We start from the raw sequence: 72,089 nt of genomic DNA, 5'->3' as shown, positions 1-72,089 counted from the left end.
TTGGAGCCATGATGGAATTATTATTTTTTTCTTTAGAAAAACCAAGATTTTAATTGCAAAGATCTACATATTCTGAGGTTCTGGACTAGTGATTATGGGAAAAGCTTGCACCAGGGCTATTCTGATACTCCACTGTACAAGATCCTCCTTTTTCACCCTGTGGTAGTTAGCTTTGCTGCAAGTATGTTATAAAAAATATTGCATGAAAAGGAAAAAAAAAGCATTCTGGACCAGAAAAGTAAGGCAAGCAGTGGGGATAGGGGGGATTTTTTTTTCTTCCTTTTGTCATAACACTAATTTGGAAATGCTTGTATTAGCATTGGTATCTGGAAATGAACTATTTTCAAACATAATATAAAGGCATAATTGATGTTCACTCTGATTTGCAACCAGTGTCTTTTAACGGTTGCCCGTCTGAAGACAAACTGCTTAATTGGGTCAATACTGCCAGTTTGGAATTGAAAAAGGGCTTCAGGAAAGCCTGAAGATTATCCCATGCTGGAATATCTTCCTGGAATACTCTTTCTTCTACTACAGTCGGAAGTCTTGTAAATTCATAATGCATGCAATTGGATGACAAGCAAACCAAGGCTCTCAAATATTTTACCACTAATTATAAACATTAGGATAGCATAAGAGATCCTTTTTTATTCTTGTACTGTTCCGTTGTTATTTTTGCAACACCTCCTGCAGATGCCCCACAATTTTAACTTAAAAGTCCATCATCTCAGACTTTTGGCTATGATTAAGTGTACCATCTTGTGTAATATAACTTTAAAGCCATACCCATTACAAAAGCACAATTCCCTGTTTCTTCAGCGCACTAAAGTAGTATCAGAGGACTTTTCGACTAGAAATAGGCAATTGGGTAGATGAAACCCTATTATCTTTTGCTCCACAATGATGTCAAAATGGGCAAGGAGATTTGAAAACCTTCAGTGATATCACATAAGTGCACTGTTCCAGTCATATACAACTTATGCATCTTTAGTTCCACCGCCATTGTGTTCTCTTGTGGCTTACCAGAGATTTGTGTGGATTGCTAAAGAGGAGATCTTCATGAAAGTGTCAGTTTATCTGAGCAAAGGGGCACTAAACTATTAGACCGTTGGCCACTTTTTAAAAAGACAAGCTGCTGTAACAGTTGGTATGTTTGTTTTGTATATCCAGCTTAAAATGAGAAGAGAATAGGAATATTACAGCTGTCACAAAATTGTGGAAATGAAGAAGGAAGAGCAAATTTTCCAGCTACTTTCATCTCAAGGAGGATGTGATTTTACTTCTGCCTGTCGAATAAGACACATCAGAGTTCCACAGTGAATTACAACTGTCAACTGAAATTGTCAACTGTCTTGTGTTGACATAGAAAAGATATAATCTGCAGTTTGTAAAATACAATTCTTGGACTAAATGTTTTTTTTTTTACACTTGGAAGATTGATACTGAATCTTGATAAATCCTCCAAGTTGCATAATTTTATTAATTTTTTTCTCCTAAAAGACAAAGGTGGAGTGCTTTTACAGATTATTCCTGGAATGACACTCAAGTCACCCCGGCTGTCACCTGAGGAATATCACTGGCTCTGCAAGGCATCTTTAGTCAAGAAATGTCTCTAGTCTAATTCCTTAACTATAAAACGAAAGGACAAAACACTCACCTCTTTGTGAAACACAAAATATGTGAGAAGTACACTATTCCTATAAATACCTTCTCATCTCTTGATTTTTCCAAAGCCTGAACGAACTTTGCAACGAAGCAAAATTTTAGTCAGATAATGTTTACCCTCTGATTTCTAGAACAGTTGAAACATCTTCATAGATGGTAGTACAAATTCAAGGCTTTACAAATCCTCTTCCAACCACCTCCATTTACAGATGTTCAGTAGATATATAGCAGGACACTTCAGTTTTCAAGACCAGATTGGGATGGATGTGTCTTGTGCTGCAAAAGAGTGTGCAGGCAACCTGGGAAATAGAACGTGCATGTCATTCTCTAGCATGCTAGCATCTGAGGAATCCATTGCAGTGGGGAGTGGGGTGGGATGGGGTGGAGAAGAGGCTTAGGAGTGTATTGACTGTCTGAATGGGTTTTGCAATAGGAAGGCAAAATTGCTAATGGACAAGGTGAATAACCAATGTAACATTGTGTGTGTTTTTATTCTGATTTTTTCCTGATAATTTCAAACATGATTGTAGTATACGCCAGTATACTTGATTTTTGTTGTTGTTGTTGCATTGTTGCATAAAACACTATTTGGGTGATGTTATTGTTATTGTCAACCCAACCTTTTCTGCTCCATTTCCTATTCACCCACCCTATTTTAAGGTTTTTATTTACAGTCTAATGAAACTAAATCTCCCATTAATGAGGCAAACTGTCTTCTGGTAGTCAGAGTTAAACTATTAATATTTTTAGGGTATTTCCTCAGTGTGCTGGTCTCCCTACCTATTTGGTTATATAACAATAAGATTCGAACTGTATCTTGGCACCTCTTCTGAGAAGCAAATTCTCATAAGCGCTCAATTTCAAGAACTTATACTGCCACGAAGGTGGAGAAACAATCCAACACTGTAGTCCTCTGCAGTTATTTAGTTCAGATTATACTTCAAGCCTTGGACAATTAGAAGCTTCTTGTGAGGTTTTCTAGATATATAGAACCTAAACACTGCCTGTTAACAGGAATGATAATTGAGTAATGGCCCGCTCCTTAGCAATAGCAGATTTGCTGCCGCTTTATTTCTTCTGAAAGCCGTCCACTGAAGTATTCATTATGACTTGTAGTCTGCCTCATGTCAATTAATTATTGACTTCTTTAAAGGAAAATCAGAAGCCTCGTACTTGGTTTTCTCTCTTTTGGAGCAGAATATTCAAGTGCATTTTGCAGTTGCTTTGAGAAGCAGCTGTGAAGGAATTTAGTCTATATATTCAGTAGAGTGATGTGTCACCGTTTTGGCAGCTCTTTTTTGCCTGGAATTCAATAAGTGATAAAATAATCTTACTAGGTTTTAATTTGGTGTTTTTGTTTTGTTTTTGTTTTGTTTTGAGTTCTGTTTGTAAATACCTGGGGCATGACCCTGGCATGATGATAAAGGTTGAGGCAGAACTGTAGGGCAGTCCCAAGGTGACAGAGACTTTACTGACCACCCAAGCTGACTTGATAATACTTGGAGTTTGTCAGAAGAAGGTCTAATATATGCCCTGAACTGGCTTGGCTCTTGGTGCAGTGTCTATTGCACTTCTCCCTTGCCAGGTATTTTTGGGACATAGGATGCATTGTAATTAGATGCTCCCCTCTCCTTGGATCATTCCCCAGGATGCCCAGGCTGCTTGACCAGGTTCCTGTTTCCTGACTGACTCTGGAAAAGTAGTAGCTGCATCCCAGGACTTTGTGGCAATCTCTAACATCCCTATTCCCTCCCCTTCCCCCTGTTCAAGTATCATATTGTACAGTAGCTTTCAAACCATACAGTATTCATTGGGTTACTCTTATTATTATCAAGTAGCTGGAATTGTGAAGGTCAGAGTAGTTAGCTCTTTAGCTTTTATTCTTTTTTTTGTATTATCCATGTGTATAAATTATTGATCATGTTGCTGGCTTTTATAAACTCTAAGCAAGGGAGGTGGAGTCTTTCTTCATCCTTTGCAAATGGTAATGAAGCACTGTTTTTAAATAAAAGAGAAACACCAACTATTGGATTCTGTGTTTTCCTTCAAGACTAGGATGGATGGATGGATGGATGGATGTATGTTACTGTAATTCTGTTTTATTATGAGAAATAAATCTAATAGATTTAATACATACAGTAATTGATGGGGAAAACTAGCCCAGTGTAGGTGGTTAAGATTCTGTTGTACCCAAAGTCTAGGCAAAATAAGTTATATAACCCTCCCAAAATTTATTTTGTGTAATGCTTGAAAGTCATGATTTTTATTTTACTTACTGGATTTTCGAAAGTTAGAAGTTAAAAGCAATACCATTAAAAACACTTAATTTTTTGCAAAGAATTGTATCAAAAGTACTGTTATTGGCTTTCTATTGATAAATTATGTTTGTTTCTTTCCTGCATTCATAGAAATAGTGTCATATAAAAGTTCAAGACTGAAACAATTAGATAGGCAGATGATAGAGAGGGGCAAGTCCAGTATTTGAAAGAGATTCCAGCCCAGGTCAAGGAGTATAGTAAAATGGTTCCCTGATGCCTGCTAACAGATAATCTCCACATCCGAGCCATCAGATTTAATCAACATACTAGAGATGTTTGAAAAAGAGGAGTCTGACATTGCACGGAAACATTTGCATACAGAGCTTTTACATAGACTTTCACTTTTTCAGATGCCCAAGCCTTGAATCCAAAGATGTGCAATAGATGAGACTTCCTTTCCATTAGCTAGGACAACCACCTATAATTGAAGGTTCTCCAGAGGCTCCAGACTGCAGCTCTCATCACTCCATGCCAGCAAGGCAATAGCCTAGTGCTGGTTGGGGATGTTGGGAAGTGCAGTTCATTATACCTGTTTGGCTTTAGGTTGAGGAAAGCTGTGTGGACTCTTATTACAGATATGCAAACTCTTGAGGACATTTGGTGGATTTTTTATTTTATTTTGGGGTTTGCCAGATTCTTGCTGTTTGATAGATAAATAATCTCTTGATCATTGACAGCAGAATTGGGTTAGTATTATGAAAGCCTGTCTTTGACTGAGACCTTGTGCAGCTACTTCTAGTCTAAGTAGATGCTATGGGGCAGTGGTGGGTTCCTGCTGGATCGCACCGGATCGCGCGCGCTCCCTTTCAGCGCTCCACCTGGCTTGCGCGCTCCCTTTCAGCGCTCCACCTGGCTCTCGCGCTCCCTTCCAGCGCTGAAACCGGAAGTACAGTCTTGCCCCGCCCCTGGCGAAGCAACGACGCCTGCCTGCGCTCCACCAGCTCGGCTGGGAACGGAGATGTTTCCTCAGCGGAGCGGAGCGCCTGAACTTTTCAGGCGCTCCGCTCCGCTGAGGAAACACCTCCGTTCCCAGCCGAGCTGGTGGAGCGCAGACAGGCGTCGTTGCTTCGCCAGGGCCGGGCAAAACTGTACTTCCGGTTTCAGCGCCGGAAGGGAGCGCGAGAGCCAGGTGGAGCGCTGAAAGGGAGCGCGCAAGCCAGGTGGAGCGCTGAAAGGGAGCGCGCAAGCCAGGTGGAGCGCTGAAAGGGAGCGCGCGCGATCCGGTGCGATCCGGGAGGAACCCACCACTGCTATGGGGTCACACAAAAACAAATCATACATACCTCACTTCTAAAACAGAAATTAAGAAAACAGTGAATGTTGTGGCAGGCACAAATGTTTTGATATCCTTACAGTCGGTACGTTCCAACACCTCCTTTGGCAGAAATAACACCACCTAAATATTTCCTTTACCTCAGAAATTAGCCATGAAGTACATACAGGGGAAAAATACAAATGGTTTTACAATTGGCAGATTAGCATATTATTGAGAAATTCTGGGAAAATTCTGAACATGCAAGGTGCCTTAAGAACCATTCTGAGTAGAAAGACTGCTTAGACAGTGGTGGTAACGGTAAATTCCAGAAGCAAGGAATAGGAAGATTCCTAGCTAACTAAGGCAATTTTTGAAAGTCATTTTTTTCCTAAAAGAAGTCAGACTGAAAGAATTCAGTGTTTTGATCTTTTGAATCTGTTAACAATAGTTAATAGTATGTATTAAAATCTTTAATGTTATACAACAGATGTTGCATCAGCTTTTGATCACTTGTTTCAACCGTTTGAATGTAGTTGTATGTCCTTGAAATAAAACAGATGGGAATTGCTTTTGCTTTTAAACTTTTAGTAGCTGAATCTTTGAAGTAGATGGACTCAGTAACTAATAATTAGAGCAACTTAGTAGTGGCATGTAGTGGTTGATTAGACTCCTCTTCAGTTAATAATTCAAGGTGAGACAAGGGAGTGTGACAAAGTTAGGATAGAAGAATCATTAATACCTTTCATTTGTATTGTTGGAGGTAAATATGCACTTCAAGTATAAAGCATATATCTAATGACATTTACATTATTTATTTTAAAGAACTTATGGGTGCTGCCTACGATCTTTCTTTAGATTTCATATTTACAGCAGATCTGTGAAGTATATATTTTTTGTTTTAAAGAATTTTATTGATTTTTAAAATGTATGGGGAAAGGGTAGGTGGATATAAAAAAATTTTTTGGGCAACTCCATTGTGCTAGAGGTAGAAACCTCTCCAATTCTCACAACTTTTACAGAAAGGAAAAAACAATAGATAAAAGATAAGCAGAAACAGCATCTTATTAAACATTGTATCAACCATGTGTTCAATCATCTCTTTTGCCACTTTCTAATATATCAACAATTACAATGATATTCCAGATATATTTATTTTTGTGACCTGAGTCTTTTCAATATTGTTCCCTCCCCCCTGTCCCCAGGCCGAGCTGCAGCCCGTCCCTCCTTCATGTCTTGTGTATTGTCGCCTTTTTCACTACCTCTTATATTTTCGTCCTCTAGGAGGGCACTATGTTTTTTAATGAAGGCCTCTGCCTCCACAACTGTGTTAATTCTAATTCTGTTTCCCTCCCAGAAGATCAACATTCCTTCTGGCAATAGCCATCTAAACCAAATTCCTTTATTATATAATTTCTTTGATAAGGAGGAATACTTCCTCCTCTTATCTCTTATTTTTTTCGGAATTTGCTTAAGAATGGCAATTTCTTTATCTTTATATTTTAGTGGTCCCGCCCTTTGACCCCATAGAATCTCATCCCTTGTGGTCTTCCTAAGAAATTTAACATGTACTTCCCTTGGAACATTATGTGTTCTGGCATATGCTGAATTAATCCTGTAAACAAGATCCATATCCCACCACAACTGTTCTTTATCTCTTTTAATATATTCTGCTAAAATTGTACTCATGATATCCTTAAGATCTTCATCTTCTGTCTCCGGTAGGTTCTGGAATCTGAGAAAGAAGGACATTCTTTCAAGTTCTATCTTTGCCATAAAAATTTCCAATTCTATATTCCCCTTCTGGACTGCCTTAATCTCCTCCCCCAGCCTGACCGCACCATCCTCCAGCACACCAATTCTCTGTTTATTTTCTGTTATTTGTTGCTGTACACTTTTGAGCTCTTCTCTAAAATCTGCCACCTCCTTTTTCAACTCATTTTGTCCCTGCATAAGAGCCTGGAACATTTGAGTAACAGATAAATCTTTTGAACTCTCTCCAGTCCTTTCTTGTTGTGAAAATGATGAAATTTTTGTCTGTTGAGTCGTTGGGCTGGATGTAGAAGAAGTAGGTGCTGAGGCTGCTTTGCCTGAAGGTGGTTTTCTGGGTCCCATTGTCTGAGTTCAGAGATGAGTATAAATCTTTTGCAAAAGAAATGGCGTCTGTGAAGCGCGCAGCCGAGCGAGTCCGAGAAGACAGGCAAATCCAAAAGTGAAAGTTAATCCTCAGACACAGTTCCAAGCCAAGAAGTCACACACACACAAAAATCAAAGAATCCAAATCCAGAAAGACCACATAACAGGAGAAGCTCCAGGAGTCCTTCGGGGGGGGGTAATATAAAGCCAGACTTTCTTCAAATGTAGTTTCAAAAGGCAGACTTCATTTATAAGTGCGAAGAAGAAGACGGAAGCAGGCCATCTTAGCTCCCCCTTTCACAGGGAACCAGGGAACATCAAAAATTTCCATAAAGTTTTCAAAACAACTCAGCAATCACCTCTTGCAATTGTGATATAAATCTGTTCACATAGTTAGTTCAAGTGACTAATTCAACTTTTTGCTCTCTCTCTCCATTCCGAGATTGAGAGATAGTCCAAATGCCCCTCCAATCTTCCAACTTCAAACAGATTGAATCCACAATTTACAAAAAGCTGCTGCTCATCAATTAAAAGTGATTAAGGAGATTGGAGGGAACTTCTCACCTCCAGCACTTCCGCCGCTGCATGTAATTAGTTATTTCCTTCCGGAATCCATTCAGCGAAGGTGCTGCTATGCACCCCCTACGCTCCCCGGCTCCTGAGGTGAAACTGGAACTCCCCCCATGGCTGCCGCCTATCCGGGGGGTTCCAGCAAGCCGCCCTATGGCAGGTGGTCCCTCCAAGGCCGCCTGTGCTCCTAAGAGGGGCCAACCGGAGAAGTGAACAGCGGACCAACGTCCGCCGCCTTCGGAAGCCGGAAGCGATCTCCAGATCTGTGAAGTATATTAAGCTAAGAGAGCTGTCTATATAATATTATCTTGGACAAAGTTACTTATTTGAAAAAAGTTCTGTATTTGTCTTGTGTAAAGTCCAGGATTCTGTCCAGAAACAAACTATTTCACTGAGGCACAGAAGTCTGCTAAAGATTCTTCTTTGGTGCATCCTCAAGATAATTATCAAGTCTTGTTTGTAGCATGGGAAAATGTATATATAATTAATAATGTAGTATGAATTTATTGAATCTTGGTCCATTTTTACAGCATTGTCTTCATTGTTGCTAAACTTATGAATATTGTTTTGTAACTTCAGCCTCATTTCAGGATACTTTCATATGCATAAGGTCCAAGTTCAGTTCTTGGATTTTTCCAAGTCCTATGTGAAAGATGTTCATAAAAGCTAGAATAATAAGGTTGGAAGGCACCTTGGGAGGTGCTTTGGAGTCCAACCCCTTGCTCAAGTAGACTTTCATCCAGGACAAATGGTTGTCCAATCAATTCCTAAAAATGTCCAGGGATAGAGCACTCGTGTTTCTGGACACCAACCATTCCACTATTAATTGTTCTCATTTCACTGTCAGGAAATTTCTGCTCAGTTCTTGATTGGGTCTCTTTTTAATCATCTTCCATCCTTTACTTCTTGTCCTGACCTCAGGGGCTTTAGCGAATAAGTCAACCCCCTATTCTCTGTGACATCTCATTAAGTACTAGAAGACTGCTGTCATAGCACCTCTAGTCCTTGTCTTTATTAGACTAGTCGTACCTAGTTCTTTCAACCATTCATTGCACAGTTTAGGCTCCAGAATGTTTGTCATTTTTGTTGCTCTTCTCTATACTCTTTCTAGGATCTCAGCATCTTTTCTGTATCATGGTGACTAGAACTAAATACAGTATCCCAAGTGTGGTTCACCAATGCAGTAGCACTATCACTTCACGTGATCTTGATACTATCTCTCTGATGATGCAGCCTAGGACTGCATTGGCTTTTGGCTCTTACTTAAGTGATGGTCATCTAGGACTCCGAGATCCCTCTCACAATTACTGCTGTTGAGCCAGGTACTATCTGTGTGTTTGGTTTTTCTTGCTTAAGTGTATGACCTTGCTTTTCTCATCACTGAACGAAATCTCATAGGATAGGGCCCATTCTTCTGAAGATTCTTCTGAATTTTGAGTTTGTCTCCCAAAGTGTTAGCTATTCCCCCTTGGGGTTGTCTGCAAATTAAATGAATTTCTCTTCTCATCTAGAGAAGATAGATGAAAATGTTGAAGAGTACTGGGCCTAAGATAGAATCTTGAAGTACCCCACTGCATTCTTCCCTCTATGTAAATATAGTTCCATTAAGGGCTGTGCTGAGGTGGTTGGTCAATTGTGAATCCATCTGGTAGTGGTACTGTCTCTATCCCAAATTGTTCTATCTTACCAAGAAGTAGACGGTGATCTATTTTGTCAAATGCCTTCCTGAAGTCTTAGAAAACTATGTCCACAGCATATTCCTGATCCACTAACTTATTCATTTTGTCAAAGAAGGCAATAAGATTTATCTGGCATGATCTGTTTTTAACATTTGTTAAACTGCTAGTTGTCTGCTAGTGATTGCCTTGCTGATATCTTAGTAAGTGCTTAGTAAGTGCTTACAAATCTGCTGCTTGATTATCTCTTCCGGGATTTTTCCAGATATAAGTATCAGGTCTGTAGTTTCCTGGATTTGCGATTTCCCTTTTTGAAGATTGGAACCAGGTTAGTTCTTTTCCAGTTCTCTGGTAGTTCTCTTGTGTTCTAAGAGTTTGAAAGATTCTGTTCAGTGGTTCCGAGATAAAAACTGCCATATCCTTCAAAATCCTGGGATGTAATCCATCTGGTCCTGAAGATTTGTACCTGTCTAGAGCTGATGGATGTTTTATTATCATGTTCCTGCCTGTATTGACTTGCATTCCGGTTCGGTCTCCTACACTGCTGCTTTTGATAGTTGATTTTTTTTTCTTTTGCCCGAAGATAGATCTAAAGGATGAGCTAAGCAGTTCCACTTTCTCCTTGTTGCCTGTCACTTCCTTGCCATCTTCTCCCATTACTAGACTGATCGTTCTCTTGACTTTTTTCTTGCTTTTTACATATTGAAATAAACTTTATGTGTCCTTTTTCCATTTTTTATACTTGTCCCTCTGTCCCTCAGTTTATCAGAGAGTTGTTTATGCAGCCATAACTAGAATCTTTATCTAGGATCTCTTCTTTTTGTTCCTCTGCGGTATTGTGTTAGATTGTGCTTTGATAATCTTTCACGAAGTGTATTTTGTGAAACCAGATTCTCTCTTTGCACATAAACTTCCCCAAGTTTGGTGTACTCTGCATGGTCACAAATTGTTCAGAGCCCGGTGTCGCCAGTTCTGTTTGTCTTGAGTTACTCTTGATTTCCTAGCTCAACAGCGTCTGCTGCTTTCTCCATGGGGACTAAGAGAAGATGTATTGTGTTGCTATAGAAGCACAATGAAGTTGCCTAACTCCTAAAGATACTAGGAGAGCTGCTTTATTTGTTGCCAAATTGATGGAGAATCCTATTTCTCTGTCGCCCTGAGTGCCACTGCCAGTTTCTCAATCTGTATCGTACCAGAAGGCAGAATTCAACCTTTCCCTGTGAGAGCCCCCCGTGACAGTTGGCTCCCTGGCTGCTGAGAGCAACTCATGCCTGAAATCATTGGGAATGTCTCTTCCTCCCAGTGGGAGCCAAGACCAGCTGTCCTGTTCAGTATCACTTTCCCTCATACCACCACTTTATTTAATTTGCTTAAGGGCAGAGCTACGCCATTATAGATGCAATCAGTGTATTGATGGGTATAAAAGTCTGTTCTTTTCTTAAGAAGAAGCTAGTGATTTTTTTTTTTGAAATGGTAGCAGTAGAAGTAGTTACTGTACATTGTACCTTATATGGTGTGGTGTTTATTTGAAACAAGATGTACCCTGAGTTATGAGTTAAAACAATTTAAAAGGTGCTATGACAACTAAAGCAGCTAATTTAAAGCACAGGAAAATGAAAATGAAATAGTATCCACCAAGTAAATGTCAAAAGAAGCATCATGTTAATGTAACCTACTGACAGACCGTATGAATGAAATAGCCTTCATCTAGTGTCTAGAAGCTAAGACAACTGATGCCAGGAGACTGTTCTTGAGAAGGGCATCCCATAGAAAAGAATCTGCTAGAGCAAAGCCCATATATTGCCTTTGGTTCTTTAAACTTACCATGTCTCTGTTTTTGAGAATCTCACCTACTCCATCTCAATTTCATTTCCTAGTCTTATCCCTTGCTCTCAACTTAATTCACTATTCCTTTGTGAATCCTTTCTCTCTTTGTGGATAGGATGCCTTAGATTAGGACGTTCAGCCCCTGTAGCATAGTATTAATTACATTCTCATTTTATAAATGCATGGTTTTTAAAAATTGTTTCATCGTTTACCCTGTATTGTTTTTAACAACAAACGTGCCCAGGGTCTTATGAAATCCTTGCAAAAGTTTGCGGCCTTTTCCAACCAGTAGCTCATCTTCACATTTCTCCACCCACCAATTGGACAAACACACCTTCCCCTGATTTCTGGTCTCGGATGTTCCAGGGGAGATTTGCTATCTCTATTGGATGGTGCTGATTCCTCCTCCTCCTCCTCCTCCTCCTCCTCCTCCTCCTCCTCCTCCTCCTCCTCCTCCTCCTCCTCCTCCTCCTCCTCCTCCTCCTCCTCCTCCTCCTCCTCCTCCTCCTCAGGGATCCAAGGGACCATGACACATTGGCTATTTTTTTTTGCATATACTCAAAACCTTTTGTACTTCCATTTAAGGATAATTATTCAACTGTTCGGGCAAGGTGGACAAGTTATCAATCATGTCAACTGCTACCCCTTTACCAAAGGCAGAGACCAAAGTCACCCCAGCAATAGTCAACACACACAGCAAAAATATCTGCTGAGCCGACAGTAATTTTGGCAATTGTACAGCCCTTACAGGTCTTGTCAATGTCATGGACTATTTCCTGGAGAATTTGGATGCTTGCTTCAAATCTCTTTCAGAAACTTAGCAAAGTTGCTGTTGGCAACTTCCTCTTCCTTTCTGTGAAAAATGAAAGCAACATAAATTTTAAGATTTGAACTAATAGGTAGTAGATTTGAAGTGGGAAAAAACCTCATTAAAAGTGGAAATAATGAATAAATCTGTATGACACATATAGAATCAAAGAGAGTCAAAATACATGGTCCAAAGCATGTAAACAGAACATTTTTTGTAGGTGGTGTGATATGGCTTGAGTCACCCTGATGTTTACAAAATGCTTCTGAATTCTGATTGGCTTAAAGTTTAAATTCTTTTTCATGCTATTGCCATGTATTCTGGCATAGTAAAGTAACTGATTTTCTTTGCAAACCAGGCAAGCAATGAATTGAGACCAAGCTTTCATCTGCTGTCCTCTTGATAACTGTCCAGATGAGTGATTTCATTGTGACAATGATTCTATTGCCCAATGAGCCTAACAACTCTATTGGCCATCATATAGTCATCACTATATACTCCTTGTATGGAACTTACCTAAGGCTGAATCTGAGGGTGATGATTATAAGGCAAGCACAGAGTTAGGACAGGAGAATAAGTGGTGGCCATCCCACTCCAAGCAGAAAGTTTAATATGAAAGAGTGATGTAAAGTTTGAGGGAAAGCATGATGGGAAGGTACTATGGTTTTTTAGACTGCCAGTCCCTCACAGATTATTTATTTTGGAGTGGTGATGGACATGACCTCTGCTGTCAAGGAGGTAAGTTCAGATGGAGTGAGCAGCTACACAGTAGTTGGTTTCACACAATGTACCTAATCCTAAACTGAGTTAAAATAAAGTCTCCAGTATTTAGTGGTCTGGTTTCTTTGTGAGGTGCTCTGTTGCCACAGTTCTTATGAATCTAACTCCTAGGGCCCACTGTGAATTATCAGAAGACCATGAACCTCTCATGCAAGTAACAATAATGTGACTTGTGATATAAAACATTTTGGTTGTGTAGATACACACACAGAAGGGATAAATGCTGCATTAGAGGCACAGACTTGGAGGAACATGGACATAAAAACGGAGTCATATGTAAAAAAAACCCAACATCTTCGGCTCTACCTTGTTTTTAATTATTTACCTTTTTCTCAAGGTAAATGCATGAAAATATAAGCCATGCTGATAAGCAGGCCTGAAGCCAATTGATTCAGCTGCCCTATTTATTGACACCCTATTTGGATAGAGCCACCTTGATGGGATTTGAGAGGACATTGCTGTTGAAAATGGAAAGCTTTGGGTTAGACTAGAGTCTCTGAATATTGCTTGGTTAAGTTGAGTAGCTTAATGAAGTTGCTTCCCAGCTGTCTCTCTTCCTTCATGCCACCTGCTCTTGATTAAAAAGCAGGAGGCTCATGCCAGTCTGTTTAACTATACTTAATCTGTTGCAGTTACATATATGGTCAAGGGTACGGCTTTGCTACTAAAAAAGGAAGAGTCATGTTGAATTCTTCTGAGTTGACTTAGCCAGCTGCCTGCCTTGCCTGTCTTAGTTTCTTCATTTCTCATCCCTTGCTGCGGCTTGGTCAGAATAGGAAAATTATACAGGTAATGTCTACATACTGTAAATAAGCCAAGGGAAAGAATGACCTATTCACACCAAACTCGGTTGTTCCTCTTTATCTGGCAATTGACTTCACTGCCTTGCTGGCTATGCCAAGAATGATATATAAGTAACTCTGAAAATCAGCATTATTGAACAAATGTGATATCTACTATTACGTGCAGGGCCTAGGGATACAAAATCTAATAAGGGTTTTCTTACAACATCTACAAAGCATTTGCAAGTATTTCCATTTCCAAGAACATGTTGTGTATTAGAGACAGTTAAAAATCTCAGTAACGGATGGTTGGGAGGGAAATAGGGCTGCTATTTAGGCCAGATCTATTCTAGATTGGGGAATGGGACAATCCACCATGGCCAGCTCACTGCAGCCAATTCGCCATGGCCAACTCACCATAGGACAACTTGCCACAGGATTCACTTAGTTCCTTTTATTTTTGTTGACCATATTTTCATCAAAATTATTTTATCTCTTGTATCAAAGGAAATAATTCTACCAGCTTTTGTAATGCTTTGATGAATAATAAAAGGAACTAATCCCTCACTGAATTGTCCCATGATAAGTTGTCTTGCAGCGAGTGGGCCATGGCAAGTTACCCCGCAGTGAGTTGGCTGCAGTAAGTAGACCATGGCGAGTTGGCCACAGCGAATTGGCCACAATGAATTGTCACAGACCCTCCAGGTTGCAATCTCAGATGACAAGAAGGGAAGATCTGCAAACTGGATTCTATCAAGTTGTAACAAGAACCTGCAGAGAAGAAGAAGCATGCAAATAATTTTTGGCAATGTAAAATGCTTGGCACTTGCATCTTTATCACGTTCACAGAGAAGCACACCATTTCCCACTGTGTAGTCCCATTGTAAATAGGGTCCTGAATTCTATAGGTTATTAAATAGCAATAGCAAATAGCACTTAGACATATACTGTTTCATAGTGGCTTAGAGCATCAGCATATTGCCCCCAACAATCTGGGTCCTCATTTTACCGATCTCAGAAGGATGAAAGGTTGAGTCAACTTTGAGCTGGTCAGGATTGAACTCCTTGTAGTCGAATGCAGAATTAGCTTGCGTACTGCATTCAACCGATTGTGCCACTACGGCTCTTAAATAAGCTTATATGTTGCAGAAGTCCCAAAATGAAAATATAATTAATATAATTATTTTTTTCCAGAAAAATGTTAAGTTAATCAAATAATGAGTTTTCAATTTAGGGTCAATATAGCATTTCAAGTCACTATGCAAACTATCAAATAAAGAGCAATAATCTGAGAATTCTGCACATTCAATTTTGTTCAGGAAAGCAAAGGGTTCAGAGAGCGGAGTATTCAATTCAGTGAGAAGAAGATAAAACGGGTTGAGAGACTAGAAGAGGGAAACATTCACTTCACTCAGGGTTTAATTATAAGCGAGAGCAGAAAGAAAATAGGCACTTGCCACGACAAAGAAAGCCAGAATTGTGTAGAGATTTCATGCAACACCGAAGAAGGAGAAACATACGGTACACACGCACACATCAATAGTGCTAAGGAGGAACATCTTTTACGGAGTCTTTCTTTGTGATGGAGTATAAAATAGGAAAATATTTCTGAATGGAAGAGAGGGAAAAATGAGTCATCTTCACTTTGCAGCTTGTGCAGAGTTCTTGTCTTTCAAGGACAATTTCAGATGGATGCTACAAGAGTTCGATAGAGCAGAAGATAGGGGAGCCTGGAATAGCTACCAAGAGCTTTTTTGTCAGGAATGTTTGGTTAGGTTTGTTCAATCTGCATCTTGGATTCCTGGAATAACAGGTTTTCTGGAGCCAAGACATCAGACACAAAGACTAGATATTGATCTAGTGCTTCTTTGTCTGATCCTGGCTGTCTGATTCTCAATTCTGATCATCTGAAGCCCACTAGATCTTCCAGGCTGTGAAAACCAATGCAGCATAGCTGAATTGGGGAACCAGAAGATGGTGTTTCTGAAGTCTTAAGAAAGGGACATACCAGAAAGCGGGGTTGTTGTTTTTTTACTTCCAGGAATTTTCCTGGGGCTGCAACACAAGGCCAAACCAGTGAAGGCTATTGACAGCCTCAGATTGTTTGATGATAACAAGGGGAGGCTGAAATCAATAGTTCAAAGAGTTTTTTCCCCTCTTTATAGCTAAACTATAAACTGGCAAGTGAAAAGGTAAGTTCAAGATTGATGCAGTTCTCCTGAGTGATTTCAGTTATGGATGGTGAGCCAGTCTGGTGTGGTTAAGGTGCTGGCCTCAAAACCAAGCGATTATAAGTTCTCATTCTGCCTTGGGGAATGAAAGCCAGTGGGGCAATTTTGGGTTGGCCATTCTTTCTGCCCAACTCAGAGGGTGGTTCTTATGGGGGGAAAAGAGAGGAGTGTATATTTCCTACCTTAGGTTGGCCAAATATATAACTCAGATAGAAATCTAATAAATATGAAAAAGGGAACACGAGGTGGGTTTTTCCGTCTGCTTTTACAGAAATGCCCACCCCAAGGCAATCAATTTGCCAGTACAAGTAGCCTACATATAAAAAAAAATGGAGAACAAAAGAAGAGGTCAAGACTTCTTGCTAAGAAGACATAAAAATGAGGAAAATATTGGGGCAAGTGACCCAGGTTGGGTTAATAGCTTTTTTCCCCTGATTCAATAAAGATTTTGAAATTGGATGAATCTGAAAAAAAATTCTCCAGACACCCTTTTATTACCAAAACAGATTTCAAGGAATAGTGATGAATCACTGAAAAACGTAGGCCTCTGTCTAACCCAGGGGTGTCCAAACTTGGGAACTTTAAGACTTGTGGACTTCATGGCATGGCTGGCTGGGGAATTCTGAGAGTTGAAGTCCACAAGTCTTAAAGTTCCCAAGTTTGGACACCCCTGGTCTAACCAAAGGAATGTTCCAGAGAATTCATGTTTCTGGTAATATTATCTTGTGAAAGTGTCCTTTTGCTGCACCTACCTCTGCTTTACCAAGATCCAATCAATGCTGCTGATTGGAAAAGTTTAGGATTATGTCTGCTTAATCTTGGCTAGAAAGGTCACACCAATTAGCATTCCCTTTAGCTGTTAGAACTGCTGAACATAGGAGTCCTGGAAGGGCCTCTTCTCTTACACCCTGCTTTCTGCAAACAGGAATCCTTTTCCTAATCAGGTTTCTTGTCCAACAGGGACCCCATATCCAGACAAAGAAGTTAAGGGTGAGAGTGGAAGCTGTCATCCTATCTTACACTCTGCAGGCGACATAAAAAGATGAAGCTTTCTTCTCAGCAGCATTCTTTACAATAAAAGAGAAAACAGCAGTCTAAGGAGCTGAATGCCATTCTGCCTCTGACAGTAGGCCTGCCCTCAAAGAGAAGGAAAAACCCATCTGGGAGGTAGTTAAGAAGAAAATGTGCATCTCGGCTTAATATTGTGTCCATCTATATATATACCACTCACGAAATCTCCAGAATGGTAAAGCCTACAAACTTAAAATTTGGCACATATGTTCCTCTTGGCTTCTAGGTGCTCGCTAAAAAAGAATTTTTCGAAATGACCATCAGATCATCATTATTCCTTATACAGTGTTATATTAACATGCATCGATGCTAAGGAGTTGAACGTTCTACTCCCCCTCCCCTTTGCTAGACTGGGCATTGGCATTGCAAGCGCATGACTCATCCAGCCTGCGGCCTTTACGTGTCAATTTATCAAGCCCGATCACATAGTTTCGTAGCGAAGCACGAGTATCCTGCTAGTATATTATAATCTTCACCCAACCCTTTGGAAAATTTAAGCTTCTTCCTACATTTCCCTAAACATTCTTTACATACCATTAGCCTGGATGATAATACTGGTTTATTCTACAGGGTTATTCTACAAGTCTTTATTCTCAGTCTTGGGTTAAATGGCAGATTCAACATCCTGTCACCATTGGCCTGCTTTTTGCCACAGAGAAGAATCAGGTATTTAATGCATTGGCACAACAGAATGTTTAAATGTTTACCACTCTAGAGAAACTGCTCATTATTTACAGGAAAAACTGCATTGGAAATATTATAACTAGTAACAATAAAGGAGAAATATTATAACCAGTATCTTTAGTCCCCAATTATAGCTATATTAAACCTCTAATGTTCATACAAGTTTACGCAATCATATTTTCTGAGTTTGAAAAAAACTCCTGAACCATGAATGAACCACACAGATTGGGTTCACAGAAAATATCTGTTAAAAAATAGTTAGCTAATTTGTGGTTCATTGTAACATACAGATCCAAACGATATGCCTATCTGTCAATCATAGGCTTCTACGGGAGCTTGCTGCTGCTTTTGTCAAAATGACAAATGCCGTGTTGCATCACAAGCTTCATCTTTTTCATATGTGTGCATAATATGACATGTGCAACAGGGATAGAGGCTTTACATTGTGATGCCACAATGCTTCTTTTGTTATTGTGCATTACCACCACTCCATCCCATCCCTACGGAAACCTCCACTATCAATTGTTGCTAGAACTATGTGCAGGTTAAGGCATTCTCTGTATAGCAACATTCTTGACCGCAGGCATCTGACCTAAACAATGATTAGAGATGTAGGTTTGAGAATTATAAGAAGGGAGAATTATTTACAAACATAATGTAAACACATAGACAATGGCTAGCACCTAGCTAACTACAATTCTAAAGTCAAGGAGAACATGCAATCTGTGTATATGCCTAGAAAGAAAGGCAGAAGTATATGACTTTGGATTTTCACAGTCTCAAACAAAGGGAAGGAATATTGCTGAACGATAGACATGGAATAAATTCTTTATTCTCAATCAACACCCTACTGCCCTCTTGTGATCAGTAGATCAAGCGGTGCGGAAGAATATTGCTATTGGATTTGGATCTCCAGCAGTTACATTGTTTAAAAACATTCTAAAGTGGAGTTAACAATCTTTTTTAACAAAAGCGCAATAGTTAATTACAAAGATAGTCATAAATATATTTCAATACCTCCAAAAGACAAATATGTACTCTCATTCAATATATATATATATTATATTATTTTATTTATAGAAGAGAACTAATCTATTTTCATTATTGTGTTCTGGGAAAATCTCAGGTGAACCTTCTGTATTAATATTATTATGTAAAACATTTCAGGTAAACAGAGTATAGTTTTGCTTCACATTTCAACTTCTAGAAGGGCTGGGGACCATTTTTTTGAAATGAAATTTTTGAATTTCCGAAGAAACAATGTTCCTCACTCCTGTTTTGTGGGTGCCCATAATAGTGTCTCTTTTTCCGAAGCATACATATATTTAAAAATAGGCCTAGATATACAATTCCTAGTTGTGTATCTTCTCTATCCTCATTCACTTCACTGGCCATTAACAAGGAGTTCCTAGTTGTGTATCTTCTCTATCCTCATTCACTTCACTGGCCATTAACAAGGAGTTGCGGTTAAAAATAAGAAGCATTATATTGAATTCTCATAAGCAGACATAGCCGTCATGCTCTCCTTTTCTCCATCTCTTTTCCATGTCACTGGTTCCTATTGAATGGGAGCAAAGAACACAAGACAGTGTACCTAAAAGCCTTAGAAGTAATGCCCAGTATATCCAATTCAACTTTTACAGGGCTGTGGCTTTCTGTTAGCAATTGGTTTTCGTGCTAATTAGATTAGTAAAGATTAGTTTAAGACTAATGTACTTGGGTCATGTATATGGAAGAATTAGCTTTACCGAGCAGGTACAAATTCAAGGTTTTGTTTTGTTGTGGTGTGTGTCTCTTGCTCCCACTGTGTGTTTGTATAGAAATCTTTTTATTAGACCAATGGGACTATCTAAATCAGTAAAATCTAGGCAAAATGAGGTGATACAGCTGTTATTAGGCTAAATCCATTTGAAGATTCAGTCAGAATAATCAGATAATATGCTGTCAGGGTTCCAAGTAACACCCCCAACTAAAGAAGACTCCGAGGCTAGCAATTCCTCAAAGTTCCATTTTATTAGAGATGTCATATTGGCACATCTGGGAAAACCCGAATCTGAGAGTTCCTGGTTTTCCCCACCCATACAAAGTCAAAGATCCATCCCTTGCACCCACCAGTCCATCACATGGTCAACCCCCAGTCACTCCCATCCAGGTGCAGGCTGAGTGTCCTTGACTCCCATGGAAAAGAATGTTGTTATGGCTAATTGCAATCCCCCCTCCCATTTCCCCAGGCACTAAATGTGGCAGCCCTGAAGCTCCAACAAAATAGATAGCTTCCAGGACTGGCGATGGCCCTATTTCTTCACCAGGAGATTCTCCCATAAAGAATAGCAAGAAGCCTCTGTTTTCTGAGAAGAAACAAATAAATAATATTAGTCGTCTACGTTTTTTAAAGAAAAGCTGTTGCATATAAATGATTCCATTCTTTGAGATATGCATACCCCTTGATAAGTGCAAGACAGAAAATGTTTTCTATGAAGTTCCATATTTTTCAAAAGCACTAAGAGATTTTAGAGAAGTTTTTTTTTTACACTCTTTCTAATTTCTAAAAATATCCATTTCTGGGTCCTTCTTTCTTGGGAGAACCAGTTTAATGAGCTGGCCTTTTCCACAAACCACTTCCCATTTCATCATCATCATCATCTCAAGGCAAATCTCACATCTGTTAGCTTTGTGTTGGTTTGGTGAGAGCAAACTGTCCCAAAGCTCCAGTGCTTTTTATTCAAAAGCTCCAGTGCTTTTTAAAAGTTAACATTTTATTGGGCCTGCCTTTCTGTGCTCTGATTGCTTTACTAGCTTCCACAGTGCCAAACTTGTCTGGGAACATGGAGACATCCTTCCTGTTCACATATGGTCTTTGTGCTGGAGGGAAAAACCTTGGGAATAAATTGCTTGGGAAATAAATTGTTCATCAGAAGCTAATAATCCAATGTTATAAAATGATTGTCTAAAAGAGCAAGTACACAATAGAGCAAAGTGAGACGCTAGCAACTTTTATTGGCTGGTAACCTGTCCCAACAGTTTTTAAATCTCACAATGCAGCCATACATTGCACCAAGATTTTGTATGAGATTCTACTGAAATCTCATGCAATTTTCACTCACAAAATGTTGATAGTACCGCATAAAATCGTGGAAATCACAAAATTTGGGTATTTTTTTTAAATTTGACAGTGAGAAGGATTTCTGGGGAGTCATGGTGTTGGTGATGCTCATTGATCAGCAAAATGTTATGGGATAATGCCAAAAGATATCTTTTAAAACATATTTCTCAATTGTTAAGATTTCTATCAACCCTAGTATTAGAACTTTAGTCCAAAGATGGTTGTTTGCTGGCAAATCATCAAAATAAGGTCATTTTCTTACTTTCAGAATTATTTTTTAAGATAGTAATATCAGCACTTCTACAAAGCTGAACTTCACAGGTTTGAGAACTTTTGAATTATTCAGAATAGAAAGTAATTCATGCAACTGTTTCTACTTGTTGCAGTTGGACATATTTATTTATTTTACATCCTGCATTTCCAGCAGAACAGCCTTTAAACAGCGACTGTCACCCAGGAAGACGTGTGTTGCGAAGCAACAAAAGAATGGCAACTATGGAAGTAAAGTTTAGCTTTCACAGCAATCTGAACAATATCAACTAATAACAAGAAATGAAAATGATTTCAAAAAAATCAAATCGATATGATTCATAATTCTTATAGTGTAAACCTATGTTAAAACCAATGTCTTGCTGACACATTGATTTGTCCCAAGCAAATGAATCCAGCTCATCTGATAAAACCAATAAATGAAAGAAACACAAACTTAGATAACAGATCATAGCTTAGTGGTTTGGAAACCACATAACAACACTGGGCAACAGGACCTTGGGAAGAGTGAGTTTCAATAGCTGGGGGTGGGGCAAAACAGTAAGGACTAGCTAACTTTAAGCAATTTAGGACCTTTGTCCCCAGTGGCACTCCAATCTCAAGAAGTAATAGGCAGTTTTCAGCAGTTGTATAGGTTTATTGATGCACAGGTCCATATAATTGCCCCTTTAATAGACTTCTTAATTCCAACACAAGCTAGATAGAGCTATACAGAACTACCTTATCACTAAGGTAAATAGAGAGATACTATTTGTTAGTTACATAGTTTTTAAAATAAATTTGACCTATGGCTACTCATTCACAGATATATGCATGTCTTCAAATCGGCAGAAAAGACAGGTCAAACAAGAAGAGTGAAAGAAAAGAACACAGAACAAGTCAGAAATGTATTCAACTGTGTGGAACAAAGAAAACTGAATTAATCAACCTTTTCCCCTTTTTCTTTTCTTAATACTATCTGGCAAAACAATGTTGGATTCTGATCAGCAATTTTCAGTTAATACAGTTCTAGAGAATGGAGATTTTATAGTATCCCTCCCCTGTTACCCTCCCACCAAGCCACCAAGCCATGCCCGAAGAACTGATAGTAAACATTTTTGAATCCCACTACTGGGTCATATAATACCTACTAAATAAAAGTTTAAAGTAGCTTTTAGATTATTATAAAGCAAAACCAAAATGTAGTCCTCATGATTGTCAGCTCCCAAAAGTACTTCAGATTAAGTAAATGCTGTATTTGCTATATATATGAAGTGGTTCTTGGCTCTTTCCTTAAGTTTACACCACATCTTTTAGTTCATTGTAGAGTTTGCTGAGATTCTGCAGTTCCTCTTTAAGTAAGCTTGCCTTCTTTCTTATCTCTGAAGCCAGCTGTGCTTTGCCTCCCTTCTTCAAATGTTTAGCATCCTGGACAAGGCCATAGGCATCAACCAGGAGAAACACTCCAGCTGATACAGCATTTAACATCCTAGCTCCTTTGGTCATTGCAAGGGTAGGTCCACTGAAAGCTTTTTTAATATCTTTTGAGTTCTTAAACCTACTCCAGGAGCTCCTTCCTGCATTAGCTGCTTGCTTTGCTAAAGTCTTAAGGTGTGTTTGAGCAGTCTTCCATGCCTTTACATTTGTTTTAATCTTCTTTGCAGCCATTTCCATGTCAGGAACCCGACCAGAAATATTAGAGACAAGCTGTCTGACATTCTTCCCCATCACTCCATTATTTGGGGTCAGCTCAGTTCTGGAATCTATTGTAAGAGACTGGACTGATTTTCTTAGGCTCTTCTCACATTCATTCATGAGATCTTCAGCTCTCTTCCTTTCTTTTGAATTGATAATATTCTCATATAAAGCTGCAGAAAGGCTGATCGCTGTGGCTCCTGCTCCCAAGCCAATCCCAGTGGCTGTTAGGATTAAGCTCCCACCTGCTGAGATAGGAGCCAAGGTCAACCCCAGAATGGTCAAGATGCCAGAGGTGGCACTTATGGAACAGGAAACAAGGCTGGCAGTGGTGCAGCCCTTGTGGATCCTGTCAATGTGATTTGCCACTTCCTGAAGGCAACTGAAGCACTTTTCAACCTCATTTTTCTGGGTAGGAAATTCTTTCACAAAATATTCTCTAGCTGTTTCTTCCCAAGGCATCTTTCTTTTCTGTCAAAAAAAATATATATCAAAGTAATATATTTGTGGTTTTTAATCATAAAAATATGATAAACTTTGTGGATTTTGCCATGTTTTTTTCTAAATCATAACTCACATCCAAGCCCTGAGTTTAAAAAAAGTTGAAAACAATTTTGACTGTATTTATTTCCCCCACCCCCCAAAAAAATTAGAAGTCTGACTTCTGTGACAGTTTCTCAGTCATTAGACCGTTCTGATTCCTTCCTCTGAAACAGGAAGAATTCTGATTTTATAGATATTTGAAATTGGGTTGCTTCTCTTGCTGTCTCATCACTCCTTCCGACACTAGGATTTCCCAGTGTTAAAAAGACCTAAAAATGAGTCATAACAGAGATATGGCAGGCAGCTGGCAAAAATTGATTGAAACACTTAACAAAGGGATTCTTTGAAGGGGAAATAAAATCTTTGACAGGACTGGGACAACAGCTGCCCCTCCCCCCATTTCCTTGATCATATGTAGGCAGTATGCAGAATTAATCTTGGAGTACATTATTACTGCATTCAGTACTGCATTGAGCACTGCATTCAGTTCTGGTCGCCACGATGTAAAAAAGATGTGGAGACTCTAGAAAGAGTGCAGAGAAGAGCAACAAAGATGATTAGGGGACTGGAGACTAAAACGTATGAAGAACGGTTGCAGGAACTGGGTATGTTTAGCTTAAGAGAAAGAAGGACTAGGGGAGACATGATAGCAGTGTTCCAATATCTCAGGGGTTGCCACAAAGAAGAGGGAGTCAAACTATTCTCCAAGGCACCTGAGGATAGAACAAGAAGCAATGGGTGGAAACTAACCAAGGAGAGAAGCAACTTAGAACTGAGGAGAAACTTCCTGACAGTTAGAACAATTAATCAGTGGAACAGCTTGCCTCCAGAAGTTGTGAATGCCCCAACACTGGAAGTCTTTAAGAAGATGTTGGATAGCCATCTGTCTGAAATGGTATAGGGTTTCCTGCCTAGGCAGGGGGTTGGACTAGAAGACCTCCAAGGTCCCTCCCAACTCTACTATTGTATTTTATTTTTATTGTATTGTACATCATTTTCAGAGCATTCCAAAAAACAGGTAAGGTTGGTTTTTGTTGTCCTTGCGTTTTAATCCAGGGAAATTCCCTCAGGCAAGCTCTCCAACTCAAATATTCTATCTTCAACATCAAAAACAGATGTGATGATGTCTGGGCAGGTGGGTGGAGCCTGCTACCGAGCACACCTGCAAAGGTAAGTAGAACAGCGAGGGGGGGAAACTCCGCTGTGCCACATGATTTAGATTAACTAGAAAGCAGGAAATCCTGCTTCTAGCTAATAGAAATCACACGTCACAGCTGATTATTGGAAATACTGGTTCACCCGAACCAGTAACATTTTCTTACTAGCTGTTCGGGTGAACCGGTAAAATTTCACCCCAGATAACTTCTTTTTTTAACTTCTGAGCTTAAATATCTTACTACTTGTTTGACTAACCAATTGAAATTCCTGCTGAAGAATATCAGTGTCTCTCTCTGCAGAACAAACTGGAAAATTTGAGGCATGCTTTTCAAAAGAAATCATAACTCATTTACATGCAGCCATTATCTGTTTACTGCTTAAACCTTCCCTTTGGCAGTTCTTTAATGTACATTTTCTATTAGTGGAGATTAATGGCTGTGCTCCAGAGGAAAAGCAGCTAATTTGGGGGCAGTCAAAATTAAGATGCAGAGCAAATGGATAGTAAATGTTATATATTCACTTGGAACAGTGCCAAATTGAAGTGCCTGCCTGGAACTCTGGCTAGCTCTTGTAAACTTTCTACAACTTTGTGTAGTTTGAATTGTTAAAGTTGCTATGTCATGAACAGATGTGTTTGTTTTAAAGTGTTACATTCATGATTTGCCACATATGCACAACATCCATAACATTTCTTTTGAAGCATTTGCAGAGCATACACAGCTGTTCTCTTTTATGCATATGTCTGAAAAGAATGATTGTCAGCTGTTTTGTTTGATTATTAAAATGAGATGTGTTGTGCTGCTCTATTAAAGGTAATCATTCTAAATGCAATAGCAATGATTACATGCCTTATTTCCCCTCTCCTTGCCTCCTTCCACCCCCCTCCCTTTCAAGACCACTGAGAACAGTACATCCATAATGCATATTTTTCTAAAGGACTCCAATGGCAGTGATTGTTGCTGAATTGCTTGGTGTGAGTCAACTTCTCTTTCTTGCTAAGACTGTTAACATTTATCCACCCTCCCTCTATAGCTTCTGTTCCCATGATGATAGAGGGAAAATGGTGGAGTTTGGAATCTCTCAGGCAGATCCATGAGTAAACAGTCTGCATTCAGGGATATAATAAGGAACAACATGCTGGCAAAATTGTTATATTCAGTAAACCCCCACTAGTAGCATTTAAAGTTAAAGCCACATAGCTGATATTAGTTGAAAAAAAAAGCACAAGAAAATACTTGCTGCTGCTATAGCAAAAAATGGGTTTCCTTTATTCTTTTTCCCCTCTTGGAATGGAGGTCAACAAGGATCAAGTTGATTTTTAAATAACATTTAGAGAGCAGTAGCATCTTTCTCCTGATTGCTATTTTTCCTGTTTTGCATATAACATGCATATATTATTGGCTGATTGAAAATTGATTCTATAATCCTTTCTGGCTAACATACAATAGGTCAAAGTACATATGAGAAGGTAATAAACACAAAAGGTGATATAGGTTCTGGGTACTACCAAGAAGTATGGCCTTTTTCCAAAACCCACATGAAGAGGTTTTGCTGGTTACATTTTTGAGGCCTTTGGACCAAACTGAAAGGGAGGAGAGAGCGAGAAAGTAACTGCATATTGTCTTCTGTGCACTCAAACATTCAAAGAAACAATGTACACGCAGGAAAACAGATGATGAAACTGAGCATTTGTTTTTAGCTACAACCCTCAAATATATAGGAACTGAAATAATCTTGAGCCACTTATCCAAACCCAAAAATATGCTTCAGATCAGGTTTTGCTATAGGACCTGCAGAGATGACTTAAAGCAGGCATGTCCAAAGTGCGGCCTGGGGGCCAAATGTGGCCCTTTTTCAAATTTCAAGCGGCCCGCAGCCTCTTCTCCCCACTGGAGTTATTTGTTTAGTCTTTCATAAAATACCGTATTTTTCGAAGTATAAAGATGCATCTTTTTCCCCTCAAAAAAGAGGCTAAAAATCTGGGTGCATCTTATACACTGAATACAGCATTTTTTGCCTCCCAAAACTCTGCCCCCTTCACTAAAATGGCTGTCCATAGCCTTTAGGAGGTTTTCAGAGTGCTCTTGGGGGCTTTGGAGGGCATAAATGAGCAAAAAAGGGGCCATTTTGTGCTCAACTTTGCCCCCCCTAACCCTCAGGAGCACTCTAGAAGCCTCTTAAAGGCTATTCATGCCCTTTTTTTAAAAAAAAGGCCCATTTTCATGGGAGAGTGCAAAAACTTTTTGTTTAATTTGCCTCTTCAAAATCTTGGTGCGTCTTATACTCTGAAAAATACGGTAGTTAATTCACATTTAATGTTAAGGGTTCAAAGAATGTCAGGCTGAATGATCGGCCCCACACATTTTCACCTCACCAAATCTGGCCCTCCTTGCAAAAAGTTTGGACACCCCTGACTTAAAGGGAAGTTAGAAGATCTGAAGATGTCATATATTTGAAGGGTAGTCTATTTCAAGATAAAGTATTCTAAGACTCCCTTGAATGGGTCCCAGAAATTGCCCATCAGCAGTGAAGACTATACAGCAGACCAAGTAGGTAATAGGGTGGGGAACAAATTAGCTGTATATCAATTTTATAACCTTATTTATTTTTTAACATTTTATACTTCATTTAATTCAATGTCATAAGCCACCTAGAGTTGCCTTTGGCAAGATAGGTAGCATACAAGTTTCATAAATAATTAAATATACAGTATGGCATAAAGTATATAAACTCATATCAGAGTTTTTTTTTAAAAAAGTAAGTTGCTAGATAATACTGTTTCTGCCCATTGAAACTGAGTTTGCAAGTTGTCAAGGAACAATGGAGTCCATTTTCCTAGGAAACTTGCTTAGAGAATAAATACCCTAAATACAATAAATCCTACCTTTTCTTCATTTCAATGGATGGAATCCATTATACCGTACTTATAATATTTGAAAGGCACAGCAAATGACACACTTTGCCTCACAACTTTGTGACAAATTTTAAAACAACTAGTTTAATAGAGTCTACATGTTTTAAAATCACAGACAAATTTTAAAAAGCTCTTATGGAGAAAAATCTTAAAGTTATTTGAATTGTTTTGGTGGTGATTGAATCAATAACTAGAATGAGAGAAATTGAAATCATTTGTAGATTGTCCTGTGTCCTCTATAATGCCTGAATGATACCTCCAAGAATTCCTTGGCCGACTGGGATTGTAAGATCTAATAAAACTACTGCAGGGTATCAGATTGGAGAAGGCATCCGAATAAAATGGGGTACCAAAATTGTTACACATCTAAATTATAATTGTCTACACAATTTCAATACTAGATTGAAAGATGGATATACACCTAATATAACAGTATAATATATGTAATAGCAAACTCTGTAGTGTGAAAAGTAAACTTTGCCTCCATTTCATTCGCTTTCCAATAATGGCTACTTGCCCAAAAGAAGCTATTGTACACTGTTTCTTAAATTACAGGCTGGGAGCCCTCTCCATTTCATGGCTGGGAATAGTCAGAGTTTATCTTCTTGTGTAGTTATTTCTATTAAATGTAGTTATTTCTGTTCTATCAGTGATGGCCCATGATTAACACCTTGAACAATAGTAAGAAGAATGATTATTTAAGAAGTCTTATCTTGGTTACCTTGCAAGTTCAATTGTATTTTGTAGGCCTAGCTGCTGTTCAGTTTGGTTTGTCCACCAAAATCTCTGTGACTCCCACTATGCCATCATTCTCTAATTCTCTAAATCGAGACAAAACAAATATCTTGTTATACATTTTATTATCTTAATTCTTGATAAGAGGACACAGAGGTTAACAATAATGCTTTGAGTTTGCAATGTTTTAAACTTGGCTCAGCCAAGAATTCTCAAGCTAGGTGCAGGAATATGAATCAACAATTACAAGAGAGCCACTGAACATGGCAAAAACATTTCCATCACCATGATTAATCCACCTACATGAAATGCCTGGGATAAAAACATACAGATCCTTGGTTTTAGGTAGATGTAAAAAAACAAAAAGCTACTACAGTTAATATGATGGCCATTATATTGGTGAACATGTAGTTTGGAAAGTGGCAAATAGAAACATCTGGAAGAATGAATGGACAATAAATGGAAAAGGAAAAATTGACTGGAACTTGAAAGTGAGGGGGGGGAGGGATAAGCAGGAAAGAATGTGTTACTTTGAAGCTAGAAGTTGGAAAACTAAGTGAAAACTAAAAGGAGGCCTTTTAGAGGAATTAAAAGACTGTGACAGAGTTGGACAATAGTGTGTAGCAAGAACATTGTATGGAAGAAAGATACAGTTAAGAAGAAATGACCGAAAGATTGTTGACAGGACCTGTTGAGTCTGTAATTGCTAGCCTATTAGCTAACCTTGCTAATAGGTTCTTACTGCTTAACGGTGTGGAATCTAACAAGACTGAGCTGGATGGGGAAAAACAGGTTCTTTAATATGAAATTTGCAATGGCAAGGAAAGAGAGGTGGCACTGATACTCTCCGAGGCTCTGTTGGTAACTAGATGATGTTTGTAAAAAACCAGATGAGAGGACTTGTTTGTGATGTTGTGATTAGTGAACAATTGGGAATTTTGCTGATGTGTGTCCTCTTTTTTGCACAGGTAAATTTCTCCCAGAATTCTTATTAATTGGCTAATAGTGAACTGTCCAGATTTGTGTTCGGGGATATCAGTATTAATTTGGCCTTACTACCGTGTTTCCCCGAAAATACAACATGTCCTGAAACTAAACCCTTGCGACATTTTTCGCGTGCGCAAAAATATAAGCCCACCCTCGAAAATAAACCCTCTGGACAATCCCTCCCCTCCGACCAGGCAGAGCACCGCTCGCCGACCTAGCGGTATCCCGAAGGCACCAAGCCACGGGAATAAGGTGGGGGCAAAGGCGCTTGCGTTGCTTGGTACTTTCGGGGTACCGCTAGGTCAATCAGCGGCGCTGTGTCCAGCTGAAGAGGGGGGGGTTGCTGGGCAGCGGCTCTCTTGCAAGCGGGCTTCCGAAGAGCCGGGCACAGCCTCAGGGTCGAATGGCTGTGTTGCGCTGTCGCAGCAGCAACGCAGCAGCCATGAGGTGACCAAGCTTATGAGCAGCCGCCCGGCAACCTCCCTTTCCAGCCGTGCATAGTGCCACTGACCGACCTAGCAGTACCCGGAAGGCACCAAGCAACGCGAGCGCCTGTTCGCCGCCCTCCGCCTCCCGCGGCTCGGTGCCTTCGGAATGCCCCTAGGTGAGTGAATGGGGCTCTTCATGGCTGGAGGGGAGTTTCGCAGCGGCTTTTCCGCTCCCCGCTCGCGTGAAGGGCATCTGCGCTGCTGGCGCCGTCCGCCGCTTGGGTTTTTTTTTTCAAAGCACGGAGGATGGATGCCGCTCTGGAAGTACGCTCTATGGTTGTGGGCTGCAGATTGTACAACCATAGAGCGTACTTCCAGAGCGGCATCCATCCTCCGTGCTTTGAAAAAAAAACCCCAAGCGGCGGACGGCGCCAGCAGCGCAGATGCCCTTCGCGCGAGCGGGGAGCGGAAAAGCCGCTGCGAAACTCCCCTCCAGCCATGCAGAGCCCCATTCACTCACCTAGGGGCATTCCGAAGGCACCGAGCCGCGGGAGGCGGAGGGCGGCGAACAGGCGCTCGCGTTGCTTGGTGCCTTCCGGGTACTGCTAGGTCGGTCAGTGGCACTATGCACGGCTGGAAAGGGGGGTTGCCGGGCGGCTGCTCATAAGCTTGGTCACCTCATGGCTGCTGCGTTGCTGCTGCGACAGTGCAACACAGCCATTCGACCCTGAGGCTGTGCCCGGCTCTTCGGGAACCCAGTCATAGGGGAGCAGCCGCCCGGCAACCCAAAAATAATAAGCCCTCCCCTTTAATAAGCCCAAGGCCATATTTCGTGGGTCAAAAAAATATAAGCCCCTGGCGTATTTTCGGGGAAACACGGTATTTCATAATGATTAAAGTGTGATTGACAATGGATGATTTGTATTTATATTTTGATGGATTTTTATAAAGATGCTATTTTTATCATTTTAAGAGTTAGCTCTTGAAACATGTTTGGTTCTAGTTTGGAATAAGGAATGTATACACTATACTTCTTTCCCATCTGTTTAGTTTGGCATATATCAGCGATAGCGAACCTTTTTTGGCTCACGTGCCATAAGTGGGGGGAGCGCAGGGGGGTCGTGTGTGGGTGTGCCCCACCCATAATGTAATGCGCGACCCCCACTGCGCATGCGCGCACTACAGGCGCAACCCCCCAATTTTACATGCTTTTTTCGCCCTCCCCAGGCTCCAGAGGCTTTATAGGAGCCTGGGGAGGGCGAAAACAGCTTCCCCTGCCCCCCCCCCAGACGCCCTCCGGAGGCGTCAGGGAAGCCTGAGTCTTCCCTGACACCTCCGGAGTGCTCAAATCAACCCTCCGAGCAAACTGGAAGTCACTTCCGGTTTGCTCGGAGGATTGTTTTGAGCGCTCCAAAGGCTTCAGGGACTGTCCGGAGGCTTCTCTGACGCTTCCGGAAGGCGTCCGGGGGGGCGGGGGAGGCTGTTTTTGCCCTCCCCAGGCTCCCATAAAGCCTCTGGAGCCTGGGGAGGGTGAAAAATGGCTTTAAAACAGGGTGAACTCAGCTGGCCAGTGCGCGCATGCGCTCTGGCCAGCTGACAGGGCAGCGCCTCACGTGCTCTGACAAATGGCTCCATGTGCCACCTGTGGCACGCGTGCCATATGTTCCCCATCACTGGCATATATCCTCCTGCTTGCTTTTCTATAGAATGTCAGGAAAAAATGGATATTTTCCCCAACTTTTAGTCAATAGGTAAAATTTTTAAATAGATGATATCATACTTACGATGGATTCAACAATGGATTTTCCCATTTAAATCATATGGGAAGGCAAATTCCTTGTGTCCAATCACACTTTGCTAATAATTCTGTCTGTTCTGTTCTGTACTATTCGGTTCAATTCAGTTCAGTTCTGTTCCATTCTGTTCCATTCCATTATGTGCATTTCTTAAAATTATTACTCTAAAAGCTCACCTGCATAAAACTGATTTTCTTCTGAGGCCATTGTTAACAGCACCATGTTGAAAATTCTTTTCAAATTCTTCTAACATTTGATCACTGGACAAGAAATGGAATCCAGAAAATTGCTGTGCAGTAAAATCCTTATTCGTTTAATTGTCATGAATTTAATGGTTACCACTTTTTAATCATCAAGGCATTTTCTTCAAGAGGGAAGCTTGCACAAATGTAATAATATTGCATTATTTCTTACATATATTGTTTTTACAATAGCAACAGCAATTTATGTCTAGCCATAAAGCCATATCATAATACAAAAAAAATTGAATAAAGCTATCCTTGACAAATATCTAAAAATATTAAACTCAGATGTGCTTTTCAGTCTTAGATTTGGCCCAGTCAGAGCTACATGTGTATTTTTTCAATTATGCTGTTTCATTCAAAAAGAAGGACAATTTAAAGACATAAATATATTGTTTTGACAAATGGATTTCAGGGAGCCATTTTTGTTCAAGATATAAATATACAACTGGCACTCAAATATGTGCTTTGTTTCCACTCTCTGGTACAATTTCTATATAAATAATTTCCCACCAGTAATTACCATATGCCCTATATAAAAAATTCTCAATCTGTTTTAAACTGCAGCTGTCGTTTGTGCCCAGTATACTTAAGTGACATGAATGACATGTTTTAAACCCCATAATTTATCCCCATGTAAAGGTACAAATGTAACTTTAGCTTTGTACATCTTGTACAGATCCTAGATAACAATGATTTACTAATTTTAATAATGAATTCATATGTGCCGTTGTGCTAAGTGAGCTCCTATCCTGATGACCCAGTCTCAGAAAACGTTACCACTAAATAAGGAAAGATATTCACTTACTCTATTGGTGTACCATCTACAAAACTGCCATGTCTGTTATGCGTTTTTCCAAAGATGTTTGGAATAGACTTGAAGACAGCAGAAGAGAAGAGAAAGACCTGGATAAAAATCACAAAATAAAAAATCCTGCAGATAAAAATAAAATGGCTGTGGCAAAAAGAGAGCAAAGGGAGTACCAATACTAATAGGCAACGTGGGTGTAATCCGGGGTTGGGTTCCTGCCAGTTCTACAGAAGAGGTTCCACAAATCTACTGTGCCATTTAGAACCGGTTCCAGCTCCCTCCCTCCCCCCCGCCCGTACCACGCTTGCCCCGCCTGCCGCTCACTGATTGGCTGGCTCACCAATCGCCCCGCCTACCTCTAAGAGTCCTATCTAAACCTTAAAGTCTTAAAGCTGTCAAGTTTGAAGACCCCTGGGTTTTTTTTTCTAAAGGGTTAATGGTGCAAGGGTCTTGTAACTTGACAGCTTTAAGACTTGTGTGCTTCAAATGCCAGAGTTTCTGAGCCAACATTTTGGTTGCTAAGCAAGAGCGTTATTAAGTGAGTTTCACCACATTTTACAAGTTGGTCACATGACTGCCAAGCCATTCCCACTTGGTCACATGGCTGGCAATCCACTCCCACCTGGTCACATGGCTGGCAAGCCACTCCCACAAAGCAGTCCACACCTACAGAAGAGGTTCTAAAAATGTTTGAAACCCACCACTGGTGTAATCCCACAATAACTGGAGCACCACTTGAACACCATCTGCATTGACAAAATCAGCAGCAGTCAACTGCCAAAGGTAGCTTTACCTGGAACGGCTTACATCCTGTAACAATGCCTGTAATACCATCAAATAACATATGTCTATTCCAGGTCCATAAAATTGCCAAATCCAGTTTAAACATCTGGCTGATTCTATTTCATTGAAGGCATTTAAATGGGGAAAATTTGTTATAAGAAATACATTTGTGTCAGTGGTAGGTTGCAATTTATTTTACTACCCCTTCACTTGCGCACGCTCATGCAATGCTTCTGTGCATGCACAGAAGTGTCCAGGCAGGTGGGCGGAGCCTCCCGCCACAGCTACTACCGGTTCGCCCAATCTGGGACGAACAAGTAGCAAACCACCTCTGATTTGTATACTTGCAAAAAATTGATATTTTAAGGTCCCTTCCAACTCACTATTTTAAGATTATAAACTCATGATATTTTTTGTTCAGAGATCCTGTATCTTTTTGGTTTTGTTTTATTTTCAATCTACTAAAATCAAGACTATTAAGTGACTATAAAGTTTACTAAGGCTACTCAAACTCTTACATACTTATATTTTCCCCCATTTCTCTGTTACTTAGGTTAACAATACATAATACATTTATTTATGAGTCAGTCCTGCAGAACTTGTAAAAATGTACTTCTAAATAGAAAAGAATTACATGATTTCTTCCCTTGTTTTAATTTTTTTAAAATCTAAATCCTCTCCCTTCATTCAGAGTCAGAACCCCGATAATTTTGGGCACTGTTTTCTTATTTTACATTTAGAACATCAAATAAACTCCACATTTCTTTATTGACATCTAGTTTGTTAAAATGAAAAGGATCAATCAAAATTTGAATGCTTACCTTTCTAACTCTCTTAGATGGTGACCCTCTAAAATGCATTGAGAAGCTTCTCTGGGAGTGGCTGGAATTTCTGATGAATGACTAAAACGGAGAATAGAAGCTGGTTTGTAAAGAGATTCCAGGTTTGCTCAAGCAACAAACAACCTCATTGTGTCATCTCATTTGTTCTTCCCTGCTGTCTCAACATAGAACTCTCAAATTCCAATTGGATAAGAAATACCCAAAGATTGAAGGAGTACACCAGCTCCCAATTGTCCCAGCCATTGTGGCTAATGTAGAGGAATCCTGGGAGTTTGGACAACTTCTCAGAGTCACAAATATCGGGTTATTTTTATTTATATAGTATGTAGCCCCCTTAGGAAAATGTGTAGGAATTCTGTAATAAGTAGTGTGGAATTAGTTACACTTATTAAAATAAACTTTTTAAAATAAAAAGAAGCAAAATTGGTGTCAACCTCAGAAAAGCTTATCTATTTTATTTACCTATTCCCCCAACACAGTGGTGGGTTGCAGGCGGTACGCCCCGGTACGTGCGTACTGCAGCCAGCCCAAAGCACTGGATACCGTTCCGGTACGGTGCTCCAGAGGGCCCACCCACCCACCCGAGCTCCTTACTGGAGTTTAAAGGCTTTTGCGCTTCCGTGCAGATGCATGGCGCGTACAGCTCCTGCACGACGCTCTGCGGAGCAGCTGGAGCATCACGGAGCGTCACGGAGCTTCGTGGAGGCGCTTGAACACATGCGCACGCTGCACGTGTCCATGAGGACGCTGCCAGCCCCGTTCCAACCGTACCGGTTGGAACGGAATTTGCAACCCACCACTGCCCCAACCCCACTCTGGACAGGGCACCTCTTAAAGGTGGTAGACTTCAGCGCTGAGTTCAGACTGTAGAAAATATGCAGCAGTTCTAATAACTACTGGGTAATTCATGCAAATAGGTGTCACAATAGCTCAAACTTATTTTGTGCAGGCTGGCCTTGTAATAACAGAAATCTTTTCACTTTTACGAATAGGTTTAGAAGGGTTAATGCGGTTAAATCAGAGTAGTAAAAATAGCTACCACTTACTTTTAATTGCTCCCTGTGTGTACCAACCTGGGTGAAGGTCTCCAGAACCCCATCTCATTTGACATGCATACATTTTGCTCATGGGTAATTGAGGTTCAAGGTGATAGCAATTCTGATCCTGTTAATCAAATGTTAATTAGTCCACCTGCCACCTTCTTCTTGTTGACTTTCTGAAAATTGAGACAACTTTGCCCTTCTTAGCCCATAAAAGCAGATGAAAAAACAAAAGATCCATCTCCTTTCATCACATTACACGGCACATCATTATAATAGGGTCATAAATTATTCCTGAATAATTTTGCAATGAACATGACAAAACTTCATTTGCTGTTCTTTTCCTTTACAAGCACTAGATGGCAGTGATTATGTACAAGAGATCCAAGGCTGGTTGTAGCTGCAGTAAAATAATAGTCGATACATTCTTGTGTTACCAGGCAGTATGTTTTTGTCTTTTTTATGCGTTAGGGTTGCACGGGATATATCACAATGATATTAACTGGAGAGGCTGGTGTTTGAATTCATCAAAACTTGAAAAGTTTCTTTTTCAGGAGGGTGGAATTGAGGTTTTCAAGGTTTTTTTTCTTTAATGATACACTTATTTTAGTCCTTAGGAATAAAGGCACATAAAAATGTGTTGATTTTGGCAATACATTCTTGGAATGGTGGAGTTCAAATGTTCAATTCCGATAATAGTTGATCCCAATGCCAGGTACACATTGAAAAGTTTAGTGACAGAGCTGGCAGCATATCAGGTACACAGTCTGCTTTTCAACCCCAAGGGGATTTGACTAGACGTTATATTGTAAACAATTCTTTGAGGGTACACAACACCGACAAATAACAAGGCTGTAAGGGGAGAGGGATAAAAGTAGATTTTGGCTCTAGAAGCGTGTTAGAGACACGAAACCTAGGAAGCATCCAAATACACAGGAGTATCAGGGGTCAGAACTGGGTTGCGCCCGGTTTGGCCCAGTTCAGCCGAACCTGTAGTGGAATTTAGGCCTGGGTTGCAGAATTGACAGCGACCCAGGCCTGCTACGCCCCCGAACCGGTTCCCACACTTCCGCTTGGCCGCCGCCATTTTGGTTTTTAGTGACTGCGCATGCACGGTTCACTGTACATTGTTTTGTGCATGCACAAAGCACAATTGACATTGAACAGCTTGCGCGCAGTGTGTGGGTCTTATGCGCGGGTTGTGAACCAGTAGTAAAACTGGCAGCAACCCACCCCTGTCTGGGTTGTCTAAGTGGTCAAAATATCAAGATGGCCACACTGTGGCCTATTAAAATGGGCAAAGCTTCAAACGCAACGTGATGGCTGCCATCTTGAGGAAGAAGGACTTTTCCCTGACCAGAAAAAAAGATCATGTGGGAGAGAGTCCACATTTTTCCATGAACAGAAATTTCTGCCATAGAGGCCAATGGATATTGGTGGGAAGGGATAAGATGGATCTAGGATGGAGGGAAGGAGAGAGGAGAAGGAGAAGGAGGTTCTCCTCACATTTGGAATTCTCCTGTGATGATTTGTCCTGCAGTGAGTTGCCCTGGGTGAACCGACTTTGGAGACCCAATAGCAACAACCTGGTAGGGGCAATCCAGCTGTTGTCCCAGCCTGCAGACAGCTTTGGGATAATCATCCACTGGTTTTCCATCGTCTTGTTTTTAAAAAGGTAAGATTTGGTGGGTTGGTATGAGAAACAATGTATGTGAGCTAAGCAGAAAGCAAAGCACCCTTCACCTCCCTGAATAAATCCTCACAACGTCCTGTGGTTTGGAATCCGCCGTAGTTGCCGTTTTCAGTTTACCGATTCCACTATCTGCAGTAAGTTTTAAATTCCAGTTTCTATAAACCCCAGAGAGCAGATGCTCCAAGTCTGAGCAACAAGACGTTAATAAGCCATCTGTGACAAAAGGTAAGATGGCAACTTTGGGGGCTTCTTGTGTCTTCTAAACTCTGGGGCATTGGCTGAAAGTGAATAAGGTCAGATGTAGCTGAGCATAAAACTGAATTGGAGTCTGTTGATTAACATGAGATGGGACCCCTTGATTCTGTCACTCTGAAGGTTAGACTGCACATCTCCTGGAGGTCCAAGAGTAATGTGATTTTTAATTTTAATTAAGGGAACCGGGAGAAAGGATCCTGCACATTTTATCAGCCCTGGGAGTTGGGAGTATCTAATTACATTCCCTTCCTTGTCACCTTCCTTCTTTCTGAAGGAACTATTTTCAGCTACTCCTAATGTTTAAAAAAATGCATCTGTATTTTCCACCCACTTGTCCACTGTGGTGTACTTAAGATCCAGGTCAGGCTCATAAAATGGTGGGGCTGAGTGTTGTGGAGGGATTCAGTTTATTATGCGTACCATAGTGCTATTGATCACTGATCTCCCTTGCCATGTGTTTTTTGGCTGTCAAAGATACAATGAAAAATTGGAAGATCTCCTCTGGTCTTGGGATGGGTGATGAATACCAAATTCCTGGCACTGATGCTTGGCTGTGTCCTTTCTGTGGGACTTAGGACGTGTGCCAGTCCGATACCAGAGTCAGCAATGATTTCATCTTCATCTGCCACAATAGCACCCAACTCAAAATAGCTTTCCACTAAGAGGGCATTTGACCAGAGTGACCTAGAGTGGAGTTGTCAAGTGATAGGTGTCAATCTATAGCCAGCTTATTAAGCCAACAGGTCTCTCTGTTCAACCTTCACTCAAGGAAGAACGCCCGGGCTGTCTGTATCTCTTCAGCTAAAACACTTTTCATTGTTTCTGCTCTTGCAATATTATGGGGCTCACCGAGCAGGAATGGCAGAAGGTCATAGACATCTGGGGCAAAGTGGAGCCAGATCTCTCTTTGCATGGGCAGGAAGTCATCATCAGGTAAGCAGAAATTAGGAATGGAAAACTGAGTAGCAACATTCCCGAGAAGCCAGCATGGTGGCGCTTTAAGGATCTGCTTGGCATGTGGTTCAGAGGCAGAAGAGAAAGAGATGCAAACTTGCTGATAGCTTGAAACTATTTTAATTTTGTTATCCTCAATTTTCATTGACTTCGTTATTAGATAAGCCCTTTGAGGAAAAAAAGGCTTCCAAAGGAATCTAATCTGTGGCTGAGTGAATGAATAATAATAATAATAATGATGATGATGATGATGATGATGATGATGATGTTCATTGACATTGCAATACCTGGTGATGCACGAATTGAAGATAAACAGCAAGAAAAAATCACAAAATACCGGGGCTTGCAAATTGAGGTTGAAAGACTGTGGAAAAAGAAATCATGTGTTGTCCCAATTGTAATTGGAGCCCTTGGAGCAATACCTAAAGGGCTACCTCGCTATTTGAAAATTCTAAATTTACCTGACTTGAACATTCTGACTCTACAATAAGCCACCCTACTTGGAACAACTTATATCCTCCGTTACCTTAACAGTTCGTAGGTCCTTGGTTAGGACTCGAGTTGTTAGGCTACCAACCAGCCCCAAAGGCTGTGAATCTCACCAAAGATTAACATAATAATAATAATAATAATAATAATAATAATAATAATAATAATAATAATAATAACAACAACAACAACAACAACAACAACAACAACAACAATTTAAAAAAAGGGTAAGTGCTTTTACTTCTTGCTGATTGAAAGTGCTCCCCATCCATCCTTGAGTGGGCACAAAACTTTGCTAACATAAAAATTGTGCCTCTAGAGCAGTGTTTCTCAAACTTGGCGACTTTAAGTCCTGTGGACTTCAACTTCCAGAATCCCCCAGCCAGCATAGCTGGCTGGGGAATTCTGGGAGTTGAAGTCCACAGGACTTAAAGTCGCCAAGTTTGAGAAACACTGCTCTAGAGCCACATCTTATACTGCCTTTTCTTTTGAGTTCCTGCCAAATAGTGCTTGGTTGGTTTGTGCATCACTCATTATAGGATGTGGTGGCTCAGTGGCTAAGACGCTGAACTTGTTGATCAGAAAGTTCGGCAGTTTGGTGGTTCAAATCCCTAGCACTGTTTAACAGAGTGAGCTCCCGTTACTTGTCCCAGCTTTTGCCAACCTCGCAGTTCGAAAGCACGTTAAAAATGCAAGTAGAAAAATAGGAACCACCTAGCGTTCCATGTGCTTTTGGCATTTAGTCATACCAGCCACATGACTACGGAGAACATCTTCGGACAGCGCTGGCTCTTCGGCTTTGAAACAGAGATGAGCACCACCCCCTAGAGTCGGGAACGACTAGCACATATGTGAGAGGGGAACCTCTAACTTTACCTTTGCATTATAGGCAAGGTGGGAAAACTAACAAATAAGTAACAAATGCCCAATTAACATGATTCCTCTCTGGACAATGCAGCAAAACAAAAATCAGGGGGCCCCCATCTAAAGGAAATTATATATTTCAAAATGCCGTTAGCTTAAGTTAACAAACATTAACAATGTTAGGATTATGTTAACAACTGTGCCTCCTCTTTCCCTCCAAATAAAACACTAGAGCTCCGTTCTGTATCTTCTCCATCTGTCGGGAAACCTGAATAGATGTTGGGGAAAAAAATAAGGAAAGTAGTAAAATGAAGGGGATGAAAGGAACTTAGGAAGCATACAAAATGCTAACAGAGAGAGGAAGACTTGGAAAAGAAAGGGCTGTACTTTGAAACTGGCGTGTGTGTGTGCACGGGCATGACTTTCAATATTTGCAAGGCACACCTCTGCTCAGCTGGCCTCACTGTCAGATTCACAAGTGGGTTCAAGAAAGAAGATCTTCACACACCTTCACCTTCTGTATAATTTGGAACAGTAGGACCAGCACAGGTAGGCAATATTTGGGCAATGGCAACGACAGTTGGAAGAAATTGGTAGCAGTGGGGAATAGTACAAAAAGTTAATAGTACACTGAGGTTAATACCAGGCCTGGGTGTTTTCTACCATCTGGCTTAAGTAGGAGAAGACAGGGAGAATAGAATAGGATATGAAGTATGTTTGTTTTTTCCATTGATGGATGCATCCCAAATCATCAAACCTATCTGATCTTTCACCAGCTCTAAATTTGTCCATGTCGTTGTACATAGTTGACCCATATCAACATTCCATTAGGCTATCAACTTGCTTAGCTGCTTTCCATTTGTTGATTTCTCATTTCCGTCTCTTTCCTGATCTTTGGTCACCCACTGAGCCATAAAAAGGTAATATCTGAAATTTAGATATTTAAATATTATTTATAAGTTGGCTCAGTTATAGTGACAATGCAGCTAACTATCTGCCTAGGAGAACTGAGGGGAAACTTCCTAACAGTTAGAACAATTAATCAGTGGAACAGCTTGCCTCCAGAAGTTGTGAATGCCCCAACACTGGAAGTCTTTAAGAAGCTGTTGGATAGCCATTTGTCTGAAATGGTATAGGGTTTCCTGCCTAGGCAGGGGGTTGGACTAGAAGACCTCCAAGGTCCCTTCCAACTCTGCTGTTGTATTATTGTATCATGATATCATTTTAATAATAAGAAATACTGGAAAGAGAAAAATAGAAGACAGATACACGAGGCCATGTAAAAATTGCTAGCATGGTACAATATGTAGGGTACTTTTCCTTAATCTGCTTGATCTCCAGACTTCAACCCTAAATAATAACCTCTGACTAGAACACTTTTTGCAAGTGGCAAGAGAGTGTTATGAATACATATCTATGTAGTCTAACATATTTAAGCATGATCACTGCTATTGAGTTTGATAGTCTCAAGCATGCCTAACATTATAGCTTTAATCAAAATTATGGGCGAAATTTCCTTCCTTCTGTGATCCATAATCCTATTGAAATTGCCTTTTGAATCTACTTTGTGGAAGTCTGAAATGAAAGGTGAGCATTTCTTTCTTTTTTAATACTCAAGGGGAGAGATAAGTTGCAGGAGAGTCACATAACTATGAATGAGTTTCTAAAAATGGAAATTCCACTCTCTAAGGATCTAGTGAAAGGGCAACACTCATAATTCATCAGCTTACTACACCACCTAAGAAACTTATGTAAACAGGGTCTATACAAGTATCTAAAATGAGTTTGTAGGCTTAACTGATATAGGTGGCTATAGGTGATTGAGGACTCAGCATCACTGACTTGCTTCTTCATTGGTTTCTCTATATAATTGACAGGATGTTCCAGAACCATCCTGAGACTCAAGAGCGCTTTGACAAATTCAAAAATTTCAAGACTCTGGATGAGATGAAGAGTTCAGAAGAACTCAAGAAACATGGAACCACCGTCCTCAGTGCTTTGGGTAAAATCCTGAAACAGAAAGGGTCTCATGAAGCAGAACTGGCACCACTGGCACAGACTCATGCCAACAAGCATAAAATTCCAGTCAAATATTTAGAAGTAAGTATGTATGTGATGAGATGATGGTGCAGCCATGTCAAAGAGCTAATTATTAAGCAGAAAAGGAAAGCTTTGTATTCCGAGCATGTGTAGGCCTGCTTGCTAAGTTTTAGAAGGGATATAGGAAGTTTTGGTGAAATAAAGGAGCAATTTAGAAGTATAACATTGACAAAAATGATCTTTCAAGGGAAAGTTTATTTATTTTTCATCAGACAATGACATTACAGATCTGACAGTATCTTTTTGACCTTGGCTGATCTCCTCAAACAAAACAAATTCCTACTGGGTTAACTACTAAATGGATCAGCTCAGTGGTGGGTTTCAAAATTTTTTAGAACCTCTTCTGTAGGTGTGGCCTGCTTTGTGGGAGTGGCTTGCTGGCCATGTGACCGGGTGGGAGTGGCTTGCCAGCCATGTGACTGGGTGGGCATAGCCAACTTGTAAAATGTGGTGAAACTCACTTAACAACGCTCTTGCTTAGCAACCAAAATGTTGGCTCAGAAACTCTGGCATTTGAAGCACACAACTCTTAAAGCTGTCAAGTTACAAGACCCTTGCACCCCTAACCCTTTAGAGAAAAAACCCCCAGGGGTGTTCAAACTTGACAGCTTTAAGACGTGTGGACTTCAACTCCCAGAATTCCCCCTCTTGATCTTCATCTTGATGATGTGCGGACGGGGGGGGGGGGAGGGAGCTGGAACTGGTTCTAAATGGCACTATAGATTTGTGGAACCTCTTCTATAGAAGAGGTTAGAACTGGCAGGAACCCACCCCTGAGTGTTAGCTTCAGAAAATCCCAGGACAGAAGCTTAGATTGGGAAGTCCAAGAAGAAGGCAATGACAAAGAATCTCTGCATCATTGCTGTTCAAGAATGAACATATCCAGTGGTGGGATCCTGCCAGTTTAACAACTGTTTTGGTGATCGCGTGCTTTGTGTGCCTGCATGTGCTCTACATGCGCCCGCACCTGGTGCGCGTCCTACGCGCCTCAGCAGTTTTAACAAAACTTACCTTCCACGCTACTTCTGGGGAGTAACATAGTTGAGGCATGGCAATCAGCTGAGGGGATATAGGTAAGTAAAGCGCAGGGGCAGGTTGGTGGGCTAACCTGATCATCGGAGCGAACCGGTTCTCTCCCCAGCTGATCGTCAGAGCTACTCGTTGTCCTGAACCGGTCCAAACTGACTGAATCCCACCCCTGAACATATCTATAAAATCAACAGGAGTCAAAGCGGACTTTACTTTTTAAAATAGTGAAGGTCCAGATTTACTACTAAGACAATGAATCTCTGCCTTATTTGCAATTAGACTTTTTGACCATTGATGTTAGCCCAGCTAGAGCAGGGAGTTGGACTAGAAGACCTCCAAGATCCCGTCTTCTATGTTCTAAATAGAAAAAAGAAGTAAATATACTGCCACACCATCTAACTTAGTAGCGGCTGCCCATACAGTGAAGTCTTGCCCGAGGAATATAAAATTGATATTGAATTTGTTGAGAAGTCCTCAGAAGATCATACTGTGCCAGTAGATAAATGCTAAGTATGGATTACCCACGTAGAAACTGGACAATGCAGTCCCTAAAGGAGAATATTTGTAGCTCAGGATTGAATTGAAGGGTTCTTGGTGCTCTCTGTGCTTGTTTGTTTTCTTTCAGAGGTTTCATTCACCAGACTAAGTCATATCATCAGGGATAGTCACTACACTGATGATGTTACTTCGTATGGGTGACGAAATGTCTGCATGGGGAAAAAAAAGCAAGTCAGAAAGCACCTCAGTGCTACCCCTCTTATTTGGTTGAATTTGCTACCCTTTGATTAATAGAAAGAAAAAAGGGAAAAAGAGAAAGCTATAGTTTTTAGTAGCTGAAAAGCAGACTAATGTCCATTCTAGTTTAACAGTAGTTCTGATTTGTTGCACAGGGAAGGAGACCCCATGTGAATAAATCAGCTCAATGTACATTATTGAGGGTTCAGTTAGCATGGCACAATGATAAAGTATTGGATTATAATCAAGGGGACCTGAGTTCAAGGCCATTGTAAACCATAGAGCAGGGGTGTCCAAACTTGGGAACTTTAAGACTTGTGGACTTCAACTCCCAGAATTCCCCAGCCGGCTGGCCGGCTGGGGAATTCTGGGAGTTGAAGTCCACAAGTCTTAAAGTTCCCAAGTTTGGACACCCCTGCCATAGAGGCTCAATTTTGGAGGGAGAAATATGTAGATTGCCTTTTACTAGTGGGGGAAAAAATAAGAATTTAAATCTAACAAACAAATAAATATACAATGACATGTATATGCAGTTCATATGCAGACATTGAAACATACAGTTCAATAGTGAATATATAAAACAGTTTATCCATGGTCAAATAGTCCAACTTTCTATTTCTCCTTTCTGCTCTGCACAAGCTTGACCTTTAAATCATTCCTAAGGCATTACTGGCTTTGATCTTTCATCGCTCTTTAGCATTTAGAAGGCGTCTTCAAACGTTTCACCAGCTTACTTTGTAAGCCCCAGAAAGAAACATTGTCTGGGATTTCGTGTTGGAGATGTTGCATGTCCTTGATTAATCTTTTGTATTCCTATTTTGGCAATCTCAATTTTGCTTACTTCCATGCCTTCAAACTCTATGTCAGGTAAAAGGGGTTTTAAAAAGCTTTTATCCATTGAAATTTGTATCCTTTTGGAGACACTAGTTACAGGTAGTCCTCAACTTATGATCACAATTGAGCCCGGAATTTATGTTGCTAAGTGAGAAATTTGTTAAGTGAGTTTTATTCCATTTTACAACTTTTCTTGCCACATTTGTGAAGTGAATCACTGCAGTTGTTAAATGAGTAACATGGTTGTTAAGTGAAACTAGCTTCCCCATTGATGTTGCTTATCAGAAGGTTGCAAAAGATGGTCACGTGCGGTGGTGGGATTCAAATATTTTTGCTACCGGTTCTGTGGGCGTGGCTTGGTGGGCATGGCAGGGGAAGGATATTGCAAAATTCCCATTTCCTCCCAATCAGCTGGGACTCGGGAGGCAGAGAATAGATGGGGGCGGGGCCAGTCAGAGGTGGCATTTACCGGTTCTCTGAACTACTCAGAATTTCTGCTAGCGGTTCTCCAGAACTGGTCAGAACCTGCTGAATACCACCTCTGGCCACATGACCCTGGGACACTGCAATCATCATAAATGTGAATCAGTTGTCAAGCATTCAAGTGTAAATCATGTAGTCATGGGGATGCTGCATCTGTCATAAGTGTGAAAACTGATCATAAGTTACTTTTTTTAGTGTCATTGTATCTTTGAATAGTCACTACACAAATGGTTGTAAATCGAGAACTACCTGTATTATTCTTTCAATGTTTGAAATTCCTTAAGGTAAAACAATATTATAGTCAACCTAGCCATTTAAACTCTTTTCTGTTTGATCATTTAGTTCCCTTTAGTGTCCATTTTCAAACTCCATCAAGCCTACGTTCCTAATAATGGATTTAGTTCCATTTCAGTTGTTTCTAATGCGTATATTATTCAATTGTATACTGTTTTTTTTTTCAAATCATAGAGCCGAAAATAACCAAATCTGAAATTTCTCTGTTCTCCAAAATCAATTAAAACTTTCTTAAATTAATAACCTTTTTGTTTTGCTTTTTGCTACATCATTTGTACAGTATATTATTTTAAAGTCGTAAGTCTCTGCTCAAAATTTCTTAAATCCACAGAAGGTGAAACTTACCAAATATTCATATTTTCCATTTTGAAGGTCTGCAATATCTGTAAAATGGCTAAACTGACATTTCTGAATGAGATTAGAAAGGGAGTTTGGTTGGCTTAGCCTCCTCATGAAAGGCTCTGCCACTGCTGGGAGCAAAGATGTCATCTCTTTGTCATCTCTTTTGGCTCCCGGTGCTCGAACCTGTGGGAGACGGCTGATTTATGTGAGGAGTTGTAATACAGAGCTCCCGATAACTCCTGAGATCAGTTATCTCTTGATCTCTTGCTCTCTGGAGAGATTTAAAGGACTGGTCTATTTGCCATTCTTTCTTTCCTCACAGTAGTTGTCTCTTATTTGCAGAACTGTGAGATGACTCACATTGGAAGCCCAGCTTCTTGTTACTTTTCAATAGAATATGTAAAATATTAATACATGGAATAATCGAAAATTTTGATTATTCGAAATCACCATAAAACTGCTAAAATGTAGTGAACCCTTACTCCTACATTTCTTTCCCATCCTCGGATGTGTAAAACCCAATAGGAAGGTTTGCAATCTTTTGGAAACTTGTTCCAAAAGATAATAAAATATGAAAACATTTCTTTTCTTTGACAAGGTTCAATATGTACTTCTTGGCTACCAGATTAGAAAGAAAGATCAGAGAGAGGAGGAATGTATGGCTTAGGCAGATGATCTATTTTACAAAGCTCACTTAACTTCAGGAATGAAATAAATCCCAATTCTAGTTAAGGGGGAAAATGTTGCAGAAGTGTGAGTACTATTTCCTATATTGTTTCCACTGCAGAGAAAGGAAGAAGACATAAATCTATTATTCTGCTTGAGAAACATTTTTAAAATGTTTCTACTTTTGAGTCGCTGGTACAAACAATAAACACATTTCTCCTAGCTTTGCAAATTTTCAAATACCGAAGAAGTTGCAAAGGAGCAGGTATAAAGCAGAATGGTTCATGAATGCCAGGGATTTGTGCCTGGACTGTTTTAGAATAAAATCATACCTCAATTATAGAGAAATATTTTAACTAGGAGTGGCATGATAGTTGTATTCCAGTATTTGAGAGATTGCCACAAAGAGGAAGGGGTCAACTTATTTTCCAAAGCACCTGAGGGCAGGACAAGAAACAATAGATGGAAACTAATCAAGGAGAGAAGCATCCTGGAACTAAGGAGAAACTTCCTAACAGTGAGGACAATTAACCAGTGGAACAGCTTGCCTTCAGAAGTTGTAGGTGCTTCATCCCTGGAGGATTTTAAGAGACTGGACAGTCACTTGTCTGGAATGGAATAGGGTCGTCTGCTTGAGCAGATGGTTGGACTAGAAGACCTCCAAGGTCACTTCCAGCTGTATTCTGATTGAATTGTTTCAAGCTTCAGTTTACATTAGTGTTTCTCAAACTTAGCAACTTGAAAATGCATGGGCTTCAATTTCCAGAATTCCGCACCCAGCCATGATAGTAATGCAAAATATATGCTATCTTAAATATGAATTATGCCACAACTTCTCAACTCAGAATAGTATTATTAGTGCATTTATCTGGCTCCATTAATTCAATTCTATAATAATACCGACAGGGTACGTTAATTGTCCTGGGGAAAGGGTATTCTGTTCTTGGAAACCAAGAAGAGGATGTGGAGCGACAATAACATCAGCCTTGATCACAGGACGTGCAGTAGAAAGAAATGCATATTTCCTCATTCTTTCCCATGAGAAAGAAATGACTTTTCCCTTTACTAGTGTCCCTGGACAGCAATATCATGGATGGCTATTGATGAGTGAAGCAAAGCCTTCTAATGTACTGAACCCGGAGGTGGTATTCAGCAGGTTCTGAGCAGTTCTGGAAAACCGGTAGTGGAAATTTTGAGTAGTTTGGAGAACCGGTAAATACCATCTACCCCCCCATTCCCTCCCAATCTATTCTCTGCCTCCTGAGTCTCAGCTGATTGGGAGGGAATGGGGATTTTGCAGTAAGCTTCCCCTAGAGCAGGGGTGTCCAAACTTGGGAACTTTAAGACTTGTGGACTTCAACTCCCAGAATTCCCAGCTGGGGAATTCTGGGAGTTGAAGTCCACAAGTCTTAAAGTTCCCAAGTTTGGACACCCCTGCCCTAGAGTGTGGAGGCAATGGAGATTTTACATTATCCTTTCTGTGCCATGCCCACCAGTGGTGAGATTCAGCCAGTTCGCACCACTTCAGGAGAGCCAGTTGTTAACTTTCTGAGCAGTTTGGTGAACAGGTTGTTAGAAGAAATCATTAGGGCAGAGAACCAGTTGTTCAATTATTTGAATCCCACCGCTTATGCCCACCAAGCCACGCCACACCCACCAAGCCATGCCACGTCCATCAGAACCGGTAGTAAAAAAAATTTTGAATCCCACCACTGACTGAACCTCTTTAGAGATCATTTCATTCAACCACAAAGAATGCATGAGGTTACAATATGCATCTCTTCAGTTGTCAATTGACTACAATTCCCAGCATCTTTCATATCTGTTAGGAATTGTAGTTTAGAACATCCTTCACTCTGATAGCCAAGAGTAAAAGAGCTATGATGCTCCAATATCTAGAGAACCTTGCACCAGTGGTGAGAGTCATTTTTTTTTTTACTACCGGTTCTGTGGGTGTGGCTTGGTGGGCATGGCATGGCTTAGTGGGCATGACAGGGGAAGGATACTTTAAAATCTCCATCCCCACCCCACTCCAGGGGAAGGATACTACAAAATTCCCATTTCCTCCCAGTCAGTTGGGATTCGGGAGGCAGAGAATAGATGTGGGTGGGGCCAGCCAGAGGTAGTATTTACCGGTTCTCCAAACTACTCAAAATTTCCACTACTGGTTCTCCAGAACTGGTCAGAACCTGCTGAATAGCACCTCTGCCTTGTACCTCTGTCCCACCAGTAGAGATATGGATGAGCCAACCTTTGACTTAGGTCTGAGACACTTACATGTTAAGAGAAAAATGTTAAATATATATTATTTATGTTTTCTCATTTCTTGCCCTGACCAAAATTAATGTAAAGCTATCATGTTTGCCGCTTTGGTGTTTGACATTTACTTGACATTTTTAGCACATTCTCATTTTCTGTCTCTTCCCCCCACCCTTTTTCTTATCCTTGCCCTTATTTCTCTATGCCACCGTCAATTCTTCTTACGTAGTTTATTTCTGAAATCATCATTGGTGTCATTGCTGAAAAACATTCTGCAGAATTCGGGGCCGATTGTCAAGAGGCAATGAGGAAAGCCTTGGAGCTCTTCCGGAATGATATGGCCAGCAAATACAAGGAACTTGGGTACCAGGGCTAGTAAAAAAAGATGTCACCATCGAGAAGATTTCGTGTGGATAGGTGTGTGGTCAGTTTAGGAGAATATTTTCATGTCATCACAGGAAAATAGCTTGAATAAATTGAATTGTGTTAATGCTACACTTGAAGGTGGCAAGATATGTTGCTCGAAATCTCTAATGTCTGCTAAGGTCATTTTGGCTGATACATACAGGGAATAAAACATTTGTAGGATATCTAATGAGGTCAAGAGGGAGGTTTAAAAAGCTAGAAAGTTGGAGGTGATGGGACTGGATATGTAATCATTACACTCAGTAGTGAAATTCAATTTTTTTTACTTCCGGTTCTGTGGGTGTGATTGGTGGGTGTGGCAGGGGAAGGATACTGCAAAATCCCCATTCCCTCCCCACTCTGGGGCCAGCCAGAGGTGGTATTTGCTGGTTCTCTGAACTACTCAAAATTTCCACTACTGATTCTCCAGAACCTGATGAATTTCACCCCTGATCACACCACTTTTTAGTTCAGTGGAATGTTCCTCAAAATCACCACCTACAGCCAGGTTCTGATGACAAATAGGGAGGGAAAATTGGGGAGCAGATGCCATGCGATATTCGTGAATCACTGATTTAAATGAGATCTGCCTTGGGATGGATAATCATCTGCTCCAGGGTTCTGCATATAATTAATGAAATTAAAATTGAATTACATTTTAATTAAAAGTTGCCCAGTTTATTATGAGTATGATTCTGATAATACTCAAAGATGAAGCACATCCCTTTGTCTAAAAACAATTCTATGCTGCTGCTGAGCTTTAAGTGTGATGGAAAGCTTGCCAACTTCATGTGTGGTTTGGGTTATCAACTGTGGTTCCTTTTGATCTTCATGCTTCTTAATAAAATATTAATCATGTATAATAAAAACAGCTGCATGTACTCTTTACATATTGCCTAGTTCATGACTGGCTCTACGATGATACGTTAGTATTTAGAAACAGGAAAAGTGAAAAAGTTATTCAGGAAGGTGAGTGAAGATAAGGTTTCTAGTTCCTGACTGGGATATTGTCAATTCTGAAGCTAGCCTGACTGAGGCCATCTTGGAGACTTCAGTGCTGCCACAATGGTGTTGGGAGATGGGGAGGGGGGAATAGAGATAGCTGGGGTTTTGTAGCCAAAACAAAATAGTTTCCCTTGTGAACCAAGGACATTCCCACAGGTGGCTGAAGAGAGGAGGAGTGACATTTTCAAGAAACCGGACAGCGCCATGATTGTGATTGTTTGGGAAAGGGGGGAAAACCTTTACTTTTCATTAAGTGAAAACTGTGGGAACCTTTAGAGTTGGTTTTCACCAGCTTGTGCCAATATGATATATCCAATAAACTTGTTATTTGAGGAACCACTTGCCTCGGAGTTTTGTTTTCTATGGGTATATTACTTGGAACCCTGACAGATATAGCATAACCTGTTACTTAAATTGACTTGAATAGAAAGTCTTACTTGATTATTGCTCTGTATATTGTACAAGATTTTCCTCTTGCCTGTACAAGCAAAGAAGTGGGGGAGGCATATAAGTATTTCTACTGGCTAGGGCCAAGGTAAAACTACAAGTAATTTTGTAAAATCAAAAGCTAGGAAATCTTTCAAATTGTGGTTTATGGCATCTGCAGAGATGATCCGTCAGCTGGCCCATCAAAACCTTCTCTTGTTCATGGAGCAGATCCATCTCATTGTTTCAGCTTGTTTTCTCCAAACACCAAGAGATAATAGGTGAGAATCCATTGTTTTCCTCAGCCTCTGACTTTGTGGACTAAGAGTTCAATGGTTTATAATAATGGATTACTACTGAAAGGTACTTCATTGAACAATACAAGTATCCATAAGTGTAAGGTTAAGGTTTTAGACTAGGAGCAGGATGGTCTAGACTCTAGTCCATCGTGAGCTGTAGAAACCTTCTCACAGGGTTGTTATTGTGGGAACAAATAGGAGGAGGGAACACAAATAGGAGGAGGGAGCTCAATACTACATTGAATACCTGTAGAAAAGTGTGTGTGTGTGTGTGTGTATAAATCTAACAAATCTAAATTCAGAAACTGACAAGAATTAAGAGAGCCCAACTATTGCTATTGACTATTGACAAGCAACATCTGTTTCCAAAAGGCAAATAAGTAATATTATATGAATGCCTAAAAATGGAGATTGCATTTTACTGAATCTCTCCTGATTCCTAATTTATTTTTATGCTATGTTCTATGTTAAAACTATGAAAATGTCTAGCAAGGTTTCTTGGAGAAAGTAGGTACAAGTAGGTATGTTCTACTCTGATCCATGCTTGGATTCATATGTCACGAGAAGACTCTAGAAACCAGAAGAAGATCATTTTTTCTATACTGGAATCGTTGACAAACTGTTCTTCTTCCCTTTGCTATGTGAAAAACTATCTTCCTGTGTCATGGTCAAAAATGTGAAAACTCAGCAAATTAATGAAAAATCCAGTCCACAGTAATGAAGGTTTGTTTGTTTACTTGTTTGTATTAGGAAAGGGGATATTCTGGATGTCCACTTCGCAAAAAAAAAAAATTCTTTTCCCCAATTTCCCCATACCTCCAAGAATGTCATTTTTAATGAACAATCTACTACTACTACCCTGTTTTCCCAAAAATAAGACCTACCCAGATAATAAGCTCAATTGGGCTTTTGAGCGCATGTGCTAAAATAAGCCCTCCCCCACAGCAGCAGCCATGAGGTGACCACGCTTGCCGCCTCCTGCACCTCAAAAATAATAAGACCTCCCCAAAAATAAAGCCAAGTGCTTATTTCTGGAGTCAAAAGAAAATAAAAGCCTGTCTTATTTTCGGGGAAACACGGTAGTTTATTAATTCATTAGTCTTATGACCATAGTAGTTTATTAATTAATTGACCATATTAAAAAATAAAAGTAAAATAGACATTCTAGTTCCAGGGTAAAAGAGATATAATACACTAATAATAATTCATATGTGATAAATACAAAGATTTGGCATAAGACAAATCACCTTACAGGATACCCTGATGTGTTCGAATTAACAGGTTCTTAGCTGTTTAATTGTAAACTTAACAATTCTGTTCATAATGAATACATTAGAGCTCAGAAGGAAATTGGGACAATCATGACTCAGATCCTAGAGGGCTGTTCTTTCAAGTAGGGATGTTAAATATCAAAATCAGGGGTATCCAACGTTGGTAACTTTAAAACCTGTGGACTTCAACTCCCAGAATTCCCCAGTCAGCATGGGTAACAGAATGGCTGGCTGGAGAATTTTGGGAGTTGAAGTCCACAGGTTTTACCATTGATAATGTTGGGTACCTCTATCTAAACCTAAGACGGGCATATAATTGTCACTCAACCAAACATGAAAAATATTTTTGATACTGAGGTACTGCATATAAATGTGGTATGTCATCTCATGATATGGCAGGTAATGGAAGCACCCATGTTTAGCCATGGATTCCAACAACTCAAATCTTGATCTAGAATAGCTCCTTCTTAAGAATTGTGTCAAACACATTGACGGCTATTTTTCAGATGAAAAAATAGTTTTCTTCTTAGCAACCAATTTAAAGATCTACTTTTTTGCCAATAATCCCGTGTCAGTTTGGGCACTGATATCAAAGAATCTCTGTTTAACAATTTTCTTGTCTAGGGAGTAGTTGAAAGTGTATTGGGCAAGAAGATCCATTCTGTGAAATAACTTTGGTAAGTCAGCTTACCCAGGAATTGGGCTGACCCATACTTATCTACTAAGCATATTTTGGGTACCCTATCTGGATCCACTGAATGGATCCTCTGACAGTATGTGACAAGTTTAATTATTGATTGGCTATATATGGAATGGATAGCTGTTTCTATTCTAACTGCAGGAGCTGACACCAGTTCAGAACTTGTTCAAGTCAGATATATTTTGTAAAGCCCCACAATTCCATACATTGGGACTATTTTCCCCTGAAGGTCAAGGTATTTGAGTAATTATAATTACTTTGTATACCATAATCTTTTAGTATTTGCCTTGGCTCTTACCAAGATTTTTTTTTAAAATGATTTACCCATAAACCTGTGTTGGTAAAAACCACTTCTAAGTCAGTACAAGAATTCACTTGTTCAATATGCTCCCCCTTTAAATGTCAATTATATTTCATGCCATTTTTGCTACATATCATAATTTTAGAGTTTATTTTATCAATGTTTAAAGATTTAAGAACCCAGTAGGTATTTCGATTTTGCAATAGTCTTCTCAGGCCTATTTCAAAATGAGCCATTAGAATCATATCATCAGCATAGAAAAGGACATTTTATCCTGAATCTTTGGTATATGACTATCTTATCTAGAGGTTAAAACTTTGAAGTTAGAATAACTTTATTGTCACTTTGAATGTACACTAATTGGCATACATTAAAATGAAATTTCATTGCATACAGGTCTCAAAGAGTCACCAGCTGCAATATACACTACAAAAACATGACAAAATAAATAAGTAAATACAAAATTATGCATATACCCACATATATTATATGACACAGAAAAACAACACAATCTAGTTCAGATGTATACATGTATATGGCGAGAAAAAAGAATCTTGCAAGTTTAGCAGACAGATGGTATAGGGAACATGTCTGGTACAGAATCTGGTAGTCCTGCTAGGAATACTTCGAAATCTCCTCCCAGAGGGGAGCAACAGAAACAGACCATGAAGTGGGGGGGGGGGTGTCTTTGAGCTCTAAGCACACAGCGCTTATAAGCAGTATCCTGAATAACAGGAAGCAATCATCCTATAATCTTCTTGACTGTCCTTACCACTCTCTGTATGGACTTTCTATCTGAGGCACTGCTACTATGAACCCATTCTAGTTGTAGGGACGCCCCTGCCAACTCTTTTGGGCCTGGATTGGTTCCCTTCCCTGGGGCTATTGCTCATGGGTGTCCACCAGGCATCTCCCCGGATGCAATCTGTTGAAGACGCCATCAACGAATTCACTGACATCTTCAATGGAACCCCTAAGTAAATATAAGGGTTCCCCCATATCCCTAAACTTAGACCCCCAGGTTGCCCCTATTAGACTCAAGGCCCGCAGGGTGACGTTTGCCTTGAGGCCCAAGGTTGATGCGGAGCTCAACAAGCTCTTGGGGCAGGGCGTCCTTGAACCTGTCGACCATTCCAAATGGGAGACCACTTGTGGTCCCCATTAAGGTCGACGGGTCCATAAGGATCTACTCCAAGTCGACCATCAACGGGGCCTCCAGGCAAACCCATATTCAGTTCCTGTGGTGCAGCACCTGCTCCATTCCTTGGGGCAGGGCTGCATCTTCGTCAAACTGGATATGGCTTAGGCCTATCAGCAGCTCCTGGTGTATGACAAGGCCGCTGCCACCCAGACCATCGTCACCCACGGAGGGGCTTTCTGCTGCTGCAGGTTGCAATTTGGAGTCTCCATTGCCCAGGGAATCTTCCAGAGCCTAATGGAGCACTTGCTCCATGTGCTCCCTGGCGTTGTTCCCTACTTCGATGATGTCCTGCCAGCAGTCAATCAGGACTCATTGAAGTCCTCAGGAAGGTTCTCAACCATTTTAGGGGCATGGGCTTAAAATTGAAGCACGGCAAATGTTCTTTTGTTGTGCCCCAGGTGGAGTTCCTGGGCTTCCTTGTGGATGCCCAGGGAATCTACCCCACCCCTTCTAAACTTGGGTCCATCAGTCCTACCTCCTCAAACGCCCCCACTCCTACCTCCAAGGCGGAGCTGCAGGCGTTCCTCGGCCTTTTAAACTTTTACATGCCATTTATACCTCAAAAGGCAACACTAGCTAAGCTGCTTCGGTTGCTCAACCAAACAGAGGCCTGGTGCTGGGCCAGCCATGAAGCGCATGCGCTCATGGCTGTCAAAGTCATGTTTATGTCAGCAGCTGTCCTAGTCCAATACAGTGACAGGTTGCTGCTGACCTTGGCATGTGATGCCTCCCCCTACGGTGTGGGGGCTGTCCTGAGACATGTCCTTCCCAATGGCTCAGAAGCCTCCACTGAGCTTTTTATTACTGGACACTCTCCTCCACTGAGAGGAACTACAGCCAGATCTCCAAGGAGGCTCTGGCTGCGGTGTCCGGGATTAAAAAGTTCCATGACTACCTCTACGGATGGCATTTTACCTTACTCATTGACCACAAGCCTCTCCCTGGGCTTCTGGCCAGTGACCATCTACCCCACACATTCTCTCCCCCCGCATGTCTTGCTGGACGGAGTTCCTTGCTGCTTGACAGGTCCCGTATAAATAGCTGTCAAGCATAGCAAGGTGCTGAACTTGTAAATAGTTGTGTTTGCTATTGTTATGTTAATAAATCGCTGTTCTACGTTACTCCATCCCACACTCAGCAATACTAACCAGGGCCTCCCATATATGCAAGTTACAGAAGGGAAGGGAAGGGAAAAGGAAAGCATTTAAATCTCTCTGAATGTTTTCATTCTGGAACAGTTTACATTGGTTAGATTTTATAGTTTACCTTTGATCACCACATTTGTTCAAACTATAATTGATTATTCTAGTTCTCTATGACTGCTGAGAAATGATAGGGTTTTACCTCCATCCTAGGTTGCTATGTGTTTCTTGAGTTGTTGAGAAACAGTGTGTTACATAAATGCTCACTATGGTCTATCCAATATAATACTGTTCTCTGCACAAAGGACAACTGCTGCCATGGAAGCAGGACTGGGCTTGTGAGTGAGTTAAATTCTGCACCAGCACCAGATGCTCATGTCAGTCTCAGCTGAATAGTAGCTGTGTATAGAAAGGATATTAAGACTACCTTATATTATTAAAGGCAGTTTGCTTCTGGATTTCTTGTTGTATAATATGGAGATTGGCAGCTGGTTAGTCAATTCTTTGGCAAGGCTGAATAAACATTATGTTATTTTTGGCTAATTTTTTTCAGCCCATCTGATAATTTTTGAATAGAGGAAGACAAGAAAGGGATTCTGGCTGGATCACACCTGTCTATGGGACCAGAAGTTTCAGTGTTTCCCCCTTCTGACCTTGAGGAGAGCTGTAGCATTTTATTTGTTTTTAAAATTGGGTTATTCTTGCTTGAAGATAGTTTTGGAGTTTTTCCTACCTCTAAATTTGGAGGCACAATGTAGACCTGGAACTATTGTTTGTCTAGCTATGATACAAATACTCAAATACTCGTACGTAGGTCTGGGATATATGACCAGCTTGTGTCATTAGTATTTGTTAGCATTAGAATTATCCATTGACAATTGGCAAAATGTGATCCGAGCAATTCTATAAATAAATAGCTGCAACTTTTAGGTAATTATATAAAACATAAAGCTGTTAGAGTATTGTTGTGGCCCAGCCGGTGCCGGTGCCGCTGCCACCAGACTCCGACAGCGAGGTGTCCTCTGAGTCGGCTCAAGAGGAGGTGGGGGACCCTGGACAGGGTTCCGACGCTGAGCAGGGCGCAGAGAGGCTGGTTGGCCACCAGGGGGCGCCTGAGGCATGGAGCAGTGGTGAAAGCCAAAGGAAGGGGGCTCCTGATGTCATGCCTTGGAGCAGTGGAGAGGAGTCACAGGACAGTGAGTCAGACAGCAGTGAGCTATTAGATGCTCGTTACCGACGTGCTACCCGGCGTAAGGAGCAATTGAGCAATTACCGGAGGTAATGGCTCTCAGCTGCTGATCATTAGACTCCTCTCCAGACTATAAAGGGACTGCTTGTGGACACACCCTTTGCAGGAATCAACTGATCATTGGAGTTGGAGAAGCTCAGATCTGTGTCGTACTTTGGCAGGCTGGATTGCTGCTAAAGATTTTACCTGGATTACTGTCAATCTGTTCCCTGGACCTTGGCTGCTAAGGTGATTATCTGGAGCTTGGTAGCTGGATTGCTGCCAAGGGGTGTCGCTGTAGCTGGATTGCTGCCCAGAGTGCTATCTTGACCTTGGCAGTCTGGATTGCTGCCAAGGTGGAACCTGTATGTCAATAAACATCTTTGAAGAGACTTTGTGTCGGAGTGTCTTGGTATACAAGAGGAGGGGGTCAGAACAGAGTATTAAACTTTCCAGCGGGAGAAGATAGAAGAATTAAAATCCTACCTACTATTCAATTCCAAATCTCCCACTCACCCCCAGTTACAACTACATCTTTTGATAAAAATAATAACATATGAAATTCATCCATAAATGTATTACCTTCATTGGGCTGGAGCAGGGGTGGGTTCTGGCTGATGCTACTGCTGGTTCGCTCAGGGATGTGTTGATGCATGCTATGGGTACGCGCTTGATGTGCACCATGCATGCATGCACAGCATGGAAAAAAGCTTCTGCACATGCACAGAAGCAAAAAACAAGATGTTGGCACCTATGGCACTACCAAGAGAACCAGTTTGGGGGCATGGCGGGCCAAGTTACTACCTACTTGGCCAAACCGGTCCAAACCAGTAGGAACCCACCTTTGGACTGGAGAGATTTAATGGCCTTCTCCTTGCTGTCTTCCAAGGGGTGGGGGAGGTTGTAACACCCCTTGGAATTTGAGCTTGAAGAGGGTGAGGATCAAACAAATGCCACATTCCAAAACAACTTCCCTTCTTCCAGTGGTGGGTTTCAAATTTTTTTAGAACCTCTTCTGTTGGTGTGGCCTGCTTTGTGGGAGTGGCTTGCCGGCGATGTGACTGGGTGGGAGTGGCTTGCCAGCCATGTGACCGGGTGGGAGTACTTGCCAGCTATGTGGCCAAGTGGGAGTGGCTTGGCAGGCATGTGACTGGGTGGGCATGGCCAACTTGTAAAATGTGGTGAAACTCACTTAACAACGCTCTTGCTTAGCAACCAAAATGTTGGCTCAGAAACTCTGGCATTGCACAGGTGTTCAAACTTGACAGCTTTAAGACTTGTGGACTTCAACTCCCAGAATTCCTCCTCCAGTCATATTGGTTCAGGAACTCTGGCACTGAAAACCCTTGCACCCCTAACCCTTTAGAAGAAAAACCCCAGGGGTGTTCAAACTTGACAGCTTTAAGACTTGTGGACTTCAACTCCCAGAATTCCTCCTCTCGCTCTTCATCTTGATGATGTGCGGACAGGCAGGGGGAGGGAGCTGGAACCGGTTCTAAACGGCACTGTAGATTTGTGGAACCTCTTCTATAAAGCAGTTAGAACTGGCAGGAACCCACCCCTGCCTTCCCCCCTCTATAGAATACAAAGTTGTTGAGTAAAAGTAAATGTAATAATCAGCAGCTGTTTTGGTAGTAACTATTTGTAAAGCAGGAGTTTGAGATGAAAGATTAGTGATCAGTTCCATTGTGGGAACGTGAGACCTTTCTGTGTGACAAGTAAATTCAGCAGATGAAACTTTTCTGGCATGCAATAGAGATGGAGGCTTATTGCAGGAGTCTTGTCAGAAACTAAAAACAAATATTTGCCTAGCAGGTTGAGTCCATTGCGGAATGAGATGCTGTGCCCAGTGTATCAAAACTGAAGTAAAAAGCATAGCTGAAGGATGTTCCTGAGGGAGCAAGGGAGTCCTGATGGGAATCACAAAAGTCAAGAGGGTGATTTCAATTCCAGGGTTGCAGTTGCTATTCCCCCCCCTCAAAGAGCCAGTGGAGAATTGACTGTCTCTTGATGAAGAATCAACAACCTGCTTTCCCCTCAGATACTGTATGCTGGAACTAGACCTTCCTGAATTTCTAACCAGCAAGGCTGTTGGCTTTTTCTGTTGGGAATTCTGGGAGTTATACTTCCAATATATCTTAAAAACATCAGGATTGGGTTATTTATAACGTTGTTGCCTGAGGTCTCATGATGATTGAGGGGAAATTTCACATGTTCAATACATTATAAGAAGATCTGGCTGTCTTGAGAATTCTCTGATGCTGGGAAAGAAAAGATGAGGTTTAAAAAAAAAAAACCCAACAGTGAGATGGATGATCTTATCACAGTGATGGGTGTACTGTTGGAAGACCTAAAGGATCATCATCATCATACATATAGAATAGAATAACAGAGTTGGAAGGGACCTTGGAGGTCTTTTAATCCAACCCCCTGCTTAGGCAGGAAATCCTACACAACTTCAGAGAAATGGTTATCCAACATCTTCCTCAAAACGTCCAGTGTTGAAGCATTCACAACTTCTGGAGGCAAATTGTTCCACTGATTAATTGTTCTGTCAGGAAATTTCTCCTTAGTTCTAAATTGCTTCTCTCCTTGATTAGTTTCCATCTATTGCTTCTTCTGGCCTCAGGTGCCTTGGAGAATAGTTTGACTCCCTCTTCTTTGTGGCAGCCCCTGAGATATTGAAACATTGCTATCATGTCTCCCCCTAGTCCTTCTTTTCATTAAACTAGACACACCCAATTCCTGAAACTGTTCTTCATATGTTTTAACCTCTAGTCCCTTAATCATCTTTGTTACTCTTCTCTTCACTTTTATTATTGCTATTGCAATATTATTAATATTGCTAGTTCATCAGTTTAAATTACTGTAGAATCCTAAATAATTGTTCGACATATAGCCATAATATGAGATTATGAAAAAGTAAATTTTTACTTAGATGATTTATCTGGCTGCCCCTAGACTGCAATTCTGAGACACTGATACAAATATAAAATCAGGAACAAAATACAAATAAAAAACAGAATACCACTGAGGTCAAACCATAATCATTCCATATTCCCCCAATATTTCAAGTGCAATACTCTGGGGCAATGAGGAAGAGTCTGATTCAAGGCCTTATAGAAGTCTAATGGTTTGGGGCCATCCAAATCTCAGGGGGATACTATTTCAAAAAGTTTATTGCCACACAATAAACAGTTCTGCCTCCACTTTAGTTGTGTTTTATAATGTGATTACTTGACAAAGACTGAAGGACTAAAGAGCTTGGTTTCACAAGGTCTATGGATTTGAAGTCTTGCGTAAATCTCAAAGCCTGAAAGGTCAGCCTCTAATAGGATTCATCAAAAACAGAGGCTCATAGTTTCCTAAATATTGGCACTTAATTTGATGACTCTTCTCTGCCCTTGATGTTGTTTTGGTGCTGCAAAATAACCAGTTCCCGTCTACAGTGTTTGTTCTGAACTGTTTCATCCTATTTATGACCAGTTTGTAGGAATTAAATTAATGAGTGAATTGGATAACTCTGATGTTATCTCAGAGTTGCAAAAAAGGGCTAAGATGCAGAGGTAGTATTCAGCCAATTCTGTCAGGTTCTGGAGAACCAGTAGCGGAAATTTTGAGTAGTTTGGAGAACCAGCAAATAGGCTGGCCCCGCCCCCGCTGCCTCCCAGCTGATCTTCTTTTGTTGCCCTGAACAGGAGAACGGAGCTGGAAAGCAGGTTAGTGGGGTGGGGAGGGAATGGCGATTTTGCAGTAATCTTCCCCTGCCATGCCCACAAAGCCAAGCCATGCCATGCCCACAGAACCGGTAGTAAAAAAATTTGAATCCCACCACTGGTAAGGTGCATCAATGAGGGATATAGCGTAGGTGGACTGTGACTGGAGTTGACAATGGATGCAATCATAAACACCAATATTTTTATATCATGGCTGGTCCCTTTAATGAAGAAAAAATGCGTGTGAGTCAGTGCTCTTAATCCCTGGATTACATTGTCAAGTGACCACTATTCTAAATTTATACTCCCTAGTGGTCAGTGCTGTGTGCGAAGGGCAATCAGAAGACCATGCTCTACTCCAACTTTTTCCAGATTTGCTGCTCCCCAGGCGCATGGATTTATTTCCCCAGAATTCTTAAGTAATGGCCAGGCTGATTAATTTTAATTAAGGAGAGGACATCACTGTTTTCACCTTCCTTCCCAGGCAGCCCCTGGGATGGACTGGATCCCAAGAGGAAAAAGAAATACCTATTAACTCTGGGTGATGCTTTCACTCTTTCACAATAGAGATAGTCCTCGACTTTCACAATATAGGTAGAGTCCTCCTCGGTCCTCTACAACTGACCCCCAAATTTCTGTTGTAAAGTGAGACATTTGTTAAGTGAATTGGGCTTTGTTTGTTAGAAGATCGCAAGCAATGTCGACATGACCCTGGACACTGCAACTCTCATAGCATCTGAATTTTGATTGTGACTATGGGGAAGCTGAAAATGTAACTGTGAAAAGTGGTCTTAACTCACTCTATTCAGTGCCATTCGAACGGTCACTAAATGAACCGTTGTAAGTAGTGTTTATAAAATGTGTTTTTAGCCCCTGGACTTTTATTCAAATCTCTACCTTGTTTTGTTCTCATTATTGTTTCTCTAGGGGTGACTTATAAGCAGCCTTCATAATGACAAATTTATCCCTGGACTGTGTTATTGCAGATCACAAATTTTGGGGATTTTTCCTATAACTTAATGTTTATAGGCAGAACTTGGTGACAACAGGAAATCCTTATTGATTATATCCAGTATCCTGTATACATGAAGCTGCATTTGGCATTTGTTTCACAGATTTGGATAAACTTGCCAAATCAGAACATGTTGGAAGTCTCTTAAATGCAATGATTGAAATTTGAGATCAAAACTTCATAAATTCTCAAGCCATTGCTCCTAAATTGTACTAAACTAGGACATCGTCAAGAGTGCAGATTAGGTTAAAAGATCACTCTCATAGAAATGGAAAATTATTAAAAACCCTCTCTGTGAAGAAGCAGGCTCTCCTCATTGCCTACGTGACAGCAATCCCATCTCCTTAGCTCATGTGAGCTCTTGGGTTATCTTAATAATGGCTGATATGTGAGAGTAGCTCTGTTTTTTCTCACAGTCCAGCTGCATTAGAGGTACATAGATATGACCAGTCATCATGAATTTGGCCAAAGAATAAACCAATGTCAAGGGCTGCAGTGGGGAAAAAAAAGACATCTATTGCAGATGGCCTTTGATCAAGAAGACCCAACTGTCAATCATCACTCAGCCACAAAGTTTCTTCTTTCATAGCCTATCCAATAGGATTGCTTTGGGCAAATGTCAAGAAAAGAGCATGAACTTTATCTAGCAGTGAAATAAGGACATGATATAATGGAAGAAGAAGAAGAAACATGCATATAGAACTGTTGGAGGTGGGTAGAGAACATATTTGATTACCTTGCTCCAAAACTCAGAATAAGAAGTACAATGCAATTTGGATAAATGAACCATTTCCTTCTCCTAAGAAGCATCACTTGTTCCTAAAGAAGAACTATTATGGAAATGCCTTTGAACTACATAATTCCTATCTACAAATGTTGTTTGGACAAGAGATATACAGACATGTAAAGCAGCCTTCCCCAGCCTTGGAACTCCAGATATTGTTTGATTAAAACTTCTCTATCCTTCTGTCTAGAGGAGTGGTCCAGAAATATATGGTATTGGGAATGTCAGAATGCTTTGACCTTGATTAAAACAGAGGTCCCCAACCCCCAGTCCATGGACTGGCACCAGTCCGCTGCATGCCAGAAACTGAGCAGTGCAAAAGAACGGAGACTCATCCGCAGGATGTAGATAGCACATGAAACCACGCCCACTCTGGTCCATGGAAAAACCTCTCTCCATGGAACCGGTCCCTGGTGCCCAAAAGATTGGGGGCCACTGCACTAAAATCAGGTGTGGGTTGCTCCCGGCATTAATGCCAGTTCGGTGCGTGCAAAAATTTGCACTCTGCGCATGTGTGCATTTGCACAAAATTGGTCTGCGCATGTGCAAAACATTAAAAAGAGAAAAAAATTAAAATTGTGCAATTACAAATTTCAAGATGGTGGCCCCCGTAGGAGAACCTGTTGAGGGCGTGGCAGGCGTGGCAGGCCGGCAACCCAGGCCACCAAACCACTACTGGTTCAGCCGAACCAGTCTAAACCGGTAGGAACCCACCTCTGACTAAAACATGTGCCTCTCCTCACCCTTAAGTATTTCTTCTGGTCTGTCCCACCTCTATGTATTCTAATCTTTTGATATTGCTCAAAAGATTTTTTAAAAACTCGAGATCTTTGTTTGCATGTAATTTAAAATGATAGATATTTGTCATCTGGTTAATTACTATAGTGAGATATTATTTAACAATTAATTGTTCTAAAATCAATAATTAAAAAAATAAACTAGTTGTTTCTCTACAAACATTATAAATTATTGATGTGAAATATATTTATTTATTGTCTTTATTTATTGTATTTTTATTGTATAAATACAATAAATAATAAATAATAATAATATCCAATTTCTCTATTTTTGTCGTCTTTGTACTGTGGAGGCTTTGCATAGTTGTGCTTAGAAGCTGTTATCAAAAAGGGTAGAGCAGACTAACATAGCAGGAAGGCAGACTGATTCAAAGCAGGGAGATGATTGAAGGCCTCACACAGAGATGCAGAAAGCTTGCAAGACAGGTATGTTTTTACTGCCATCCGGTGGAAGGAGAGGGAAAGTTCAAGAAAAGAAATAACTTAAAAGAAGTTGCAGGGGAAATACAGTTGGGAGACAGTCAAACATTTCTCCTACAATAAGACCTTCTAAGCTAAACTAGAAACAACTTTCTATCAGTGCTTTTCCTTAGGCATATAGTCTATTAGCCATTAAGATTATAATCCTCATGTGAGTTCCATCTCACAAGACATGATGGAAAAATGGTCAAGATGACAGCTACGATGGTGCGATTGAAATTCTACCTTTTTAAATATATGCTGCACATAAACAAAAGGCCCAGTTTTGATAATACTCTTGTGGCCACCATTGTGCTTGACCCATAACCTCCGTATACTTCTGAGAGAGGAAGAAAAATAATCTTGTATATTATCAGCTACAGGGACGTGCGGTCAGGGGAGGCAGGGGAGGCAGAGCCTCACCGCTCTCATCATGAAAATAAAAAAAGGGAAAAGGGAAAAGGCGCTGAGGAACCTTCTGCACACGTGGTCCGGGAATGGGACCACGTGTGCAGGAGGGTCCTCTAGCCTCAGCCTCCTTCCTGCACACGTGGTCCCATTCCTCACCTTCCTGAGTCAACATGAAGGGGACCGTGGAGTGCGAGCCGCGGGACCGCGGAGCGTGAGTTGCGGTCCCCTTCATGTTGACTCATGTGTGCAGGAGGCTGAGGCAGCTTCAACCTCCTGCACACATGGTCCCATTTCCCTCCTTCCTGAGTCAACATGAAGGGGACCACAGCTCGCGCCGATGATGTCACCAGCCTCACCAGCCATAAACCTCACCGCACGTCACTGATCAGCTATAAAGACAAAATAAATGTTGCCTTGACAGTGACTGTGCAGTCAGGTAATCCAAACTGGTTGAATCATTTTCCATTGCTTGTTTCTTATTTAGAAGAACACAACCTCATAGAATCCTGTACTTATTGGATATTAAGGATCCAGAAACCCAGAAGTAAAAAAAAAATGGCATCTACCTAGACACGAGCCTTTGAAACATAGCTTCAGAATATAAACCTTTGCATCAAACCTTCCTTCTGCCACAAGGGAATTCAATTGTGATTTTCAATTATTTAGTTATTTGTATGTCCATCCATGTTAAAGCACAACTCTGGCTAGCTCAAACAACAATATAATCACAGAATTATGAAAATATAAATAAAATAAAAATAAATTTTAAGAAACCTCAGCTCTTCAGTCAACTTCCTGGCATGGTCCCACAACCAACTCCAAACACCTCCATTCTACCCCAGTGTGGGCAAGGCTTAAATGAATGTTAATAATTACTCAGATTATCTTGTGATAATATGCATGGCCAATAAATAACTGGGCTATTTATTGACTGGACTCATACCCTGCACTCAGCAGTGGCATGGTTTGTGGGTGAATTACTAAATCATGGCTTGTTTTTAAATAGTAAGCTACAGCTGAAATCAGAACTTGTGTGTGCTTTACTGATTGCAAGTGTGCACAAGCATGAGTTGGAAATATGTTTGTGTGGATTAGTGATGATTCTGTTGTAAGAAATGTCCATCTGAGTTCAGTTGGAAAGACACTGGAAACAATGGTGGCTGTTTCGAAAGATGGTTTTAATGGTGGACAGGACCACATGTTTTGAGGTCCTGGTCAAAAAAGGCACATTAGTGAGTGAGTGAGAGAGAGAGAGATTTATACCCTCTGTTGGGCTTTGAATTTCAGATTGTATTCTGATTGGTTATCAGATTCCCATGAGGCCATGCAGGGGCAACTCTGTAGGCTGTCCTGAGTCCCAAGCTTGGTTGACTCTTGCTGGGTGATGATGTAATGAAAGGGCTTTGGGATTCCTATTATGCCTCTGCCTGAAGGAGGTAGATCTTTGTATGTAGAATAGACTGGCCTAGGCTTTAATGGGCCATTGACAAAGTGTGGGCTGAGTTTCTGCCTCCCTTTTAGGGGAAATATTCTGCCTTGTAATATTTCCTAAAATATATCATTTTTCTAGGAGAGGGATGGATGCTAACTTCCTACAATTCCTTGGATTTCTAAACTCCTCACCATTGTGCAGAAACACAAAGAAAGACCAGCCAGAACAGGAGGGGAATGAAGGAGAATCGTGCCAAATAAACCATGAATATTTCGCCTGCCTTGCTTGATTCTGGCTGTAGTTTAAGCAAGTTACAGCTCACTGACAGACAGACAGACTCATTTTTCCAGTCTTCAATCAGACCTTTGCAGAAGGATGACAGCGACATTTCATGGGAAAAGTCTTTCTGTGTGGGTGAGTTGCTTCGTGATGGGAATACGTAGGAACCATACATCATCCTTGCTGCTGCTCACCATGTCAAAATATGGGAGCATCACTCCTACGTTCCCACCCTTCAAAAAATAATGCCCTTAAACCCAACCCCCCAAAGGTGAAAAATGCCTGATTAACCCAACTGGGGGAAATAATTAGTCTCAGGAGATTCCAAATGTGAAAGGTATTTGCTTCTTTGCTTACCTGAAAAATTCTCTGCTGTAAAGAGCAGATAGCAGTCAAGAGCTCGCTTATTTTTAATTAGCTTCCTTCCTTCTAATAAAGTTTTATTCACAATCTATTTCCAAGGGTTTCTCCTCAAATATATACATATACCCACCCAGGTAATTACTCCAGGCTGAGCTTAAATGAATTAACTACTAGAGAACTGTATCTTATAGCCTGGCATAAAATACTAGGTTTGATTACTGTATAGTAACTTGTTCTATGCGGAGCTACTTGGAAATATAGTCCAGGGTTTACAGTGAATACAAATTATAGCTCCCTGGCAGCTGATGGAGGACCGGCTGCATTAACTGAGAACCACTCCAAGGGTTATTGCAAATGATCTACAATCAGTTCTGTCCAGTGGTGGGCTTCAAATAATTTAACAACCGCTTCTCTGCCCTAATGACCAGCTAGGTAGGTATGGCTGGGTGGTCATGTGACTGAGTGGGCATGGCTAACTTGATGTTGCTCACCTCGAGGGGCGCTTAGCCTCGTCCGGCCTCTCATGACCATGGGGATGCTGCAAAGGTTGTGTGAAAAATAGTCATAACTCACTTTTTTCAGTGTCATTGTAACTTTGAATGGTCACTGAATGAACTGCTGTAAGTCAAGGATAACCTGTACAAAAATACAAAAAAGCTTCTTTGCTTGCAAAAAGCTGCCCTAAATACCAATCATTAGATTAGAAATGGGGAAATACACTCCGAAGATCAATGAGTCACCGCTGTCATGGGAAGCTAAACCATTCTAGGATTGGATTGGATTGGATTTATTAGATTTATATGCCGCCCTTCTCCCAAGGACTCAGGGCAGCGTACAGCATTAAAAAACACATAGTACAAAAGTTAAAAGGAAATTAGAAACAGTCCAAAAAACCAAATCCAATTTATATAACACTCACATTTTAAAAATTAAATAAAATTAACAGGCCAGGCCGGCTTGCTGGAAAAGCCAACTTTTTAGGGCACGTCGGAAGAACCGGAGGTCAGGGATTATGCGAAGCTCCGGGGGCAGCTCATTCCAGAGGGAAGGCGCTCCCACAGAGAAGGCTCTCCCCTGGGGGTCACCAGCCGACATTGTCTGGCCAACGGCACTCTGAGGAGGCCAACTCTGTGGGATCGTACTGGACGGTGGGAGGCTATTGGTGGCAGTAGGTGGTCTCTCTATTCTGTCTGAATACCTCCTTTTTCCTCAGCGATACCCGCAACCCAGAGTTACAAATCAGGCAGGGTGCCAGAGCACACTGAGGAATTAAAACAGGAGCCCACCCCTGGTTAAAATACAGCTAACTTTTGCTCATAAAGTGAAACCCTTTACAGAGAGGTCATTTAAGCTCTGCAGAAAGTGGGTGGGCATTTTTGGGTTACCAAATGCCGAGCTAAAGAGACAAATTAACATCTTGAATGAGGCTAATCCCATCCTGTCCTTGTTCAGACCTTGTTGCAGGGATCTTTCGCCTATGAATATAGCTATCTATCTCTTTATCTCTTAAGTGCTGACATCTGCTGTGGGCTATTCAGGAAGGTGGGACCTGCTTTCTCCCTCTAAGAAAACACGTTTCTCCATTTCTCATCGAGGGAAATATATTCTTCCTTTTTAATATTTCTCAAAATATTTCATTCTTCTGGGAGAGGGGTGGGTGATAACTTACTACAATTGGTGTCATGAGAGCAAATTATAACTAATTGGAAGGAGGATTCACTTATTATCAGTGAGCAATCATGTAGCTTGGCCACTCTGAAGCAATGCAAGAGCCTCCTGTCCCAAAGATGCTTTTTCAAGAGGCAACTGGACTTTCTGGAAACCAAGAAAGGTCAGTTGCCTCTTGAAAAAAAACACCTTTGGGACAACCATGACCTGGATGACTGAAGAATCCCCATAGACAAGAGACTCCTGTGCTCAGTGAACTGACAAAGCACCCAGGAGAAGCAATCATTAGATCCATTTGCACCACTTAAAAATACCAGCTGGTGTCACTCACCTCACAAAATATCCTGAGGTAACCATCCAGATTTAAGGAAAAGCCACATGCCCTCAGAAAGGCGATAAAAAAATCAGACAGAATGCCAAACTTGCATCCTGCCTCTCAGCCATTTCTTCTATGGCTATGCCAACCCTTCTGTAGATAGCTGTTCAAGCCCCAGGAATAAAAGTACCACAAAAACTCCTGGGGGTGGGGGGAGGCTCTGGAGAAGCTCAGCTATAGACAGAAAGTCTGGGCGTACTGCCAAGAACCATTAAAGCTGTTAGAGGCAGTTTCTGAAAACACTTAAAGCAGTAGGGGCGGCAATTAAGATAAGGATTAAGCTAGAAATACAGGCACACTAGAAGCTTTCCTTCCTGTGTTCCTTCAAGGATTAGCCCTGTAAAATGGGAAAATATTTCTTTAAAACAACAGGTCTCCGAACTGTTCAGAAAATCAACATACCAGTTTGCAAGAACTGGTGTGAACAAGCAGGAGCCCAACACTGGTTCTACCATTGGTTCATTTTTAAACACTTAAATACCTTGGCTTAAGATATATTAAGAGAATCTCCTCTCCTAAGTTATTTCCTGCCTGGCCCCTGCAGGTAAACGGTTCCTTATATTTCTTTAAACATCAGAATGCAGTGAGAAATAGCTTGGTTTCTAATGCTGTAAACCAGAATTGGAAACTGGCAGTTACTGGGCTAATTCACAAAGTGCATTGTTCTTAAGGAGGAGTTAGACTTCTGTGTCATTGCACGTCAGGTAATGCATGAGTCTGTTGTTCACAGATGGTTGCATAGCTATTACATTTATACTTCTGCAAATGTTAATATTTTGGCTAGGGCGGGGTGTCAAACTCAAGGGCCAGGGCCAGATCCGGCCTGCAGAGTGTTTAGATCTGGCCTGTGGGGCTTTCCTGGAAACAGCAAAGGACTGGCCCATGATGCCCCTGCCAGTGGAAACCGAGCTCCTGAGCTCCATTTTTGCTGGCAGAGGTTTGCAGAAGTCCATTGCAGTTGAAAATACGGGTTACGAGGGCAGAGCGCTTGGGTAGCACATGACAGGCGCCCTTGACACAAGTGATGTCAAGCTAACCACACCCACCCTGGGTCAAACACAACCCTGTGGCCATCAATGAAATTGAGTTTGACACCCCTGGGTTACATCCCCTTGCACTTAAAAAAAGGAAAAAAATCTTTAGGGAGCAAGCAGCTATTTGGCCAACTAATTGTGGGGATTGATGGCATCTGTTCTACTTATCAAAGTCATCCCATTTCTCCTGAGCTTGATCAGGAATAAAGTTGGTATAAGTCAATAAAGTGATTATGCTTTTAACAAAGGTTTGCATCTCAACTGGGGAAAACTATATGTTTCACGCGAAAAATTTCTCCTTCTGTTAACTGCAAATAATCTACAGTATGTCCAAAAATAATTATCCAGCAGGGGGTACCCTTGTGCTTTCTATCCAAAGATGGTCAGTTTCATTTTAAAGATGACCATAGTTTGAAATTTAAAAGGATTCAGGATATCGATAATGTTGTAATATTTATTTGCCACAAGGCAAATAAAACATATACCTTGAGTCAGTTTTGTGAAATAAACAATGAGTGAAATGCCCCAGTCTAGAGCAACCTGTTGGTTATCAGATGTTTTGAATTTCAACTCTAGGCAGCCTTGACATAAATGCTTTTGATTATAGAAGGATATAGAAACTCCTGGACTGCAGCAGATTACCATATTTTTCAGAGTATAAGACGCACTGGAGTATAAGACGCACCAAGGTTTTGAAGAGGCAAAGTTTTTTGAAAAAGTTTTTGCACTCTGCAAACCTCCCCAAAATGCCCTTGTTTTGCAAAAATGGTCCCTTTTTTTTAAAAAAAGAGGGCATGAATAGCCTTTAGGAGGCCTGTAGAGTGATGCTTGGGGGGGGGGCGGGGGCGGGGGGGAAAACGAACAAAAATGGTCTGTTTTTCACAAAAATGGGCCCGGTTGTCAAAAAAAGGGCATGGATAGCCCTTAGGAGGCTTATAGAGTGCTCCTGGGGGCTGGGGGGTGGAGGCAACAAAAATGGCCCATTTTTTCTGCCCTCCCCAACCCCAAGGAACTCTCTGAAAGCCTCCTAAAAGCTATGCACAGCCATTTTGGTGAAGGAGGTGAGGTTTCAGAAGGCAAAAAAATGCTGTATTCAATGTATAAGATGCACCCAGATTTTCAGCCTCTTTTTTGAGGGAAAAAGATGCGTCTTATACTCTGAAAAATATGGTATTTGCGTCTGTTATAAAATAAAGGATATTCCTTCCATAATATGTTGAAGTTAAGCAACTAGCTAGCACAGGGGTGTCAAACCAAGGCCCATGGGCCGGATCCGGCCCATGGGTTACTTAGTTCTGGTCCATGGGATTGCCCTGGAAACAGTAAAGGACTGACCTGTGGTGCCTCTGCCAGCGAAAACAGAGCTCGGGGAGGGGGGCTATGTGTGGCCCGCCCGAGCTCCGTTTTCACTAGCAGAGGGTTGCAGGAGGCCATAGCACCTGAAAACAGAGCTTAGGAGCCCGTTTTCGCTTGCAGAGTACTCGGGTCACCACAGGTGCCCCTGAAATGAATGACATTGAGCTGGCCATGACCCCTGGCCATGCCCACCCCAGCCCCCTGAGGTGAAACCCAACCCTGATGTGGCCCTCAATGAAATTGAGTTTGACACTCCTGAACTAGCACGCACCACTTACAATATCCCTAACTCCGTGTGCTGAAATTGATAGTCATTAATAAAATCCCCAAAGGCACATTGACCATTAAAAAACAGCAGCTTGGATTTGACATGGTTCTAATGAACAATATATTAATATGTGAGTATTTCTTTCCATCATATTTAATCCCCCCCCCATTTTAGATTTTTCTCACCCCATTAATAAATGCATCAGTTGGGATAACCTCTTTTAAAAATGGACTAAACAGAATCCCTATTTATGGCTAGTTCGAATTCAGCTTATACCTAATTTTTGTGCTGTTCAGTTGTATTGAAACTAGAACTCCCAAAATTATAGGTAGGTATCATTGCATAACACAAGAAAATTCAATTAGGGAAGGCTGTACTAACTTAGCACTTATGCAACCAGTCTGCTCAGGACAATTGTTAAAATAAATGTCTGATAAACACAATCATTTTGAGAACTGGTCCTGACAACATTTTCCTCCACGTCTCTTTCGTTCAGAATGGACAAGCCTATAAAACAATAAGTAATTTATCACATCCCTCAGCAATCTTAGCTACTGGACTGTGCATGAATCATTGGAGAGATTATTTCTATTAGCACTTCAAACAAATAAAAGGTGGCACACAGGAGGTCATGCACTCTGCTGGAGTGAGGGGCAAAAAACAAACAAAAACGAAATCAGATTAAAGATTGACAGATTTAGACTGAAAGTTAGAAAAAACTTCCTAACAATAAAAGCTATTAGATATATTAGATGTATTGTATTAGATATACAATACAATACCAGTTATTGTATTGTATTTGTATTTATTAGTTTGTCAAACATGTACAATATAGTAGGTATAAATATAAACATGGACATGAACGAAAGAAATGAATACAAATAAATGGGGACAGTAGGACAAGGATGGTAGGCCTGCTGATGCACTTATGCATGCCCCCTTTACAGACCTTTTAGGAATGGTCCACGGTAGACAGTTTGAGGTTGAAGCTGTTATATGCTCTATGTTTTCCAGTTTCTCCTCAATTCTCTCTGATACTTCTAGTAGTTTTTGAATTCCAAACATTATCTCTTGCAACATAAAAGTTTCTTTTTGATGTTGATATTGTGTCATTCTTTCAACTGGTAAACACTGCCACTCTGGCTTTCAAAGCTTTCGATTAGATTAACTAAAAATTCATTTATAATCTCTCACAATAAGACCTTGTTTTCACTTTTCTCCAGCTGGCAATAAGGTTCAAAAGAACACCTGCATAAACACTCCGTGCTCTTCTTATCACTCTCTGTAAACAAGCTGCAAGGTCTTAAAGTGCAAAATCAAAATGATCAAAGAGAGAAGTGAACATACAACGTTTCCAAGGCTCAAACCTCCAGTCTCCAAGTGGCAGTGTTGCTTTCTTTCCCCCTAATGTTACAAGCCTCTTTGTACTCCTTTTGTATCTTTTTTGTATTCCAGGTTTAAAAGAAGTAAAATTGTTAAATGAGGCAAAATAGAAAAAGGATAAAGACTCATATAGAAATAGAAAAAAAGGGTTTCAATCCATAGGTTACAAAAATAAAAAAGTAGAAGAAGAAAAACTAATCTATTCACTTTAAAAAGCTTTGCGCAAATTCCATTCATAAAATAGCATTTAAAAAGACAGATAACACACTGTCCAATGCAATCCAATGTAGCTTAGTTTTGCCGCTTATTTCTTCTGTTCTCAAATTTAATTTAGCTCTAAGTTTTTTGGGGGCAGTCTCTTTTAAAACAGTAAAATTTCCTCACCAGCTGTACACACTTTCTCTTTCCGTTTCCTTCTGTTCCAGAGCTGTCCCAACTTCATCAGCTTGTGGTTGCGTTTTTGTCGCCGGCTAGAAGAACTTCTCTTGGATCAATCAGGGACTTTGCGGGGGTCCCTGAGATCAGCAAGACATATTCTTCCCGATCACCATCTCTGTGGGACGGTTTAGGTCCATACGGACCATCCAGTGGCAAAAGTATCAACTGCGATCTCAGGACTTCGGGATCGCACGTCATGTCGTTGCAATGTC

General features: G+C 40.8%; 3 protein-coding genes across 8 annotated transcripts in view; 2 read left to right on the top strand and 1 right to left on the bottom strand.

The window, feature by feature from the left end:
• RBFOX2 (RNA binding fox-1 homolog 2) overlaps nucleotides 1–3,688 on the top strand; it is a 192,942-nt gene extending 189,254 nt beyond the window's left edge. For all 6 annotated transcript variants that reach the window (XM_081956659.1, XM_081956658.1, XM_081956657.1 and 3 more), the window contains one exon: nucleotides 1–3,688. This exon is cut by the window's left edge and continues 849 nt beyond it. The gene's annotated coding sequence lies outside the window, so the exon portion shown is untranslated.
• An 18,103-nt stretch (nucleotides 3,689–21,791) lies between these two features.
• LOC309394041 (apolipoprotein L3-like) lies at nucleotides 21,792–64,097 on the bottom strand. Its single transcript, XM_081956724.1, has 7 exons — nucleotides 64,055–64,097; nucleotides 35,133–35,250; nucleotides 34,066–34,146; nucleotides 32,459–32,556; nucleotides 31,585–31,668; nucleotides 28,184–28,283; nucleotides 21,792–23,318 (listed from the first exon to the last, which is right to left on the bottom strand). Exon 7 carries the CDS (start codon nucleotides 23,307–23,309, stop codon nucleotides 22,452–22,454), a length of 858 nt encoding a protein of 285 aa, XP_081812850.1. The 5' UTR covers nucleotides 23,310–23,318; nucleotides 28,184–28,283; nucleotides 31,585–31,668; nucleotides 32,459–32,556; nucleotides 34,066–34,146; nucleotides 35,133–35,250; nucleotides 64,055–64,097; the 3' UTR covers nucleotides 21,792–22,451.
• MB (myoglobin) lies at nucleotides 37,817–49,869 on the top strand. The gene is made up of 3 exons (XM_081956742.1): nucleotides 37,817–38,007; nucleotides 41,259–41,481; nucleotides 48,353–49,869. Exons 1-3 carry the CDS (start codon nucleotides 37,913–37,915, stop codon nucleotides 48,497–48,499), a joined length of 465 nt encoding a protein of 154 aa, XP_081812868.1. The 5' UTR covers nucleotides 37,817–37,912; the 3' UTR covers nucleotides 48,500–49,869.
• Nucleotides 64,098–72,089: the final 7,992 nt, after the last annotated feature.

This window comes from Natrix helvetica (genome assembly GCF_964273705.1).
Source record: "Natrix helvetica genome assembly, chromosome: 6".
Taxonomy (NCBI): Eukaryota; Metazoa; Chordata; class Lepidosauria; order Squamata; family Natricidae; genus Natrix; species Natrix helvetica.
The sequence above is the reverse complement of the archived record's forward strand: the minus strand, read 5'-3'. Positions and strand labels throughout refer to the sequence as shown.

Coding starts and splice junctions, on each gene's coding strand:
- LOC309394041 (XM_081956724.1), bottom strand. CDS start 23,309: ATGCCTTGGGAAGAAACAGCTAGAGAATATTTTGTGAAAGAATTTCCT.
- MB (XM_081956742.1), top strand. CDS start 37,913: ATGGGGCTCACCGAGCAGGAATGGCAGAAGGTCATAGACATCTGGGGC. Junction 38,008..41,258: donor GGGCAGGAAGTCATCATCAG/GTAAGCAGAAAT, acceptor TATAATTGACAG/GATGTTCCAGAACCATCCTG. Junction 41,482..48,352: donor TTCCAGTCAAATATTTAGAA/GTAAGTATGTAT, acceptor CTTCTTACGTAG/TTTATTTCTGAAATCATCAT.